This window comes from Camellia sinensis, chromosome 4, assembly GCF_055761805.1.
Source record: "Camellia sinensis isolate YWXY chromosome 4, ASM5576180v1, whole genome shotgun sequence".
Lineage (NCBI taxonomy): Eukaryota > Viridiplantae > Streptophyta > Magnoliopsida > Ericales > Theaceae > Camellia > Camellia sinensis.
In genome coordinates this window covers 207,643,109-207,715,197 of record NC_138964.1, presented here as the reverse complement: position 1 = coordinate 207,715,197, position 72,089 = coordinate 207,643,109, and the positions used below count along the sequence as shown (strand labels likewise).

General features: G+C 32.9%; 4 protein-coding genes across 6 annotated transcripts; 3 read left to right on the top strand and 1 right to left on the bottom strand.

Annotated features, from left to right (window-relative positions):
* Positions 1-14,561: 14,561 nt before the first annotated feature.
* Positions 14,562-21,471, top strand: LOC114261397 (elongator complex protein). The gene is made up of 9 exons (XM_028201668.2): positions 14,562-14,921; positions 15,008-15,100; positions 15,218-15,384; positions 15,698-15,744; positions 18,833-18,902; positions 20,248-20,474; positions 20,570-20,659; positions 20,839-20,914; positions 21,102-21,471. The coding sequence occupies exons 1-9, from the start codon at positions 14,755-14,757 to the stop codon at positions 21,293-21,295; spliced, it is 1,131 nt and encodes a 376-aa protein (XP_028057469.2). The 5' UTR covers positions 14,562-14,754; the 3' UTR covers positions 21,296-21,471.
* Positions 21,472-24,503: 3,032 nt separating this feature from the next.
* LOC114261396 (uncharacterized) lies at positions 24,504-25,639 on the top strand. The gene has a single exon (XM_028201667.2). It carries the CDS (start codon positions 24,802-24,804, stop codon positions 25,495-25,497), a length of 696 nt encoding a protein of 231 aa, XP_028057468.2. The 5' UTR covers positions 24,504-24,801; the 3' UTR covers positions 25,498-25,639.
* Positions 25,640-26,861: 1,222 nt separating this feature from the next.
* On the bottom strand, positions 26,862-34,009 carry LOC114261394 (chloroplastic group IIB intron splicing facilitator CRS2-B, chloroplastic). 3 transcript variants are annotated; one of them, XM_028201666.2, is made up of 9 exons: positions 33,767-34,009; positions 33,051-33,255; positions 32,835-32,919; positions 32,617-32,684; positions 29,504-29,554; positions 29,314-29,387; positions 27,545-27,603; positions 27,385-27,461; positions 26,862-27,203 (listed from the first exon to the last, which is right to left on the bottom strand). In XM_028201666.2, the coding sequence occupies exons 2-9, from the start codon at positions 33,249-33,251 to the stop codon at positions 27,087-27,089; spliced, it is 732 nt and encodes a 243-aa protein (XP_028057467.2). In that variant the 5' UTR covers positions 33,252-33,255; positions 33,767-34,009; the 3' UTR covers positions 26,862-27,086. The 3 variants fall into 3 exon arrangements, with proteins under 3 accessions (XP_028057467.2, XP_082723530.1, XP_082723531.1); XM_082867404.1 differs by having other exon boundaries at positions 33,051-33,669; positions 33,767-33,949; XM_082867405.1 differs by lacking the exons at positions 32,617-32,684; positions 32,835-32,919 and having other exon boundaries at positions 33,051-33,669; positions 33,767-33,936.
* A 3,148-nt stretch (positions 34,010-37,157) lies between these two features.
* PGLCT (plastidic GLC translocator) lies at positions 37,158-48,640 on the top strand. Its single transcript, XM_028201665.2, has 14 exons — positions 37,158-37,378; positions 37,665-37,937; positions 38,720-38,834; positions 39,075-39,142; positions 39,519-39,651; positions 39,740-39,839; positions 39,929-40,041; positions 41,043-41,136; positions 41,268-41,421; positions 46,396-46,542; positions 46,649-46,722; positions 47,765-47,853; positions 47,939-48,053; positions 48,164-48,640. Exons 2-14 carry the CDS (start codon positions 37,679-37,681, stop codon positions 48,344-48,346), a joined length of 1,644 nt encoding a protein of 547 aa, XP_028057466.2. The 5' UTR covers positions 37,158-37,378; positions 37,665-37,678; the 3' UTR covers positions 48,347-48,640.
* Positions 48,641-72,089: the final 23,449 nt, after the last annotated feature.

Sequence of the window (72,089 nt, the reverse complement as noted above, 5' to 3'; positions counted from 1 at the left end):
TTCAAGCATGTATGTGAATTAAATTTATGAATTTTTTTTACCAACCGCAATAAGTCAACCTAGCGCCAAAATTACGGCCAAGCAACTCCTTGGTTTTGGTTTAGATGAGCTAACGGGCTCTAATTTGAGCCTACTTTTGTCAATTTTTTTTTTTTTTTTTTTTTTTTTGGCTGAGGTTGGAAGTGAGTTGACTTTTTAATTTTTTAACTTTTTTTTGTTATTTTAGTCTGGACCAAAAAACTTAGTTTGGAAATGATTTTTTAGGAATTGTATGGGATGACCTAAATAAATTTATTTTTTATCTTTTTACGAAAAGATGTGCAGAAAAGTAGAGAGGTGATGTGATAGAAAAAATATAAAAAGATGGATTATTTTTTGATTGCCAAACTTGACCTTAATTTTTTTACTTTTTAAACTTTTTGTGAGAAAATAGTGTAATAATTATAAGTTTAATGTGATGTTTTATTTATTGTAATTAAAATAATCTATTTTATTTTTTTTAACTAAAATAGTCACAAATCAACTCATCAAACGAACCCTTACCCTAACTCTTCATACTAGCTTCAATAGCTGGACTTAGGTCTAACCTAACGCTTATTCAAGTTAAGTCACCCTATGCAGGGTGTGGGCAAGGATTGAGTAAAACTTTGTAGTTATTTGGCATGTGTTAAAATAATACATGTTATTTTAGCATATCATTTTATTTGAGTTACAATCATCTTATTTAGATCACATTATTTTTTATTCGAGTCACATCATCTCTTTGTAATATCACTTCAAACCCAACTCATATTTTATATTTTTTCATAAAAAATCAAAAAACAAACGAATTTAGCACTTTCCAAACAACCCCTTTGTTTAACTGGATTTTTTTTTTTTTTTTGGGGGAGGTGTCTAAATGATGATCTTTATGTTATTTTTTATTATATATATTAATTATAAAAAATTATTGAAGTAGAGATTGAAACTTTTAAACACTTGAGGTTCAATTATAGCAGCCCTACAACTTAAAAACTTATAAATATCTATAATTCAACATCTAAAGAAGCCCAATAATTAACCTAACAAATTATAGAAGTCCAACAACAAGCTGAATCTCACATAATGGGTTGATTATTGGGCTAAAAAAATATATATATATGGGTGCAAGCCTTACACCAACTTATGAATATATTAATAAGGCTTCAATTGGGAAGTCAACTTTTAGTTTTTTTTTTTTTTTTTTGGTTAAAATAGTCACAAAAAATAAAATATTTTTTTAACTCAACAAGACAAAACATTAAATCCAACTCATAATCATTACATTATTTCTCTCAAAAAAAATTAAAAAAGTCAAAAGCCCATTCCAAACCAGGCTTTTTAGCCCCAAGCTAAAATAGCGAAAAAAGCAAAAAAGTTAACCTAGTTCCCAAACGAAACCTAAGACTACTTTAGCATTCTAACACTGCCTTTGTTTGAAAAATTAATTATTTTAATTTGTTATTTAATTTTTTGACTATTTTAATATAATTAAAAAAGTTGATTATTATAAATTTGGTAATTATTTTAATTTGGTAATCAATTTGATAATTATAAGAGAAAAAATAAAATAATTATAAATTAAATATAATATTTTATTTTATTAATTATTTTATCTTTTAATAAATTATTTTTACCTGACGCACTTTCCAAACAAGGTGAATTGTTCATTGTGTACTATAATTGTTTGGAATAATTTTAAAAAATATATTTTTAAATTTTTTATAAAAAAATATATAAAAAAATAAAGAAGTAACATGATTAAAAATAAATAAATAAATAAAAGTATACTTATGCCTATTTTGAGAAGATGGTAAAAAGTGACTTTTTGACTTTTAACTTTTTTAGACAATGATTTGGGAAGATGGTAAAAAATTACTTTTGATTTTTTTGATTAACATTTGTTTATGATGTCAAATCACAATAAAATGACCAAAATACCTCATTAATTTAAATATTTACAACTTCACTAATGTAGCACATTTTGACTCATAGGGATAGAATTATAATTTCATCAGTAACTAAAAACTAACTTTCCAAATGAAAAAAATAAAAAAAAATTAAATTTTAATTTTTGTTACAAACTAAAAAAAATGATTAAAAATCAACTTTTCAAAATATCCCTTAACACGCCCCAAACAGGGGGAGTGGTTTTGGTCAGACGCACATGAGATAAAGGTCTTATGGAAGTTAGCATACGTGTCATGCTCAAGTACTTTCCTCAATTAACAAATGTTTGACTTTAATGATTCCGTTTTAACATTTGATGTAGATCTACAAGATCAGTGAGATACAACAATGGTGTGCCATGAAAGTTTGTGAAAGGCTAATACATAACCAGTTTTAGAAAGATAGTTTAAAAAAAAATTTAAAATTTTTTTTAAAGAAAAAAAATAGGTTAAAAATTAAAAAATAATTTTTAATTTACTTTTCAAAATAGTCCTAACAGTGTATTATTATTTTTTAAAATTTAAGTACAAAAAAATTTGATATCACTTATTTTAATGAAAAATTTTGTCTTTTTATCATATTACCGGTTGATTGGGCGGATGACTAGGTGGTCGATCGGTCAATGTAAAATTTTCACCAATTGAGAAGTCATCTGAGGAGTCGACTGTTCAGTGTAAAATTTTCACAAAATTTTTTCTTGATGTGGTCAATCGGAGGACATCCGGTGATAAAAATACAACAGTAATAAACAGTAATTTGATAAAAGACACAAAGCATTCTCAATTTAATGAAAATTTTGAGATTTTTTTAATTTGATATAGCTTTGATAAAATTATTGGAGAGAAAAAAAAAAAATATTTTTTCATCAAATTCAAATTTTGTAAGGGATTTGACTAAACATGGGAGATGGCCTAATTATAATGTTAAAAAGTTTGTGAAAATTTGTGTTTTTATATTATTTTTATTTTTTGCATGCATTTAAAAGTCAAAAAAATTACTTTTCAAACTACTCTATTGCAATTTAAGAAGAGTTTATTATAAATTATTTTAATTTGAGAGTTTTGTGACAAATTATTTGGTGTAATTTATATTTATAGTAAAAATAGTTTACATAAATTTTATAAAAAAATTAATTATTTGAAAGTTGGGAAAAATGTTTTTTTTTAAATTTTTAATTTTTAATTTACAATAAATTGTATTAAATAATTTTAAAATATGAGTTGGCATTTGGTGGAAGGTACAAAGATAACGATAAATTAGAAGTGTTTATTATTTGTAAAATCTTCGGTTTTGTTTACATATTTTTATAATAATAGGTAAATAAAGCATAATTTTTATTAATTTAAAAAAGTACAATCTATAATTTTAAGTTAGATTCATACACTTTTTGGATGAGAAGTCTATTGTTTTGGAGTAGGACTAACCCCAAGGACTAGCGAGCAACGTGATTGCTTTGAGCTTCTAAATTTTGTTCAAAAAATAGTCTCAAATTGAAACTTTACAATAAATGTTTAAAATTAGTTGAAATGTGAATTATTTAAATAATTAATGATTATGTTTCATTTATAAATTATGGACACTTTTATATAGCCACCCTATTTTGAACTAATGAAAAATTATGGCTCTGTTTGGTTTAATTCTAGAAATATGATTCGACTCTTATATTTCAATATTTTGTTTGGTTTAAGTTTTCAAAAATTAATTTTAGAGCGACGTTTCAAAACTCATTTGACAACATGTTTGGCAGAGTAGGGAGTTTTTAAATTTTGAATTTTGAAAATAGCAGATTGGGTCTACCCAGTCATCCACCGGGACATCCTCCCGGACATTGGCCGGTTGACCGGAACATTATTTTTTTGTTTTGTTGTTGTTTTTTTTGTTTTTTTTTTTTTTTTGCAATTGGCACCTGTTATGTGAAAAAAAAAATAAATGCATTTGTTTTTGATTTTTTTAAAATATAGAAATTATTATTTTTAGACCAAAATGACAAATTATTTTGCCATTTATTTAAAATTAACAAACAAAATAAAAAATAAAAATTAATTTGTCATAGTAATTTTTTTAAATAAAAAAATATTTTTAAACAAAACAATAAAAAAAAATTCCAACCAAATATACAATCAAGAGTAATATTTTTCAGATTTTTTTAAAATTTTTAAATAAACAAATTAGTTTTTTTAATAATTATTTTTTTGAATTGAATTTTAAAAAAAGTTTGGTTATGAGTTTTGAATAGAATTTTTAATAGAGTTTTGAGTTGTGTATTTAATTATGAGTTATAAATTTTGAATTAAGTTTTGAAATCTCTTTTCAAAACTCATAATCAAACAATTTTTCTTATTTTAAAATTCATTTCAAAAATTCAACACTCAATTCAAAATTCAATTCAAAACTCTTTTTACAACTCATAACCAAACAAATTTTCGCTATTCAAATCATAATTCCAAAACTCACAAACTCAAAATACAACTCCACGCTCAAATCATAATTCTAAAATTAAACTAAATGCTACCTATGTTTTTTTTCACAGTCATTTTGAAAATGTGTGAACATAAATATATATTTTTTAAACTAGATAAATAGAATAATACTATATGCACTACTGTACTAATTAATATACCAATTAATGATGTGATATAATTTAAGAGGTATTTAGTATTTGTAATGTTATTAATGAGTGGGATCAATAATAATGTTATAACTAGCGTTGTTATACTAATTAGTATACTAATTAATGCATGTAACACAATTTTATATTATTATCCAAGTGTTGATTGTGTTAAAATCACATTACAAGCAAAAAAAAAGTCTTCAACTGCTTGAAGATGAGAACTTGCTTCTTTTTTTTTTTCCTTTATTTTTTTTTTCGAATTTTTATTACCATTCCATGTTTTCATAAATCATAAGTACTCTTTAAATTTTGCTTTTTAGTGTAGTGGGGATACATCAAAACAAATTTTATAGTACATTTATAAATAATAAAAAAATTAGTGAGAATAATAATTTATTTTTAAAGTCTTAGTATTTTATTAATATTTTTATAACAAAATAGTAATTTATAAATAGACTGCATTTTTTATCTTGAAAAATAAAAATAAATAAATAAAAGTGATTTTTAAGCTATATCAACATCAAAGGATGGGATTCACCCAAAAAAAACGTCAAAGGATGGGGTTATATGGTCCACATCAATAAAAATATCAAGTAATGGGCCCATATTATATTATAATCAAAGGGATTTGACTGAGATTGGACCCGATAGATAAGCTGGCACTCTCATCATAGCCCATCTACCAAATTTCAAGCTTCTGTCTATAATAAGGTATTGACTGAAAACTTTGATTTATTTCATAGATTTTGTTGAGGGGAAAGTATAATGTAATTGTCAACAAAAATCAATATTTTTTATTTAATTATAATGAAAAACAATTTAATTATAATGAATAATAATGTGCAAGAAAAAAATTTATAATTTTTCTCACAGCGATAAGAGTTTGTTGGACTACTCGCGTGTCTGTATTGGATCAAATCAATGAAACTTGTTTACAAAATAAGAAGTGAAGTAAGCCTTACGAGATTGATGAAATACTTGATCAAAGTGAGTCTTATGTTCAATTTTATGAGTTGGATAGTTGAAAGGATTGTTTTATATTGTTTCACTGTTCATTTTCTTTGTTCTCTTATAACAGTAGGCTCAAGTCACTCTTTAGGTTGCTACAAGCTAGGCTTCGATTTTTTTTTTTTTTTTTCATAGATCAGGAAAGCTAGGCTTCAGTTAAAGGTGGATAGATAAGTTTGAGTTGAGAGTCAAGTTTAGACAATTCTTATTATAACTCAAATTGAGTTTGAGTAATCTCTTAATTCATTTGAACTTGTCATAAATGCAACTTGGACAATTTGAACGTGTTGAGAGATTACTTAAGTTCAACTCAAATTGTATTGAGCGTTAACCTGAACTTATTTGTCCAACTCTAAATTCTAGCCTAATAAATTTAACTCGGACACAAATTTGTGTATTTAAATTTATTTATTTATTTCTAGACTAATTAATTTGCAAATGTAGGTCCTATTAGCAATTTTCTAATATAATTTTTAATAACATAAAACAAAACAACTTATATGATGAGAGAGTGATGTAGAAGGGAGGGAGATGAGAATTGAGTTGAGGTACCAATGTGATATTTTTGTGGTGACCTTTGCTCTGAGTGATAAAAAGAAGGAGAAGAAGGGTATAGTTGTGCTGTATTACTTTCATATATGATATATGCAGTGAAATATGATATAATCGTCGACATTATTTTAATATCATCCATCGACTGATAATTTATATGCATATTTTATATTTTATATATTTATAAATATAATTTGAATTTCAAGTTAGACCGGTTATCTAATATTTCTATCAAAGTTCAATTCAAATTTAACTGTACCTTTTAAATTTCTACCAAAGCTGACAATTAATTTTAAAATATATTATCCAAGCTCAAAAAACATCTCAAGTTCGAGAGCTTCTATTTGCACACACCACTTCCTCTCTATACACATCATTCTTAATTCACACACTCAAAAAAAGAAAAAAAGAAAAAAAACCATTTACTTATTACACATACTATTATTTCAATTATACCTCTATATCTAAACCATACACACACAACTTTTCAACACACTCAATCCACCCACCTTCCCTTACATTTTTCATTCTCCAAACCCAAACCCTAACCCTAAACCAGTCACCACCTACTACAACCATCGTCGGCAACACCATGGATTCCCTCGCAGTAGCTGTTTCCAGTCATCACCCCGCCGTTTCCTTCATCCACCATCGTAGCCCACACACCCGTCCAACTCTTCTACTGACCACCACTCGTCCCTACTACTACCACCTGTTGGAAAAAATGATTTTTGGGGACTTTAATTTAATATTAAAGTGTGGTGACTTTAATTAAATATTAAAGTGGGTCCTAACCATTTTTTGTGTTGGGTCCAAGTGAGCCAAAAACCATTGGGTTTTGAATAAGAAATTGCCAAGAAATTGCTTCATGATGTTAGATTCATGAATAGGATTTTAAAGAGTATTTAAATCTTTTTTCTTGGCTAAAGGGTGTGAATCCTTTTGGCATCCATACTTTTCATTTTGTGGAAAGGGGCTATGGATGCTTGGTGTTTTAATGACTAGCCTTAAAGGCTGGAGGTTTTTCCTCTCTCCCCTATACATGTATAAATTGAGACCCTCCTGTCAAGTTTCAATATAGAAATTTTTGCTTCCATTTTACAAGTCAGTTTGCTTGATAGTTCCTATTGTGAGAGAGTACTGCCATTGTTTTGTTTGCTAAGCTAGACAGATAGTGCTTCTGCCGGAGCTGGTTTTGACCGTCGTATCCTGGGAGACAGACGTCGGGTTTCCTCAAGCACTCGATCCGTGAGGCGGCGAAATTTGTTTTAAGGAAACTGCTTCCGTGCAGGCTTCGATTTTGTCTCTGTACCCTTTATTGTTTTTTGTGTATTTCTGTTGAAATTTAATTGTAATTATCAGCATAAGTTCTTGGTATATAATTTGATTTCTTCATAAATCTATTTATTTAATTTCACAATTTTGAACAACAAGCTTAAAACAAATTTTATATATCTTTTCTATGAAATTGATCGAATAGATTTATATAGACTATTAGGTTAGCTTTGTATAATGTTACTAGGAATTGTTGCGGAATTGCTCACTATTTCAATAATTGTAAATTATGCAATGGTACTCTCTAATTGCTTAATTTAATTAGAATGCTCTATTATAATTTGCATACTTAATTGTATTAGTATGATATTGTTTTATGCGTATGGTTCATCATTTCCCTACCATGATTTGCATGAATTTTAAGGTTATAAAATATAATTTATGGATGTTGCAATTTTGACATGCTAATTCTATTCTAGTCTCAATTTGTTACATGCTTATTATTTTCTTGGCTAGATTACATAATTTAATGTATTTGGAGTTATAGAGTTTTATGAATTGTGTACATGATTAATCTAAATTATCTAATTGTGTGCATTAATATGAATTATTTAATTGGGTGCATTAATCTAAATTATCTAATTGGGTGCATTAATCTAAATTATTTAATTAGGTGCATTAATCTGAATTTTTTAATTAGGTGCATTAATCTGAATTATTTAATTGGGTGCATTAACTTTGAATTTAACTTATCTATTTGGAGTTATTAGTTTAAATGTTTATTATGAATTAATTTCATTCATGACTCATGAGTATTGAATTTTATTTTAAAGTTGTAATTTAATTTTGAAGTTACAAATTGTATTTTGTTTTGGTACCTTATATTAGTTGGTTACTTATATAATTAATAGTTGGCTAGATGGTTTCAATTATTTATTATAATTAAATTTTTTTTTTAGATTATTTGTTTGTATTTTTTTGGGGTTTGCTACTAACTTTCTTTGTAGGGATACCAATGCGAAAAACAAATATAAAACCAAATGAATAGTATTTGGGATGTAAAAATAAAAATGTTTGGATTACTAACTTTTGTGTTGAATAGGAATACCTAAGCGTGGAAAGGCTTTTGGACTAAATAGAATCCTTATGGATTGGCTATTTTATTTAAATGTTTGAAGCATGTTTTTTGCTTGAGATGTAGTTGGTTTGTTTATCAATTTGTGGTAGCAAGTTTTATTTACTTGTTTTGTTAGAAGCATTTTATATGCGTGCAATTGTTATAACAATTTTTTAAATTGTTTGTAAGTTTGGAACTTGGTTCAGAGTTTTAGCTTTGGCTAAAAAGTAGTTCTTATTTGTTCAGAAATGACAACTAAGTTGGATTTGGTTTCAAACCTTTGGAGTTTGAGGAAGTCTTTGAGTTTAATCATTTTATTCCCAAAGTGTTGGAAAACCAAATTTGGAGAAAGTCTTTGGTTATAATCTGATTATGTTCAAAGTGTTTTGGTTTTGAGAAAGGAAATCAAATTTTAGCATTAGCTAAAATATTTTTGATTTTTTTCAGAAATAATAGGCTTAGTTCCGGGAGTACCGGTTAACTTTTATGAGTGGTGTAATTCTGGTAGCAAATTTTATTTGCTTGGGAATCGGTTTGTTATAACCTGGTTTATCTTCTGGAAATCTTAATTTTTAAATTGTTTCCTATGGACTAGGAGTCAACATGCTATTCAATGTTTTGTCAAAAGGTTAACTGAGTTTTAAGTGGGACCGATGTGACCCCTCCAGTCTTCCTGGGAACATTCCTAACCATGTTCGATTCTAGGTTAAATGGTGAGACTAGTTTTGAATTAAATTTCCATCTAAGGGACTTTCTAAGGGTTAAGTTTATTTTCTGGAATCACAAAAGTGAAATTCTGTTGTGATGTTTCAGAAATGGCTTCAAAAGGTGACAAACAGAAATGTTGTTCCACCTGACAACCTTAGCCTCGTGAGATTCTTAAAGAAAGATCTTGAGAGATCAAGTATGATTAAGAAAATCATAAGATTGCATTAAAAATTTCTCTGATTTGATCAGAGGCAATTAGTTTGGTACCCTTGTGATTGCTATGTGACTTTGCTTGAAAGCAAAGATGAGACAACCTGTTATAGCGGGTGAATATTTTTTTTGGATTTTTAAATTCCAAATATATTCTTAAATTGGTGGTTCCTAGTGAGTACAAAATCACTGATCACAGAAATAGAAAACTGGTGGTTCCTATGAGGTGTTGAACCACTGGCTACACAGTTATGAGATTGTGGTTCCTAGTAGTGAACAAATTATTGATCACATGTCAAGACATCATGATTCCTAGTAGTGAAGAGGCTACTGGTCATATGTCAAGACATGATGATTCCTAGTAATGAAAGAGTCTATTGACCCTATGTCAGGACGTTGTGATTCCTAGTAGTAAAGTGACTATTGATCACAGGTTAAGACATTGTGATTCCTACTAGTAGAAAGTCTACCAACCACATGCTGAGAAATTAGTGATTCCTAGTAATAAGACTACTGACCATGTTATGAAGTTCCGAATAGTAGACTATTGAACACTGGATTTGTGTTTCCTAATAGTAAGACTATTGGCTTCAGAGTGATAGGTTGGACCAAATATATTTAGGTGCCTAATTCGGTTGATGACATTCTGGGAATGTATTTACTGTGATATGATTTTGAGAGTTTCATAATCATTGTGACACAAGGATTTGTTTAAAACTTTGTATAAATTCTGCAAAGAAGACCTGATTATCCGACTCCGTAATGAGGAGGATAATAGAAAGAAAGGAGGGAGTACCTCCTCAGTGAAGGCCAATGTCATTGAGCATGGCAAATTTTCTGGGATGAGGAAGGAGCCCCTCCTTGAACAAGGGCTCTTAGCTGGGGCCAAGGGATGGTGTTGCAAAGAAGCTGGCATACAAGCCGCGGGAACCTGGTTCTTGGTTCTTTGGGAAGTGCTACAACTGTGGTAGCGAGGCTTTTAGTTTTACTAGGGCTACACGCCACATCTGCTCTGAGAATGAGTTGTTTACAACTTTCAAACCGGTTATAAACGGTGAGAAGTTGTTTATGGGAAACTCTACTACCTCATTTGTTGAGGGAAAGGTGGTCCTGATGTTAACCTCAGGTAAAGAGCTAACCTTGAACGAAATCCTATATGTTCCGGACATTCGTTAGAATCTTGTCTCAAGGTCTCTTCTCAGTAAACATGTTTTTTGCATGGTTTTTTTAGTCCGACAAGGTTGTTCTGACGAAACACAAGTGTGAAACTTGTGTTGAAACGAAGTCGACAAGATCCCGTATGAGTTATGGAAAGGCGTTAAGCTTTCTTATAAATTCTTACGAATGTGGGGGTGTCTTGTAATAGTAGCGATTCCTACACCCTAACGGGTTAGGATAGGCCCGAAATCTGTGGATTGTATATTCATTGGTTATGCACATAATAGTAGTGCATATCGGTTTCTTGTTCATAAGTCTGAAATTCCGGACATACACAGGAATACCATCATGGAGTCAAGGAATGCGTGTTTCTTTGAAGACATTTTTCCTTGCCGAACCCATGTAAGGGTTCCAAGGTCTTTGGAGCAATTTGATGAGCTTGCTAGTGAGGATGATCATGTTGATGATCCAGGTGATGATCAAATTGAGGTTTTAGATGAGCCCAGACGGAGTAAAAGGGCTAGGACATCCAAATCTTTTGGTCCAGACTTCTTGACTTATATGGTTGAGAACGAACCTCAAACTTTCCACGAAGCTGTGACTTCTCTTAAGAGTCCTTTATGGAAAGAAGCGATCAAAAGTAAGATTGACTCCATCTTACAAAACCACACCTGGGAGTTGGTAGATTTACTTCCAGGTTGTAAGCCTTTAGGCTGCAAATGGATTTTTAAACGAAAGATGAAGGCCGATGGGTCTATTGACAAGTATAAGGCGAGGCTCATTATCAAAGGGTACAGGCAACGAGAAGGCCTGGATTACTTTGATACGTACTCACCTGTAACTAGGATAACATCCATTCGCATAGTGATTGCAATAGTAGCTTTGCGCAATCTTGAGATACACCAGATGGATGTAAAGACAGTTTTCTTAAATGGGGATTTGAATGAAGAAATCTACATGGAGCAACCTGAAGGGTTTTCAGCTCCAAGACAAAGCAAGAAAGTCTGTAAACTTGTCAAATCTTTGTATGGTTTGAAGCATGCGCCTAAACAATGGCTTGAGAAGTTTGACAATGCAATGTTGTCAAATGGGTTTTGAATCAACGAATGTGACAAGTTTATTTATGTTAAAGACACTGACAGAGGTTATGTCATTTTTTGTCTATATGTTGATGATATGCTCATTATAGGTAGTTACGATGAAATGATCAAAACTACCAAGAAGTTGTTAAACTCTAAATTTGACATGAAGGATATGGGCATTGCAGATGTTATTCTGGGAATTAAGATTACCAGAATCTCTAGCGGATTTGTGCTTTCTCAGTCTCATTATGTTGATAAGATACTTGAGAAGTTTAGTGGATCAGATATGAGTGTGTCATCGACACCTGTAGACTTAAGTCTACACTTTACCAAGAATAATAAAGAGAGTGTCTCTCAGTTAGAATATTCTCGGGTAATTGGAAGTTTAATGTATCTGATGAGTTGTACTAGGCCAGATATAGCTTACTCGGTTAGTAGGTTTAGTAGATACACAAGTAATCCTGATGCTTCTTATTGGAAGGGCATTGTGCGGGTGTTAAGGTATTTACGCTACACTCGGGATTATGGGCTGCATTATACTCGATATCCAGCGGTGCTTGAAGGATATAGTGACGCGAATTGGATATCATATATAAAGGACTCAAAGTTCACTAGTGGATATGTGTTCGCTCTTGGTGGGGGCAACCGTGTCTTGGAAATCTTCCAAGCAAACGTGTATATCTAGATCAATGATGAAATCAGAGTTTATTGCTTTGGATAAAACAACAGAAGAAGCAGAATGGCTTCGCCATTTCATTGAAGATATTCCACGTTGGTCTAAACCTGTGCCAGCTATTTGTATTCATTGTGATTGTCAATCTGCAATTGGTAGGGCACAGAGTAATATGTATAATGGAAAGTCTAGACATATTCGTCGTAGACATAATTCCATACGACAACTACTCTCGAATGGAGCTGTCTCTTTAGACTATGTAAAGTCTAAGAACAACATTGCGGATCCGCTAACCAAAGGGTTAAGTCGAGTGTTAGTCGGAACGTCGTCAAAAGGAATGGGGTTAAGGCCTTTGGAAGTTACCGGAATGGAAACCCAACCTAGTTGACTGGAGATCCCAAGATCTAGGTTCAATGGGACAACCTAATTGCGTGTAACGGCGGTATGTCACTGAGGAGGTTAAACCTCCAGCCATTCCTTCTATCAGTGATGCCTGCAAGTGTAGAGGTTAAGCTGAGCTTTTAATGACTCTAGTGTGTTAAGCTGTTGAGCTGAGTATTGCAGGATACTCAAGTAGAGTCACCTATGTGAGTGTGAAGTGGGGCCGCTTCTAGAAGAATTGGGTAGGCCAAGATTCTTTGAAACCACTTGCTGAACCAGGCTAGTGTCCAGGGCCACACAGGGCACACCAGTGAGAACATAATGGTGGTAGGAGTAATTCCCGTGTGAGATCTATTGTCTCAGTTTACATAAACGGCAGAGAAGTTCAAGATGTCTTATTTACTGATCAGCCAGTAAACTCGATAGGTTTTCACTGAGAGAGGTTCAAAACCAAAAGCTATCTTCTCTAATGTCAGGGTTAGTCCATTGTACTCTCTCTCAGAGTCTTTATTGTTGAACGATGTCCGTTTGTTGAGTCATTCGGTCAATTTTTATTCATGTGGGGGATTGTTGGAAAAAATGATTTTTGGGGGCTTTAATTTAATATTAAAGTGTGGTGATTTTAATTAAATATTAAAGTGGGTCCTAACCATTTTTTGTGTTGGGTCCAAGTGAGCCAAAAACCATTGGGTTTTGAATAAGAAATTGCCAAGAAATTGCTTCATGATGTTATATTCATGAATAGGATTTTAAAGAGTATTTAAATCTTTTTTCTTAGCTAAAGGGTGTGAATCCTTTCGGCATCCATACTTTTCATTTTGTGAAAAGGGGCTATGGATGCTTGGTGTTTTAATGACTAGCCTTAAAGGCTGGAGGCTTTTCCTCTCTCCCCTATACATGTATAAATTGAGACCCTTCTGTCAAGTTTCAATATAGAAATTTTTGCTTCTATTTTACAAGTTAGTTTGCTTGATAGTTCATATTGTGAGAGAGTGCTGCCATTGTTTTGTTCGCTAAGCTAGACAGATAGTGCTTCTGTCGTAGCTGGTTTTGACCATCGTATCCTGGGAGACAGAAGCCGGGTTTCTTCAAGCACTCGACCCGTGAGGCGGCGAAATTTGTTTTAAGGAAACTGCTTCCGTGCAGGCTTCGGTTTTGTCTCTTTACCCTTTATTGTTTTTTGTGTATTTTTGTTGAAATTTAATTGTAATTATCAGCATATGTTCTTGCTATATAATTTGATTTCTTCATAAATCTATTTATTTAATTTCACAATTTTGAACAACACCACCATCGCAGCAGCGACCCACCATCGCGACACACCTGTCGTTCATTAAATCATGGTCGAAAATCACATATCGATTCGACCATCAACATCTAAACAAAACATATTGGTTTGACCTTCAACATCCGAACAAAACACATTTGTTCGATACTGTACTTTTGAATCAATGTGTTTGGTTCGAAGAAGGCAAAAAGTGGAGACGACGGCGATTCACTTGGCGGCCCCAAAGAGAGAGAGAGTTGTAGATGGCAAGGAGGAGGCTTCGATGGGAGAAAATAGGGACTGGAGAGTGTGAACGACGAGCGATGAGGTGGAGATGGGCTTTCGAGAGAAGAGAGGTTAGTGGGCGAGATAACGGACATGGTGGCGGACGGCGGTGGAAATGATTAGGGCTAAAGTTTTGGTTGAAGAAGAAATGGATATTTTGGTAATTTTATTTTAAGATACAGACTGTAATAAAAAAAATATCATTATGTGTGTGAAAAGAAGTGATTTGTGCAAATAATAGGTTGAACATGCCCAAATTGTACCCTGCACGATAATAGGTACTTCTTAGCAACACTTGTTAAAAAGAGGGGTCATAACAAAATTAAACCTAACTACTAGGTAATTTGCAAAAAAGGATAAAAATATCGGCTCACTCTTCTTCTTCTTCGGTCTAGGGTTTTTGTTCGAACTTCAACCTCAGTCACAGGTCGAAGCTCTCAATACTCAGAATCAGTAACAATGGCAGAATCGATTTGCAGAGCTCTTCGAGACGGAGCATTAGAAGGAGAACACGCACCGGCTCTCACAATAAAGGATTCCATAGCCTCACCTTTCGGACCTATCGTTTTCAATCACGTCCTCGTCCAACTCTCCTCCAACATTTTGGCGCGAAAATCTCAATCACAGTTAGTTTAATTCTCTCCAGAAATCAAATTTTATATTATTATCGATCTTTGATTACTAACTCTTAACTGTGTGATTGTACTTGTAGAGGTATTGTGCTTGTTGCTTTGTCTCGGAGTCCATCTTTCTATGTTGATTTGTTGAAGAGTAGAGGCATTGATGTCGATTCCTTACATGAATGGTTAGAATTTTGATTTGCTTGAATGTATGTTTAGATTAATGCTTTGTAAATTTGAATGTAAAAAATTATGTTTTTTTTTTAGAGTGTGGCGATTTGTGAATGACAATGTTGGGACAGGCTTAGGGTTCTGGATTGTTATACTGATCCTCTTGGTTGGAAGGATCGGCTTGTGGAGTGTGGAAGCATTACCAATCCCTCTCCAGAAGCTTCAAACAAAGTTAGGTTGTGTAAGGATGTAAGAAATTTGGACAACTTGTCTTCTTCAATTATTGAAATGGGGAAAGGTATGGTTGTAAACCAAGTATGTACCATCTTTTATAGGATGTGTATGTGTATAATGTCAAAATAGTTAGAATTTCAATGTCCTTTCTTATATTCTCAATATTTTTTTTTAATACAATATTCACACATTTTATGCACTTTTTACACATAATTGGGCAGTCATTTCTCTTAAAATCAAAGAAATAGTATATCTTGAATTATGGTACTTTTGGTTTTGATATGATGCACACATGTTTTAAGGGGGTTAGGAATATTGTGAACATACTAGACCAAACTATGAGGGCTCCTAATTGCTGCATGACTTGATTGTTGCAGAATTGGTAGGACAAGGAAAGGGGCGTTTCTCGGTTGCCATAGACTCGGTAATTTCAAGTTTCTTAATAGTGAATTTTGATTGACGGCAACAACTATAATTTTACCAAATACATACAAAAAGCCCAATGCATTTGCTATGAACATGGAATGAATTTAAAGTTATGCAGTGCTGTGACATGGAAATTGCTGACAAACAATTTTTAATTTGACATACAGTGTGCTCCAGTGATTTTCTAATTATCATTTATAGTCTTTAATGAATAGTAAAGTTGTTATGCTTTTGTTGCTGCATGAAAATTCTGTCTGAGGGTTCTAGTCTCTTTTAGGGGGGTGATGGGGAAAACTTCTGATCAGGTCCTAGTCATGTACCACCAAGCAGTATGGGGACTAAGCTTGCCAGAAAAAGTTTAAAAAACATTATCAGGATGAATATTTTTTTCCCTTTATATGAATTGAATGAGGAAATTTCTGTCCAAATATCAGTCACGTACCAATTAGCTGGATTTGATTGTTTTTGTTGTGCTTTCCAAATGTAGCTGACACCAATTTGGCATTATTTGGCAACCTAAGAGAATGGTTTATTGTGCCATACTGTCTAGTTATTAATGGCCTGGTGATTCTGGCATATTCACATGGGTTCCAGTAGCTTGTTCAATTATTGATTACTGTACATTGATTTTTCTTCTCAAATTACTATGGCAACCTGTCTCTCATCAGCCATGGTTTAAGGAATTAAAATAAGATTTTAGGGCATATAACTAAGTTGGATATGTTTGGAAAAGGTTCAGGTTTTGGTGATCAGATGTTTGAAAATTCATTTGATAAAAAAGTGTTCAAAGATCACGGGTGACTCGGGTTGACATTTAGGGAAGTAACTAAGTACATTACAATCAATTAATGCATTTTTTAATTTTTAATTTAATACTATTCAAATTTGTAGTGATCTTTTAAATTTCTGCAGTTTCTAGTGGTGCATATCGCATTTCATTGTAATGAACTCCATTTAGCCTAGTTATAATTATTTGTTGTTTCTTGTGTAAATTAAATTATAATAATCACAAATAAGCAAGGTTGTTAAAATTAGGATCCTAGGTAGGATCGGTGAGAGGGTCTCGTAGATCGGATTGTAGGATCGGATCGAAGATTGTAAGATCCTACTTTCTATTAAAAAAAAAGATAAAAATACAAATTAGAATGACACATTAAAAATGAGATGAAAAATCAAAAAATCTACGATCCTACGTATGATCCTACTATGATCCCTTACGAGCCTGCATGATCCCATACGATCCTCTTATAACATCGATCCTACAACGAGTTAGATCGCTTGAGCAATGTAGGATCGTTATGATCCGGATCGCGATTTTAATAACCGTGCAAATAAGCTTAGTTACTTTTAATGTCAGAGTTTGTCAATTGTAATATATTTACAAGGTAAGCATTTATTTTGTGATTATTAACATTTTACTTTTATGATTAGTGATATCTTATTTTACTGTAAATTTTTTTGTAAATAGGTGGATTTGGATGACATATGCACCCATTGAATACACATTTTTGAGACTGTAGGATTAAATTCACTACGTTTTGGAGAGAAAATGCCTAAGTTCAAAGAGGTTGACGTATTAATACAGCTTAGCAGTTTCTTTTGCTGATATTTTGGAAGTACTGCAATATTTCATGCTCAGAGATTGTAATTTTTCTATTGCCTTTTGAAATTTGTTTGGTCCTTGGCCCATCATACTTCTGCACATTGTGAAAGGAGGGAATTCCAATGACATTTTCTCATTGGTGACTAATGTGGAAGAAATCCTGTAAGCAAATGGAATAACATCTCTTGTAGTCTTAAATTTTCATGGATATGCAAGACAATAACTACGTGCTCTAATCTACACTGAGCTGATGGGAAAGCATTATTAGGAATAGAAACATATTGTCCTGTAAATAATTTGAGTACAAGCATGGTTACTAAAATTGCGATCCGGATCGTAAACAGTCCAGATCGTTGTAGGATTGATGTTATAACAAGATCGCAAGTAGGATCATGTAGGGTCGCATGGGATCGTGCAGGATCATAAGTAGGTCGTAGATTTTGTTATTTTTCACCTTATTTTAAATGTGTATCATTCCTATTTGTATTTTTATCTTTTTATTTTTTTAATAGAAAGTAGGATCTTACGATCCTCGATCCAATCCACAAGACTCTCTCACCGATCCTACCTAGGATCCCGATTTTAACAACCTTGAATACAAATGGGCTAATAAAAAAGATGGCTTTATAGTACTTTCTTGTCGGGCTAATAAAAAAGATGGCTTTATAGTACTTTCTTGTCACGTTATAGACTGCCATCTGGTGGTTCTGGTATACTTGTGCTGCTTATAAAAAAAAAAACTCTTGATTGACATTTGTCAGCCATCTTTCACAGATTACTGAGATATGCCCATTTCCTTCAGACATAGTTTGAAATGATTAGGGAATCTAAAACATGAAATCTAACTTTGATACTGTTTATTCAATGAATGCCGCCTCCAGTCAATGATATTCGGACTCTTTTATGTAATGATTATTTCAAATTATACAAAAAATTTGTATGAGATTATAGTGAGAAGAATTGTCTTAGTTTCAACAGCTTAGGAATGCAGATTAAGTGATAAATTTGTTCAAGTAGAATGTTTTTCATTATTTTTGTACATGGAAATTAGATACCAAAATATATCTCATACATAATAGTTCAAATCATGAAATACACTGATTTTTAGCCTGCTGGTATTTTCAAAACATTGGAAAAGTTAAATGTTCAAAGTGTTGCATGCTTTCATAGAAGTGTAGTAACCTCTCATTGCACATGATAGAAGAGGGACATTAGGTATGTTTTTGAATATTTATTTTTCTTTGGTTGCCATTTTGTTGAAATCAATGGCCGGCACATTAGTGTATTTCAGTAAACATAACTCGGAGGTAGTAGTTTTGCTTTGGAGTACTTCGAACAAACAAGTCCTTGTCTCAGAGTGCGTTATTGCTTTTCTATGTCTGCCACTAGCATATATATTTGTTTTCTTTTTTCTTCTGGCATGTGATTGCTTGGATGCTCTCTCTGCATATATATTTTACAAGTACTAGTCTTATCTTTCCAGGCAACTGACATGCTAAGACATGCATCAATATCTTCAGTAGCTGCCCTTTTAAGCAGCCTTCGTAGCCATGGTATGTATCTTTTGTACTACTAATCTCTCTCTTAGTTCTTTCTTCCGTGATTCATGAAGAACTATAATATTTGTTATATGTTGTACAGATCATTAGATTTGCATCTTCAACTATTTTATAAGGTGAGATCTATGTTACACAGACGCTTCTAAATTTGTGAAGTATCCGTGTTGGACACTCGACACTTGAGTAAGGATATGGGTTGTGTCTGACATGTCTGACTGGACACACACTCATTAAGGATGCCTAAATAGGCGAGTTTATGTCATAACTAAAAACAACGCCCAAGAAGTACACATTAATGTGTGTTTGGGAGGGAAAAGATTCAGTACACACCTAACCTTTTTGGCATAAAGCGTAAAGTGGTGGCCCAAGACTTGAACCCATAACCTCAAGGTTATTAGGCCAAGTTTTAACCATTAAACCAATGGTCACCCCTGAGTTTATGTCATAACTATGCATAAAATATCAAATTTTGTAAACCCTATTTTACCCTAAAAAAATAAAGTAAAGTAGGTAAGAAATATGAAATCTAACTATGTGCTGGTGTCCTTGGATGTGAGAATTAGATGAATCCAACTCTTGGATATATACCAACACCTGACCCCTGAGTCCATGTAACATAGGTTGAGATTATTAAAAGTAAAAGCAAAATTTGGGTTTTTGAGAAAAGTAGAACTGCACAATGGTGGCTTCCAAAGCCTATGCAACTTGACTTCTTGTTTATCTTGTGTAGTCACTCTACAAGCTTTTTGTCCATATGACCATCTCAGCATGTAAATTAGTTGACAAATCTCCAAGGTCTTGCCATCATTGCCCATGTACTGCCCTGGTACAAGCTCCAGGGTTCAGTTACCCTCGTAAATTACCCACATTATCCCTGATGCAGGTTCTAAGGCCTGGACTTAGGTAATTGTTCCATGCAAGTGTTGGATAACTTGGATGCCTGGTCTGCACTCCTATTTTCATATGATGGTTGCAATGGTTTTCTTATAAAGGAACTATTCTTTTGTTTCTTGGAAAAACAAAATTCAGCATATACTGTACAGCAATAGTGAAGGGCCGATGTGGTCCTTGCAGATGAAAGAATTGTTATCAACATTATCCTCTGTACTCGTGAAATTTTCCTAATAACTGTTTTCTGCCAATTGCCTTGTGATATCGCAATGTACATCATTGGTGTTTAAATTTTAACAGATAAGTTTCTCATAATATTGGGAACTTCTCTTTTATAAGTGCAGAAACTTGCAGTTTTAATTCTTTTTTTGGTACAATCGTAATTTAGTTTCCATTGTTTTTTTTAATCTTTTTCGTTTCTATTTGTAATTTGTTTTCTTGGTTGCAGCCCAAGTTTCTTGTGCATTTTGGTTATTGCATTCGGACCTTCATGAAGTCAGGGTCACTTCTGTTCTTGAATATTTGTCCTCTATGCTGGCCAATGTAGAACCAATGACTCAATCAACAAATGGACAGAGAGGCAACTCTGAGAACTTTTCTCTGCTTGAACAGAATTCTAAGAGAGGAAAGTTTAATGTTCGCATGAAGCGCCGAAATGGACGAGTTAGACTGATGGTGATCTCTCTTTCTCTCTCTAGTGGTGTCTCTGTGTGAAATTTGGCAATTTGTATGTGGTAACTCATCTAATATTATTGTAATACTTCTGTTAGTTTGAAGAGTTCTGCATTGAGCAATCGGGTATAAAATTTACACCTGTTTCTTCTGATGGTGGAATAGTCACTCACAGTCTTGTGCCTAAGGTTAGTTTTGCCTAGCTTAATCTTGATTGAAACTTGTAATCTCTCTCTCTCTCTGCATCATACAGGCTACAGCGGAGACACGTTAGCACCTAAGCTTTGAACACACTACATAAACACATTGGCTAGACACAGATTCAACATATAATATAACATTATGGCGTAAGTGTTTCTCTTGGCAGGTGCAATTCAATCTACAACTGTCAGAAAAGGAGAGAATTGAGCGGGCAAAGGTTGTACTTCCATTTGAGCACCAAGGTATGCATGCATCTCAAATTTGGATACTTGCTTTGAGAACTTGTGCTGAACCATATATTCTGGGAAGAGGGACTTTTTAAAAAAAAAATATATATATATATATATATATATTTTTATCAGGCATTTTTTATCTTGATGATGTGAACGTGTTTTTGATACTTGCCTGCTGACCTCTTGTTTGCTTCAGGAAATGGAAAATCCATTGAAATCTATGATGGCCGAAGATATCTCACTGAGAACAAAACAGAGACCATATCTAATTTTGATGAGAAATTGCAAACAAATGAGGATCCTGGCAGTGGCGAGATTATCTATTTTCGTGATTCAGACGATGAGAGGCCAGATTCTGACGAGGATCCAGATGATGATTTGGACATATGACACCACCATTCTGCTATTTAATGCCAGAAATTGTTTATAAGCATCACACATTAGACCATCTTCAATGATTACTTAAATTTATCATCAAATTTGAATTTGGTGAAAAATCATTCCTTTTCCTGTTTCAACGGTTCCATCAAGCATCAAATTTAGGATTTCACTTTTCTTTTTTCAAACTGAGAATCAAGGTGCCTTTCATCATATCATTATTCATAGCCGTTTGATTTTCTCCAGCGGATGTCTTCTCAGATGACTACCTTAAGGCAAAAATTTATAAAAAAATTATATTGACCAGTTGGTCCCTCGGTCATCCGTTCGGTAGACTTCTTAAATGACCACTTCAAGGTAAAAATTTGTAAAAAATTTACATTGGCCGGTTGACCGCCCAAACATCTGCTCGGTCGATCGGTGTTCTGATGAAGCTTTAAAATTTTCCGTTGAAGCATATCAAATAAAAATTTTCCCCAAATTTAATGAAAAATTTAATACATTATTGCAGATGGTCTTAGCTCATTTTTGGACCACCACCTACTTTTGAATCAGTGCATGACCCCAAGCATGGGCGGAGCTATGCATGAAGTAGTGGGTTGAATTGAACCCACTAAATTTTGATTTTTTTTTTTTAAAAAATTATGTAGTGTCATATAAATTTTTTGAGAGGTTTTCATAAATTGACAATATTAAAATTGTTCTAAAAAATAGATTTATTGAGACAAAAAAAAAAAAAAATTAAAAAAACAAAGTTTAAAAAAATAATTAATTTTATACTTAATATATTTTTATATTGTTTTTTGTTTAGCATGGACAACTATTAATGGATGAATATGAATATGAATGATATTTATGTCATGTGGTTGTTAATGTGTCATTTCTTATTTAATTTTGGACATAAGTTAACTTTCAGAGTAAATTAAAAAAAAAAAATTGAAATATGGAAGATTAAAGTAAAAATAAATAACTTTTAAATATCAAAATGATAAAATAATTAAACATGAAGGAGATATGGTGTAATTTACCTGTTAATGTGTAGTATCTCCCACAAATTTTGACAGTTTCTATTTTTGAATAATTCTGTATAGATCCCATTATAATCAGTAGACCCAATTGGCTAATTTAATTCTATCCATCTAACAAACAATTGACCAATCATGTTGTAGAGGACACAAGCTTGACTTGATATGATTCGTGACAACCATGATCCCCACCTAAAAGCTATTAATCTGATTGCAAATTTCACTTCTGAATTTCTAATTCTCTCTTACCAAACGGATTATAAATGAAAAAAAAAAAAAAAAATCTTGGGAACTAATTGCTAAATTTTAGGTTGACACAACTTGTCGGTCATCGTGTTTGTGCACCTAACACTAACTTATTGTCTCCTTAATCAACTCCATTTGACAATTTTACAGATTTAGGCTATCTTTTTCTGTCTCTTCAAGTCTCTTTTTTCTTTATTTTTAATGCTATGATATTACTACCCATTGTCACTCAGATTTAACCTCTACCAGTTATGTTTTGGACCTTGTAACAAAAAAAAATTAAAAAATAATCTAAAATTTTATACATAATTAGAAATAGACAAATAAAATATGAATATGAGTTACAACACATTAATTTTATAATTAAGTTTTCATGATAACTAAAATTATTAGACCTAAAAACAAATAATTATTCAGCATTTTAGAGCACATGTAAAATTCCTTACATGCTACTCCAAATTAATCACATAATAAAAAAATTTATGAATAAAATATATTAATTCGCCTTTTTTAAGTAGTTAAGAATCAAAATATCACTTGAACCGACATCCAGTTGGCCTGACCCATGAAATTGTGCCCAAGCCCACTCATGAGTTAAGCCTAACAGGCTTTTTTTTGATGAGCTGAGTTGGGCCAATCTATGAGACAAAACCTTAGGCCTAAACATACCCAACATGCTTGGCCCAAAAAGACTAACAAGAAGGGTCGTGGCCTAGGCCAACAAGCCACTTCTCACAGGCCGAAGGGTTGGCTCACAAGCCAAGTCCGATAGGTCGAGATTCATGTCTTATTTTTGAGTTATTTATTTTCATATTTTTTTTTGGATAAATTACAAACACACCTCATGAGATTTACTAAAATTACAAATTATCTCATGTGATTCTAAAAATTACATTATGTTCTTTAAGATTTTTAATTTCATAATGAATAGATCATTTTATTAATAAATCATCAAGTTAATTAACAGTTTTTAATAATGTTAAAATTTTATTTTAATTACTAATTCAGATAATTTAATTATTGTATAGGTGAACAGTTAGAAATTTTACTTTTTCAATTAATTCTGTTAAATAAAAAATTCTGACAATGAGTTATTTATAATTTTTCATATCACACAGAGCACAATTCGTATTTTAAGCAAATTTTAAGGGTGTATTTGTAATTTATTCTATTTTTTTTGTATGCTCATTAGTCAGGTTGAGTGGAGCTTCAAATATTAAACAAAAATGTTTTGAAATTCTAATTTGTAAATTCTCATAACTTTAATGTGTATGTAATATTTATTTGATGTGATATTTTAATCTTTTTTATTTTTATTTTCTATCTCATTAAAACTCAATTAAAACTCTAATTTTAAAAAAATGTACATTGTTGAATATTAAATTCAAATCCAACCCAAGCCTCATTTCAGCCTGTCTAGCTCCATGATATAAGCTTGGGACAAGCAAAAGTCCGGTCAGTCCAATAATAACTTTTAAATGCTTTAAGTAATAAATTAATGATTTATATCTCTAAATTTAAAATTTTAATGATGATTTTAATGGTATGTTATGAAATAAAATAAAAAAACAAGATATATATATATATATATATTAAATTATTCATGAGTGAAGTCCCTATATAAATAGAGTTCTCATTAGAGTTCTACTTTTAATATTCTTAAACATTTTTCTAAGTAATATGTGTTGTAATTTTGTTATTAAAAGTTTAGATATAGAGACAATCGAATATAGATCTGAATATAGAAATTGTACATTCGGTCGTTTGGTCAGAGTTTATTGACTGCAGTTATCATAGTGTTGATCGCAACTGTTATGATATCTTTCAATCTTCCGACTAATCATCCCATAGAGCGATTTTTATATTTGATTTTATATTTGGTCCTACCTGTACTGAGCGTTGCTTTTTTTTTTTATTATTATTATTATTAATCGGAGTCTACTACTTTGAAAGTATTTTGCCACCTTTTGCTTCACGTTTCATATCTCCCTCCAATCAGTTGACGAAGCTCTAGTTTCTCTTCAACGAGAAAGCGCTCTCTCTCTCTCTCTCTCCTCTCTCCTATTCATGACTTTTCCAGTCTCGGAATTCAATTCCGCACATCTATTTAGAACTCCGAGAAAGTAAGAGAGAAAGTGATTGCCCTTTTCCCTAATATTCAAACTCGTGTTCAGTTTTCCTTTTGACTATATAATAACCCAACCCATCTCTGATTTGCATGATTCCTTAATTTTCCAGGAAAATCTCATGGCGGTAGAGTTCTACTCTGAAAATTCTGGCCTCGTTATGAGTCCTAGAATCTCATTCTCTTACGATCTCTCTCGCTCAGACGTCGTGCCGGTCGAGCAACACGTTTTTCGATCGAATTCCGGGATTGATTTCGATTTCTGCATTCGCGAGAGCTACGATCTTCAAGAATCTTCCTCGGCAGACGAGCTTTTCTCCGACGGAAAGATCGTTCCTACGAATCAAATCAAGAAGAAGATCGTTGCTCGAAAACAAATTCAACAAGAAGAAATTCACAAAAGTTCAAACGATGAGAGACGGAAGGAGGAAAAACAGAGCTCGAGCTCGAACTCGAAGTCGTTTTGGCGATTCAAGCGGAGTAGTAGTTTGAATTGCGGCGGTTCTGGTTATGCGCGAAGCTTGTGTCCTCTACCTCTTCTTTCGCGAAGCAATTCAACTGGTTCGGCGACGAGTGTGAAGAGATCGTCGTCTCAGAAACAGAACTCGCAGAAAACTCCCTGTGTTGCAGCATCGAAGCTATCGCAGTCTTCGTCTTCGAGTGGTGGTTATCAGAGGCCTCCATTGAAGAAGAGTTATGGAGCTTATGGCAATGGAGTTCGAATCAATCCAGTGTTGAATGTTCCTTCTGGTAATCTTTTTGGTTTTGGTTCAAAGTTGTTCAATGGTAAGGATAAGAACAAGAACAAGAAAAAATGATGATTAAACACTGGGAAATCGATTTAAATCGCTTCTTTGATGATTTTTGTGGATATTGGGTTTTTGTTTTCTTTATTTTTGATTTTATGTTTTCTAAAATAAAATAAGAAAAAGCTCAAAAACACCTATAGTTTGAAATTAATTTTTGAAAATTTAAAAATATTTTATTTTTTTGTGCGCGTGTGTGTGTTTTTTTGGTTTGTTGAAGGAATCTTATTCATTAAATTAACTAGAGGATTCAAAATGTGATTATCGGCCAACTCGTCTTTACATCATTTATTTTAGAGGACTCGTCAAATAAATTATTTATATAAAAAATTAAATTAATTAAATATTAATAATCATAAGACTAAAATACATTTATTTAAAAAAAATAAATAACAAGCATGATTTTACAAATGCATTATTTATTTTTTTAACTTAAGTATATTTTAGTTAAGTGGCTACTTATATTTAATTAATTTAATTTTTTATATAAATAATTTACTTCACAAGTCCTATAAAATGATTAATTTAAATGGTCAATCGAAGCTAAGGTGGGCCCATAGTCCTCTTAAGTAGACGTTCTGATCCATTTAATGGACAAGTGGGAAGCTTTTATCTTTAGAGTATTGTTTTAAAAATAAATAAATTAGTTTGTCAAACAAGTTTATTGTATTTTTTTAAGAATAAAATAAAAAATAGAAAATGAAAACACAACTTAAAGAGATTTTAATTTATGATTAGCCATGTGAGTAGGTTAAATAACTGTAGTTGGAATTGATGAGGATTGAAAAAGGAAATTATGATGGTTGCTTGGAGGGCCAAGGGTAAGTTATTATTGATGCCACATGCTATCCAGCTCTAAAATGTTGGACAGTAGAGTTTTGTTTTTGTTGTTGTCAAATTCTGATCCTGTTTTTCTTTTGTGCAAATGATGGCCTTGGTGTGAATACTCTGCATTTTGTTTTTGCTTTTGTTTTTTTATTTCATTTCTATCATTGTTTGATAGAGGGAAAAAGACAAAAGTAGTTGGTTGTATGTAAGGAACCATTTGAATTATTTTATAACAAAAACATAAAAACCTATTATGAAATTATATCCTTAGATGTTTCTATTCATTGTATATAAGTACAGATCAAATAGAACATGTAACTAAGGGTTGTTTTGGAAAGTTGGTAAAAAATTGACTTTCTAATTTTTTTACTTTTTTGGCGACTTCTTTGACTAAAAAAGTTAAAAAGCAAAAAAATTGACTTTTTTAGCTTGTTGCCAGAAGACTCGTAGATAACCTGTTACAAAATTATCATACATCTGGTTTTCATTAACACTAGGCTCAACTCGTTCGAGATTTAACTAAAAGATAGTCAGGCCTTGAAGACAAATTTTAGGCCAATAATGCCATATACTTGCTATCTATTTATACCACATTTCAAATTACATAGTTTTCAACTTGATTCAACTCATAATATCTAACACAATACTATAATACTAGGAAAAGATAACAGTCTTCAAATTCAGACATACATGAACATTCCCACCCAGAGGGCAGAACATATAACAGATAAATGGCTTTCCATATTTGCTTTCTGTAACCCTTGCAATTATACTCAAACCTTGTGATACTTGTACTTCTGCTCCAGATTAAATCTAGTAGTACTGTTGTTGAATCCATTGAGTACCAGATTCCTCACTGCATCAACCCCTTGTTGCAGTGCTGCATCCACCTGTCCCAATAACCCATGACAGTTAGTCCATCAGCATGCTCACCAAATGTAACATACACAGAGAGAGGTGTATATATATAAACTGGATCCAATTTTTTTAACCAAACTTGAACTTAGCTTAGAAAAGTTGAGTACAATTAAAACTCAACAACAACAACAACAGTTGGAAATAATCTTTTACCTGTTTCTGCTCTAACAAACTGAACTTTTGGAGAAGATAGGCTTTCATGTCCATAGACCCAGGTGGATTTCCAATCCCTGCAAGCACATAATTATTATCATGGAGACAACTACAGCCTACAATTATGCAACTAGCCTGTAATGGTGTTTATCAAACCAACCTATGCACAACCGTGGAAATTCACGACAACCATCCAAATGGTCCATCACACTCTTCACTCTGCAACAATTACCATTAACTTTCAGTAAAAAACAGCATTTGATTGGTTTTTAAATACTATTTTTTCAACTACGTAAAAGTTTCCAAATTATTCAAGTTTAAGGCACCACAAAGACAAGGATCAAGGTGGTATTAAATATAATATAAGGTTTCACGTTTCCGCCCCCCCCCCCCCCCCCCCCCCCCTTTTCTTCATGGTATGAGGTTCAACAAATTCAAGCTGAAGGCAGGACAAAGTACAAGAATTGAGCAACCTACCCCAAAAATAACCTAAATGAAGAACTGAGAGGAGAGTGATTCTACCCATGCAAGTCTCCAATTGTTTTCATTAGTTACACGGGACTAAAGGATGATGAAAGTTTTGCATGAAGACTACAATTTAATTGACACTGTAGCAGGCACAAAAAAGGTACTGATTTTCTGCAGGTTGATGATGGGTTAATGGTAAACTTCCAATACTAGAAATGGGACAAGAAAACCCAAGAGAATTGTTTGACTTGGCAATGAGGGACCAAAACCTAGATCTTCCCAAACCCCACCCACAAGCACAAGTTAAAAAATTTGGGCCATCAATCAAGCCAAGTCAAAATGCTTGTATAATCACACAGTGGAATATTAATAGCTAATGAATTTAATATACCAACTTTTTTCTGTAGTCTATTTATTTATTATTTTTGGGATAAGCAAAGTAGAATTTAGATTAAAGAAGGTGCCAAGGGGTATAAAATGGGTCAGGGGAAAAAAATTCTAATTAATGAAAGGCCTATCCAAGACTCTAATCCAATCAAAGGTAGCAAAACTCAAACCCCTCCTCCACTCCCCTCCACTCCGACCTATTTTGTTCTACCATAAAAACTGATGATGCTGATAAGCTAACCGAAATTTTTAAATCTCTTCCACATCTCGCTTTGCTTCCTGCACTCTTCCTTAAATCTGTACACCATTCATTCTTGGCCTCTTTTTATGCTTCAACCACTATCTCCCGATCAACTACAACCACCATTTCTTCACCCCCTATCTTCCCTCCCTACTGCGCAACTACTACTCGCATTTACTTCTTACATTCAATCTTTCTTTCCTCTGCCTTCGCCACACATGGTGTTTTCTCGCTCCTGTCATTGATCTATATTTGTTTCCACCTACCTTACCAACAACAACAGATTTATTGTTTGGATGCTTCTTTTTGTGCAGCATTCTGTGTTCCATGAAAACAAAGAAGGCATTGACATGCCTCTTAGGTTTATCCTATTGATTCTCATTTTTCTCAATTCACATTATTTAGAAGGCAAACTCAGTGAGCAAGTCTATTTAAGCCTCTAAAATCTTCAAAATCTTCCCTTGATATGCTGCTATTTAAGGGTGTTTTTCTCCCAATAACACCCTTACATCTTCAAAATCTTAAGAAGTAGATTGTTGCTAGATCAATCACCTTGTCTAGCAGACTCTAATGGTTTTACTATAGTCTTGGTTGATAAGCTAGTAATTTTCCCTTGATATGCTGCTTGAGTCCAAGAAATATCAAGTTTCCTCTAAATAGAATAAAATAAGGTTCTTAAAGAACAGAAGCAGGCGTAGCCTAAGGCGCATCACCGTATAAAGAGATGAGATATATTTACTTCAGATAGAATATGATTCAAAATGACCAAATTACTACTTAGAAAACATAATAAAGCATGTAGTTTATTACAATCATTTTTTAGGGGACAATACCCGTTGTGATAGCCATGCCCTCCTTTTGGCTGTAGCCTCAAAATGCCATTCGGCAGGCTCATCTCATCATAAACCTACATTGACAATTCCCAAAAACATGTATTGTTAACATCGCTCAAAAAGTATTGAGTAAATACATGTAATCACTTGTTTAAAGAAATCAAGTTATTTATGCTCTGAAGTTGCATACCAATAGGATATGACGCAAGGGCACCTGATAATATGCAGCAAGTGGTCCAACCTTGAGATTTGAAAAATAAAATAAAATAAAATAGAGAGTTAGAGAAAAGAAATATATACTTTAAGAAAGTAATGAATTACATAAAAATCCATCTATCTCCGTTGAAGAAGTATTAACATATTTAACTTTCCAAACAGATGATTTGGGATTCTTCAAAAACATATTGGAAAATTGCATACAAGTTGTAGAAATTTAATGTATAAAGAGAAATGATTGTATTATTGATTGTTGTATTTTTTATTTCAATTACAATGATTCATGATTCCTATATATAGAAGAGGGTGAGTGTGTAGTAGGTAAGGAGTAGGTGAAGTGGAGGTGGTAGTGGTGTAGTGGGTTAGGTTTAGTGGAGTAGGTGAGGTGGTAGTGGTGTAGTGGGTTAGGTTTAGTGGAGTAGGTTTAAGTGGGTGAAGTAGGTGGAGAGTAGGTGGATTTTAACAGCCCCCCGCAAACTCAAGGGGGATAGGAACTAACCAACTTGAGTTTGGAGAGAGTAACAAAATAAGAAAATACATAAAAATAAAAGAGGATAAGAGACACTGTATGGTCGTGTCAGACCATTGGTGAAGACACTGGATGGTGGTGTCATAACGTTGTAGAGGACACTGTATGGGGGTGTCATAACCATGTAGAGGACACTGTATGGTGGTGTCATAACGGTGTAGAGGACACTGGATGGCGGTGTCAGACCGATGTAGAAGACAGTTTATGGGGTCATGTCGGACCGTTGTAGCAGACAATGTTGTGACAGTTGTTGTGACAGTTTACGGAGTCTTGCTGGACCCTTGTAGAAACTAACCGGAATCAATGTCGGGACAGTTTACAGAGTCTTGTCGGACCCTTGTAGAAACTAACCGGAATCAATGTCGAGACAGTTTACAAAGTCTTGTCGGACCCATGAAGGAGCTAACCGGAATCAATGTCGGGACAGTTTACAGAGTCTTGTCGGACCCTTGTAGAAACTAACCGGAATCAATGTCGGGACAGTTTACAGAGTCTTGTCGGACCCTTGTAGAAACTAACCGGAATCTATGTCGGGACAGTTTACAGAGTCTTGCCGGACCCTTAAAAAGTCGCACCCTCAAAAGGTGTGCCCAATCTTTCAAAAGGCGTGCCATCAAAAGGCGTGCCCAATCCATAAAAAGGCGTGCCATCAAAAGGTGCGCCAGACACGCGGCGATGCACGTGATCGACAGAACGCGTGTCGGCCTCTTTGTCATGGTCTTTATAAACCGAAGCGGAGGCTGAGGCTTGGAAGCAGAGACAAAAACCTGCTAGAAAAACTCTGAAAAACTCTTCGTTGTCTGAGAGAGATTTCTGAGAGAGATACTCTGTAACACTCTGTTTTCTGAGAGAGATTTCTGAGAGAGACACTCTGTAACACTCTGTTGTCCAGAAAATGGCTTCGTCTTCCCGTGGTCTGCTCACTCTCTTTCCAGACCTTAACGAGTCAACAAGAGAAATAACTGGTGCGGTGGCCAGTGAACCTCAACCAAACACCTCTGGTTTTGCTCCGTTGAACTTTCCGATGCGGTCGGTGGAGCAAAAAATGGCGGTGCAAACTGATATTGAGGCCAATCAGTATACTCTGAAGTCATGTGTGGAAACCATGACTGCGGTCACAAACTTGTCGCACCGGCTGCAGAGCAGGACAAATGAGGTGCAACAGTTAAACTCCCAGCTGGCTCTGCTCCAACGCATGTATAAGGATGCGCGAGCAGAGATAAGTGTGCTAAAGACAGAAAACAAGGAGCTGAAGCGGAAGGCCACCGTGATGTTCCGATTTGGAGGTCCGCCATATGCTGCAGTGGAGGAGTATGGGGGAGTGAACGTGCTCGGTGGAGGAGGAAGCACGGAGGCAACACCGTCAAGGACCGCCCAGGACGGAGGCAAGAAGAAAAGACCGGCGGAATAGGTGAAGAAGTGAGGTCGGTGGGTGGCCGTCTGCAGAAAAGAAAACAAATCTTTTGGTGTGGGTTTTTTTTTTTTTTTTTTTTTTTTTTTTTTTTTGTAAAATTGTGATCGGGGTTGATCCCTGAGATGAATAAAGTATGGTTTGGTGTGCAAAGCTATATGGTATGAATGGAATTTGAAAAAGATTAAAAATAATGTGAAAGAAAAATAAAAAATAAAAATAAAAAATAAAAAATAATAATAAGATCATCAGATCCATTATTTTTATTTCTTTTCTCCAAACCGCTTTCCTTATTTCCCCCATCTTTCATTTTGATTTCAAATAGCCCATGTGATGTAAGTGAAAAAGACAAAGAAAGTGGTATTTGTTGGAAGGAAATTAAAGAGCACTGAATCAGGGGCTAAGAGGGATAAGCACACAAGGGGCCAACTCTCTCAGTCTCTCTCTAACATGGAGTTGGGTTGGAAAAGAAGGCTCCATCGCTGATGCATTGATGCTAAATGCTGGTGCAGCCCTCTTGGTCAGTGGACGTGTTAACACTCTAGCCGAAGGAGTAGCTCTGGCTCGCAAAGCACTGCTATCTGGCAAAGCTCTCAAGACCCTTGATTCGTGGATCGATATCTCCAATAAGGTGAAAAAAGTAGCCTGTGCAACCACTCCAATCTCTACTTGAGGATTGATCTTGGAGTTTCTAGGTTAAAATGAGCATGTTGTAGACCATAAGATGGGGAAAGGTTTTGTGTAGAAAATAAGCTGAATAGGTTGAGGTCCGGCGGGCGGCCAAGGCGAAGTTGCCGCCCGCCGGTGAAGTAAAAATATTAGGTTCTAAACCTGCTCTGATACCATGTAGAAATTTAATGTATAAAGAGAAATGATTGTATTATTGATTGTTGTATTTTTTATTTCAATTACAATGATTCATGATTCCTATATATAGAAGAGGGTGAGTGTGTAGTAGGTAAGGAGTAGGTGAAGTGGAGGTGGTAGTGGTGTAGTGGGTTAGGTTTAGTGGAGTAGGTGAGGTGGTAGTGGTGTAGTGGGTTAGGTTTAGTGGAGTAGGTTTAAGTGGGTGAAGTAGGTGGAGAGTAGGTGGATTTTAACACAAGTACTAAAACATTAATGGCTGAAGTGAAAGTTGAGAACAAACCGACTCTCCACTAAAATTCATGTAGGCTTGAGGTTTTGCCAACAGAATCGGTACCTCTCCTATAGAACCTGTACTGATCACATGAGACAGTTTTGAATCAATATTATTAGATTCAGAACTCATCACTCTATGCCAAAAAATTGAAACATAGTAAGCTGTGCAACAACAACTAAGTAAATTAAATAAACACAAATCAATAAAAACAATTGAACAAGCACCTATTCCAACTAAGGCCTTTGATTGTATTGTGTTCAACTGAACTCCTTCCACTTGAGAAATGCAATCAATCATTTCAAAACCAACCTGATATACATCTTTTACTATTGTAAGCGATTGTAAAAGACAAGAATAGAACATCATCAATAATAAAAAGCAAGAACAGAAAATAAAAACAAGAATTGAAACAATTAATTTTAAGCATATGGGATTATTACATTGTGCCGAGTTTCATGATACTTGCTCCCAGGGTTTCCCAGTCCAACAATTAGCCACGGAGTGTACTCCACTTTAACCCCATTGGGATCTGACAATGAAGCCGATACACGAAGCCTTGTCGGAGCTGGGTACCTTTGACAAAAAAGAGGGCTTCTTTGGTAGGATATGCAAGTTTTTGGGGCAGGAACTGCATACAACATCGATCTGATGCCAAAAAAAATGCAATAACATGAGTAGGAATTTGCAAGCCAAGAGCCAAACCCATTACAATCTTGCATGCATATATATAGGGAGATTCTACAATACACACCTATCTTTACCAATATATGCAAGTTATGATATTTTGTGAGTGTTTTTACCACTCCATGTCATAACCAAAGCACTCTTAGATTATAAACAAAACAATAATCATAAACCATAACGAAACCATAATCAATCCCACAATGGTCATAAAAAAGTACAATTTTTTTGTGTGTATTATAGAATTTCCTATATATGGGAATGGGCAAAAAAATGAAATAGAGCAAAGAATTGGGTCCGCCAGTATGTTCAGAGATTGTTTAAAGCTAAGCTCGTCTCTGTAGCCAATCCCAACAATCAGAGAGAGAGAGAGAGAGACTGGGACAGCAAAAGCAGTTCGAATTTTTCAGTAGAAAAACAAATTAAAAAAATATATTACAGTTGGAGGGTGGAATTTTAAGGAATTGAAACAAACCTTGTCTGTTATTTCGATAATATCAACCCGAATACTGGATTTGCCTTCGAAGATGGTGGAGAGAGAGAGAGAGAGAGAGAGGAAGAGAGAGCTCAAGCTCAGAAGTTGATCTGTTCCGCAAGTTTGCAATTACCCTCACCCGGAAGAGCTCTCTTGCACGTTGTTTGGATGCAGCGATAGCCTGTAACTGTCAAGCTAGATAGATAAATTTTTTGCCATTTCTATAGATTTTGCTAAAATTATGTCGTAAAGTAAATTACAAATGCACTTATAAATTTTATTTAAAATATTTTTAAAAATTATATCTCCCCAAGTCGCATAAAAAAAAAAAAAAAAATCTTTCATTAATCAACAATTAAGTTTTAGGCGGTGATTGATAAAATTTAAAATTAAGTATTAAAAGTTGAATGTTGATTTTTAATCTGAAAATTTGTTTAATAAAAATTTAATTATTTGATACGTATAAAATCAAATTTAAAATTTATTATTTTTAAATTGTACATTTCAATTTTATATTGTGATGGTGGTGGTGATAGTAATGGTAGTGTTGATGGTAGCAGTGGTGGTAGCGGTAATAAAATGATGGTGGTACTTATGGTAACAATAATAGTGGTGATAAAGGTGGTGGTGTTAGTAGTGGTGGTGGCATGACGATGGTGATGGAAACAATAGTGGCAGTGGTGGCTATGACATGGTAGTAGTGATGGTAATGGTAATGATGATGGTTGTGGTGTTGACGATGGCATGATAGTGGTATTTGTGGTGACACAATGGTGATGGTAGTGATAACAATGATGATGGTGGTGGTGGTGGTGGTAGCGATAGCGGTAGCAATGGTGATTGCGGTGGTGGTGGTGACATGATGATGGTGATGGTGGTGGTAGTGGTGAGTTTATAATAGTATATATCGATAGTTATGATTAGTATTTTATAAATTCAGCCAGAATTAATGATCCGTTTGGAAAGCCAGTTTGGGATAAAATAGTCATATATGACAAAATTAGTTATTTTAGTCAAATAGGATAAAATGCCACATCCGATCCATAATCATTTTATTTTTTTCTCTCACAAAAATAAAAAAAGTCAAAAAATCTATCACAAATTAAGTTTTTTAGCTCTAAGCTAAAATAGTTATGAATAGTTATGAATTTTATTTTTTGATTCAACTTTGTTAAATGACACATTTTAACAAAAGAGTATTTGTAATTTTGAAAATTAGAGTGGGTGATTTATATTTTAAACCAACCTTGATAAATATATTTATAATTTACCATATATTAAAATATGCTAGTATGTTTTATCATTATATATTATTGTGTACTCATGTACTAATCTATTAATTTTGTTTGCTTTACTCTTATTAAAAATAAATCAATAACCGTAGAGGCTTTCCTCACCTAGTTGTCGGTCGGAAGAGTCCTCTAGTCTAATCAAAACGGAAAATATAATATAGAATCAAATGTTTAGTTATTATTTTGTACCTGACTTACTACTTTGTCTTTCTTTTATAGGCTAAGAACATTCTGTCAAGTTGAAATTTAATTGTCTATCATAATTATTAGATATTAAGCGACCAAAATTTTATATACATTTTTTTCATTACCTGATCAACTATCTTGGGTTTTTTCTAGCTTGTGTAGTGAAAAAGTTTGGCCCAAAGAGGAAGAAGATCCCATAAATCGAAACTAGAGCTTTTTTAATTGGAGAACACTCAAGATAGTTTACCCACCCAAAAAGAACACTCAAGATAGCCGATCACAATTATTGGCCACAACAAACGCAACGCGGCTAATCTGCCAAAATAACATCTAACAAAGAATCATTCTTCTGGTGAGAAAATAAGACATTTAGGCCATGTTTGTTTGGCCAGATTGGATTAGTATTCTCATAATTAATAGTTCTGGAATTACAAATTCGTTGAATTATGTATCCTATCTTAACTAGTAGTCAAGTTTAAAATAATTAGTTCGTGCTTCAATTGTTTAACCAAATATCGGATTAATAATTTTATTAGACTATTAATTCAATCCCAAACGCATGTCCACTCAACTATACATGGACTTAATAGTTTACAATAGGGGCAATTGTTAAAAGTATCATTTAATTATAAAGGAGCCTTTAGGCGTTCGTGAAGTCTCTTCATTTTGGACCTTTCTCTCCGCACTTCAGATTTGGATCGGCCCAAATCATGAAATTTTAGGTCCCATACCGGATATTAATTTTGATCTGGGTTTTTTTGGGCTGTGAACGATACATGAGAAAAGCTAAAGTGGCCCTTTTTACTTTTATGGGCCAGTGTTGGCTCGGTTTAGAACGCCGTGAGTGTGTTTGGTTTGTGTTTAAAACATTTTTTTGAAAACAAATTTCCAAAGGCATGTTGAGTTACAAATTTTTTTAAAAAAAAATTTAAAATTACTTTTCTCTCTATTATATTATATATCAATCAATCATTTTTTCTCCTCTTCCTCTTTCTCAATTATTTTTTCTCTCACATATATCTGTTCAACTACAACAAAATATCAAATAATTTCAAATTCTCAAATTCCAAAACTATGTTCAAAATATATAACTAAACAAATCAAAAAAAATTTAAAATTCTTTTCCCAATTTTTTTTAAAAAAAATTACTTCAAAACACAATACAAAATTACTGGTCCCACTGACGTGGCACTCTCTGTTTCTCTCTCCTACCAAGCACACGGACGGAGTAGCAGCAGGCTCACGTGAGACTGCCTGCGAGTCAGCGACATCACCAACAAAATGCAACCCAAAATCTAATCTGAAATCCAACTGTTAAACTATCTAATCCCGAATAATAGTTCTCTTTCACTTATGCTAATTCTCATTTTAGGTAAAAAAATAAAATTAATTTCTATTTAATATTAAATAAAAAATACTTATAATATGATAAAAATATATTATTATATTAAAATTTATGTTTATACTAAAGGGATTAGTTAAACAATATTAAGAATTTTAATTATCAAATATTCTACATAATACAAGATTTAAGTTTCACTCTCACATAACTATTTAGTATAATATTTAAAAATTTGTTTAAAATTTTTAATATTTTTAATGTAAATTATGTATAGTAAAATTTTTTTTTATTACGTGATTAATATGTCATTTTTATCTAGTTTTAAAAAATAAATTATGAAAAAACTTAGAATTTGATTTACCCTCCTATTTTTTCACATATGATTTCCTAATTTCATTTCAATAACACCGATAAACACATCGACAATGCTAGGTAGCTCAAATTTTTGTGGCTCAAATGGTTCAAATCTGTCAAAACGACGTCATTTTGACAGATTTTGAGTGTAAAACGACGTCGTTTCGACAAATTTGAACCATTTGAGCCACAAAAATTTGAGCTACCAAATATTTTCCTAAACCCATTAATTATTTGTTATTATCCTCATAGTCAGTCATCTCTCTCTCTCGTAAATTCCTCCAAAATTCAGCGGAATCTCCAAAGCTTCTGCTTACTAAAACCAGACTCTCAATTTCACAACCAAATTCGCAAACATTTGCAGAGGGACAAAGCTCATCGACGATCGTCTTTTCATCTCAGACTCTTTCTGTCACTGCTATTTCAGCTCTCTATTCGGTAATTTCGCTCTTGATTCTGTGTTTTTTTCGTTGTTTTGATCTCAATCTCTACTTATTTTCACAAGTATATATTGATTAGGTCGTATTTTTCAATATCAGCATTGTCTTCAATTCTTTATACCCAAAAACACACATTACTTATTTTCACTGCTCTCTCTCTCTCTCTCTCTCTAGAGGCACACACAAACACGCACTCTCTAGCTCTCTCTCTCTAGACTAGTATTTAATTTTTGTTTGGCTTGTTTGTTGACTTTTTGTGGTGTTATTATTGGGATCTATGACAGTCGCAACTGTAAAAATGCAAGCCGCAACATATGCAGGCAAAGGAAGTACATGTTTTGACAATCAGAAGCGTAGGGTTTTACCAGGTTTTAGTGAATTGAGGAAGAGAGGTTTAGGTTTCAACAATCTTCGCATGACAGAGAGGTCTTCTTGCTTCGGATTGCGCCTCGGTTCGGCTGCTATGGAGGCCGAGCTTGGCCGTGTCCGGACGGGCGTTGACAGAGTGTTTCGGTCCTCGGCTAAGGCCAGATCAGTCAGGGCTCAAGCTTCTGCTGGTTTGTTTTTCAGTTTTGATCTTGATTGTTGATTTCAATTGCTCTAATAATGGTCTGCAATTTTGATGATGAAGTACAATTAAATTTGGCATTCTGTGTGCCAGTGTTGAATGTTATTTGAATAAGTCATTTGCTAGTTGTTATTCACTTTGTCATTGTCGAAGTTGTCTATTATGCCTTTGTGTGACAAATTTGCATTTCCAAAGTTTTTGAATTCTATGTTGAAATCATGATGCTTATAAAAATTAAATAATTTACAATTTATTGCATCGAATGGCAATTCAGGAAAGGGGAATGGAAGTTTTTGCTGTTGCAAGTCTTGTCTTGTCAAGTTGTGAATGGGTTTGAATTGTTTGATTCTGCTTATTTATTGACTTTTCCTGAGTATTGAACATAAATGAATGCATGATTCTATTGTATTTATCCACCACGCTCCTTTTTAAACATTATGGATGCTAGAGCAATGTCACTGGGATTCCTCATTTCATTTGGGCTTTTAATTCCATTGATGTGGGCTTTCAAACTTGTTAATTCCATTGTAAACACTATTGTAAGAATTATGGATCAGGAGACGGAGTTCAGTAGAGAGTTACAAATGTGCCACTTCAGGCTGCAATTGTATGGCCTGGGATGAGTGGATCTGTATATACTATGTTTATGCTCTTCAATTTTAAAATTCCTCCATACAGTGAAAAAATCTGATGTTGTTTGTTTGTGGATTGTAGTATATTGGAGTATTCACTCGCTATTTTTTGACAAGTATCACGTGACCTTATTTGTAGATGGAGATATGGAAGATCTTGTTCCTGCTAAAATGCAAGCGAAATCTTCTGGAAATGTTTTGCCTTATGTTGGTGTTGCCTGCTTGGGTGCCATTTTGTTTGGATATCATCTAGGGTATGTCTTCGTTTAAGTACTTCTTTTTCTCTTCCTTCAAACCTGTCAGTTCAAGAGTTTATCATCAATCACCATTTGCGCAATACTTGCCATAGTATTTGTGCTTATAACTTAAACTACTGGCTGTGCCTTTCTGGTCAATTTGTGAATTCATGTTGGATGTTGTTGTCCAACCATTTCCCACGTTATTTACTTGAATACACTAGAGGTACACTGATAACTTGTGCTCATCTGCATCAGGGTGGTGAATGGTGCTCTTGAATACCTCTCTAAGGATCTCGGAATTGCTGAAAACACTGTCATACAAGGCAAGTTTTGATTGGATATCTGATGAGAACCTGAATTATGTTTGTGCGCTGTTCTTTATTTACATGTTAACTTGTTTTTAGACTAAGAGATGTTTTCTCCGTATTCTATGGAAAATGGACCGTCCTTGTCTAAAGCTTTTGTACTATCCATTGACAAATGCAGTTTTTCATGCTTTTGGCTGGCTACAGCTGAATGAAAAATCACTATTCATTATTTATCTAAAAAGAAAAAAGAAGAAGCTATTCATCAACCTCTAGTCATACTTACCCTTTTGTTTCATATTATAAATAACTTGCAATACTGCATTTTTTTTCCTATTAAACTTTTGTGTGGGGACCATTTTTACAATTTATCATTTTTGTTATGGTTTGATAGGATGGATTGTTAGCACTCTTCTTGCTGGTGCCACTGTTGGTTCATTTACTGGGGGTGCATTGGCTGACAAGTTTGGCAGAACAAAAACTTTTCAACTGGATGCAATTCCACTTGCTGTAGGAGCATTTCTTTGGTCGGTTTCTTTGTTATTGCTGATGAGGTTGTGATCTTTGGTTAGATTTGATCAGAACTAATTCAAAAATGGTGTCAAAATCATTCAGTGCCACAGCCCAGAGTGTGCAGACAATGATAATCGGCCGTTTACTTGCTGGAATTGGAATTGGCATCTCATCTGCTATTGTGCCACTTTACATATCTGAGGTAGTAACGACTCATTTTAATTTCAATTTTATGTCTATATTTTTTGAATACCTTTTCATTTTTCATCTGACACACTTTCTAATGGTTAGATCTCACCAACTGAAATTCGTGGCACACTTGGATCTGTCAACCAACTTTTTATCTGTATTGGGATTCTTGCAGCATTGGTGGCTGGGTTGCCCTTAGCAGGAAACCCTTTATGGTATTTTTTCTTTACCTGATATATCTAAATGACAGGAAGGAAGCTTTCATGCTTAGTGAGATGTGAACCTGCCAGATAAGTTCATAAACACTGTTGAGATATCTTGCCAAGTCTAATATTGCATATAACTGTGTTTTCCTACACCTTTCAAGCTGCCAAAAGTAGGGGGTTATGTAGATGTTCTGCCTAATTAAATGATTACATCAATTTGGCCTTGAAAAATGGTCCTTCTCTCGTTAAATAATTGACTTCCAAGACATTACGTCTGCGTAAGGAACGAGGACCAGTTACTGAATAGGAGCCCCTGGAATCCTATGAATCATTATGCTTGTTTTTGGTTTTCCAAAAACACTTTTCAGAAAATTCTACTTTCTTGTTTTCCGTGTTTTTTTTTTTTACTTATTTTTAAAAATATTTTAAGCAATTTTTTTAATTTTTAGACACACCTAACATAAATACACATAAAAAGTATAATTTTTGTAAAAAAAATCTTTTAAAAATTCACTAAATACCAAAAATACAAAAAAAAAAAACGAGAATTCAATATATTTTTCGTATTTTTATGTATTTATTAATTTTTTAAAATATTTTTTCACAAATTTTTTACTTTTTAGATACATCTAAGTAACGTACATCTAAAAAAGTAAAAAAAACGCTTAAAATTTTAAAAATATTCACAAAAAACAAAAAACTCAGTTTTCAAAAAATTTAATTCAAAAAACTTAAACCAAACACACACATTAGTGCAGTTCAAGTGTGGAATTGTTATTTGGAATATCCGAATATCACATGTTAACAAATTTGAGGCATGTTAAAAAAGAGTTTATTATATATCATGTCTACTGGACAGGAGGTCCAGTTGATGCCTGCCCCTGTTTGAGAATGATATCGGTATCTGTATAATATTCGGTTTTCCCAAGCTGGTTGTTGTACAACAATTATTGTTGTTGTTACCATCCCTTCTTTCTCTCTTATTATCTTCTAACTGCAACTTTTATCAGGTGGAGGTCAATGTTTGGTATTGCAATGATACCCTCTGTTCTATTGGCATTGGGAATGGCATTTTCTCCAGAAAGCCCTCGGTGGCTTTATCAGGTTTTCTTTGCTACTGTTTAGTGACATTTGGCTGCAATATTTGTATGTACAATTTTTATTTGATCAAATGTGTTTATTTTAGGTTATTGGCTCATTGGTAATGGTTCTAAGCTAGACAAATTTGTTTGCAGCAAGGAAAAATTTCTCAAGCTGAAATGTCTATAAAAACTCTATTTGGAAAAGAAAAAGTTGCTGAGGTTATGAATGACTTAAGTGCAGCTAGTCAAGGTTCTTCAGAACCAGAAGCTGGTTGGTTTGATCTTTTTAGTAGCCGCTATTGGAAAGGTATACCTGGAAAATAAGGGAAGCTATTTATATTAGATCACAAGCATAAGACGTGGATCTTAGAAACTATAATTAATCATCTGCAATATTTACAGTGATGCTAGACCCACCATTATATATGCCCTGGATACTTCATTTTACTGGCCAAATAAGTATGGCTAGCTCATTTGTTTATGTTGGACTGGTAGAAAATCATTCGAATGTATTTATCCTTATGTTATCCTTTACCACCTTTTATTTGTTAGATGCTTGCCTTCTTGCTACTTGCGTAGGATACATAAGGTCCTTATAGAGCTCTAAGTGGTCAAATTCTTGAACTTCTTACCATAGTAAGTTTTATATTTTACGTTGATCAGTGGTCCATTGTTAGTTTTCTACCCATGTGTGTCTTCTTCACTAACAACTTAAGCATGGTTGAATGCTTGTTTCGTACAGAAATTGATGTCCCTGAACAGTTCAGGATGTGAAACCTGAAACATGTGTTCACTTATGATTTGCATATTTTCTAAACAACCATACACCAAGTTGAATTCCTATTAGATGGGGCTCTGGGAGGGGTGAATTGGGTATAGACCTAACTTTTGAAATTGAATATTTTTTGATTTCTTTTTTAGTATTTTAGTTGACAACGTCTTTGTTACAAATGCTCAGACTTGGTCTTTATGGATCCAGCATTATGAGTTAGACCTTATACAGATGTATCATGTATGCTTTTTAAAGACCTGACTGGAGACGAAAGATCCATGGGCCCAACCTAAAGTTTTTGGGATTGAGGCCTGTTGAGTTGAGCTCTATATAGCTACATAGTTTCTCTCTACTGTATGCAGGTGCAAAGGCACATCACATAAGCATACATGATTAAGACTAGCTTTACATTTGTTTGATTATCTCTTGGTCATCTGTGAATATAGTGCAATGCTGTCTTTACCAATAAAATTTTATTTTGTGGCCCATAGCTGAAGCTGAATATGGTTGGATGTCTACTAAAAATCACTTTCCACTTGGTATTGTTAAAACCTACCATCACCTACTCCACCTACTACACCTACCACCACCTACTACCACCTACTACACACCTACCACTACTACCTACTACCACCTACTCCACTACATCTCCTATATAAGGAGCCCCTCACCATTTGTAATAGAGAACAACATACATCAATCAATAATACAATCAATATCTATACAATTCTCTATTTCTCTTTATACATCAATTTTAACATGGTATCAGAGCCATAAGATTTAGGCCTATATTCCTTTCTTTCCGGCGGGCAGCTGGCCGGCAACCATGCCTTCGCTGCCCGTTGGAGTTTTTCAACACCTCGCCGAAGCAAACCCAAAACCCTGCAATTTCTCAGTCCTGATTGTCTTTTTCCGGCATGTTACTCCGACCACAATTGATGATTCACTTCATATCGATCGTCGCCTTCGATCCCAAAGAATCAGAGGTTCACTCTCCTAATTCCCGAACTCAAACAACCGATTCTTCATCACCAATCACCTCTGGCTTCACTGCATCTCCTACATGATCGTTGACACCAATCTATGATCTCTCTCTTATGGAGACGACTTCGACTTGGTTCTCCGGTCGCCGCAGCTCAACCAACCACCATCGAAACTCAACCCAAAACCACGGGTTGATGTCACGGCAGCTTGAAAGAGAGCCACATCAGAGGCCAGCACCAACACCACCGCGAAGCCTCTAACCACCACCGGACCTCAACCTATTCCGCTGTCATCTCTATCAATACATGTAGCTTCTTCCATGGCAGATCTCTCTCCTTTCACCTATTAGAAGTACTGAACTTGTCCAGCCTGCACAGTGATGTCAGTTTTGATGCCCTTGAGAGACTTGTTGCTAGGTGCAAGTCATTAAGTGTTTTGAAGGTCAATAAGAATGTCAACTTGAAACAATTACAGAGGCTACTTGTACGGGCTCCTCAGTTGATGGAGCTTGGTACTGGAAACTTTCAACAAGAACTTGCACCGCGCCAGTATGTAGCGCTTGAAAGTGCATTCAGCTACTGCAAAAAAAAAAAAAAAAAAAAAAAAAAAAAAAAAAAAAAAATCTGCACACCCTATCAGGTTTATGGGAAGCCTCATCTTCATCCCAGCTCTCTTGCTGTCTATGAGCTCCGCCGTGTTCTCGTGCCTACCGTCGGATCGAGCAGCCTTGATGGCCTTGAGAGCTATCCTACACGAGCCCCACCACTTGGGCATATTCAACTCCTGGAATGGCACCGACTGTTGCCACAACTGGTTCGGCGTGAGCTGCGACCCCACCACACGCCGAGTCGCCAACATCAACCTCCGCGGCGAGTCCGAAGACCCCATCTACGAGAAAGCCCACCGCACCGGTTTCATGACCGGTTATATCTCTCCCTCCATTCACTCCAATATCCAGAAATTGATTTCAGTAGCTGGGGTTCATCTTCTCCTCCAGCTTTGCTTGAGTCAATGGATGCTTTTATTCAGTCTCCACCATCTGGGACTCTCCAGTCGGATTGTCTTTCACCTCGGAACAGTGGGCTATTAGATGCTTTGCTTCACGAGGCAAAGACTCACAAAGAATCAATTGTCTGACAAAAGTTCAAATTCTTCTACCATCACTCCTGGTGGTAAAGCAAACAGTTCTCTCTTTCTCTCTCTATACATCATTCTATCAACTCAGGGACAAAGTTTTCACTTTTTGAATAAAGCCACCACATTATACAAAACCAAATTTTTTTTTTTTATTCGTTTTATTATTCTTATCATCCTCATCATCATGTACCCCACTTTGTCTCTCTCATTTTTTCACTTTCCAACCCACTGGGGCACATGCTTTCGCCTTTCATATATTATTATTGTTATTAAAACAAAAATATATATATATATATATATATATACCAAACGCATTGCAGGTTTTCACAAAACCGTGGGCCAAGAAACCCACGGGAACCAATCTCCTTTTTCCCTCACTCTCTCGTTTTGATTTCACATATATTCTTATTATTTCTTTCTTTTTTATTTTTCTTTCACTTTATTTTTAATCCTTTTTTTTCCATTATTATTTTTTGCACAAAAAAAAAAAAAAAAAAAGGAAGAAGACGAACTGCACACAAAACTCATTTTATTCATGTCGGGGCTCACCCCGATCACCATTTTACACCACACACAAAAAAAAAAAAAAAAAAAAAAAAAAAAAACAAAACAAAACCAACACAAATCGGAACAGTGGGATTTTTCTTCTCTACTCTGCCGCCGGTCTCTTCTTCTTGCCTCCGTCCTGGGCGGCCCTTGCCGGTGTTGCCTCCGTGTTTCCCACTCCACTGGGCACGATCACTACTCCCTGCTCCTCCACTGCAGCATATGACGGACCTCCAAATCGGAACATCACGGTGGCCTTCCGCTTCAGCTCTTTATTTTCCGCCTTTAGCACACTTATCTCTGCTCGCGCATCCTTATACATGCGTTGGAGCAGAGCCAGTTGGGCGTTTAACTGCTGCACCTCATTTGTCCTACTCTGCAGCCGATGCGACAGGTTTGTGACCGCCGTCATGGTCTCCACACATGACTTCAAAGTATACTGATTGGCCTCAATATCAGTTTGCACCGCCATTTTTTGCTCCACCGACCGCATCGGAAAGTTCAACGGAGCAAAACCAGAGGCGCTTGGTTGAGGTTCACTGGCCACCGCACCAGTTATCTCTCTTGTTGACTCGTTGAGGTCGGGAAAGAGAGTGAGCAGACCACGGGACGAAGAGGCCATATTCTGGGTAGCTGAACGGGAAGACGAGGCCATGTTATGGGTTGCTGAGTGTTTCAGAGAAGGGTTGGTTACAGAGTGTTTACAGAGTGTTTCAAAATTTGCAGCTCTTAGCGACAAGCTCTCAGAGAACGAAGAGGTTTCAACTGGTTTGTTATGCTTCCACGCCTCAGCCTCCGCTTCGGTTTATGAAGACCATGATGAAGAGGCAGACACGCGCATCATGCGCCGCTCGGCGCTCGACGACAACATGGGCGCACCTTTTGATGGCACGCTTTTTTATGGCACGCCTTTTTATGGATTGGGCACGCCTTTTGATGGCACGTCTTTTTATGGATTGGGCACGCCTTTTGATGGCACGCCTTTTGAAAAATTGGGCACACCTTTTGAGGGTGCGACTTTTTAAGGGTCCGACAAGACTCTGTAAACTGTCCCGACATTGATTCCGATTAGCTCCTTCATGGGTCCGACAAGACTCTGTAAACTGTCCCGACATTGATTCCGGTTAGTTTCTACAAGGGTCCAGCAAGACTTCGTAAACTGTCACAACAATTGTCACAACATTGTCTGCTACAACGGTCCGACATGACCCCATAAACTGTCTTCTACATCGGTCCAACACGAGCCAGTGTCTTCTACATCGGTCTGCCATAACCATACAGTCTTCTACAACGGTCTGACACGACCATACAGTGTCTCCTATCCATTTTTTATTTTTCAGATTATTTTCTTGTTTTGTTACTCTCTCCAAACTCAAGTTAGTTAGTTCCTATCCCCCTTGAGTTTGCGGGGGGCTGTTAAAACCTACCATCACCTACTCCACCTACTACACCTACCACCACTTACTACACACCTACCACTACCACCTACTACCACCTACTCCACTACATCTCCTATATAAGGAGCCCCTCACCATTTGTAATAGAGAACAACATACATCAATCAATAATACAAACAATATCTATACAATTCTCTATTTCTCTTTATACATTGTATTTTAACAGTATTCATTCGTCAACTCTATTTGACATATTTGGAATCCATTTCCGTATAGTCACCATGTGTGCAACTCAAGGCATGGTATTATGGCCAAGATTACATTAGATCACAGATTATAAAATAATGTCTGGCTGTTATCAGTCGTGCATACTTTGTAACTGATTCTTGTCGGTGATTCTTTCTATTACTAGTGGTAACACAAAATTTGGCAATTTTTTCTGCAGTTGTCAGTGTTGGTGCAGCACTTTTCTTGTTTCAACAGTTGGCTGGAATAAATGCTGTTGTATATTATTCTACGTCTGTATTTCGCAGTGTTGGAATCGCATCTGATGTTGCAGCCAGTGCTCTCGTTGGGGCATCAAATGTTTTTGGCGAGTTTTTTTTTTTGGTTATTTTTCTGTTGGAAGTTGAAGGAAAAATCTGATTTCATCGTTGGTATGTAATGTTTCATGCTGCTGGACTTCAAACTTATTGCAGGTACAACAATAGCATCCTCTTTGATGGACAAGCAAGGAAGGAAAAGTCTTTTAATGACAAGCTTTGCTGGAATGGTAATTTTATAATGAAACCCTTTTTCTATTTGAAGCACATGACACTGACATACTGTAGTGCAAAGGTTGAGTTGTGGAATTGCCTCAAATGATTTTTTTTCCCTATTATTTCTTATCTTCATCAAACTAATTAGTATCCTCCAGTTTTCCAGATTGTGCATCTTTTGTTCTTTTTGAAATTCATTGTATCAATCTTACTGGATTAGGATTTCTTGAATATAATAATTCTTAAAAAGGTTCTATATTTCCAAGTCAAAACTTGGATTAATCAGGATTAAAAACTGCTCATTCTGGGGTCCTAGATCTTATAGCTCCAGAAACTTCCACTTACGGAAACACACTTTATATGATTGAGAAAACACATGGTGGAGCATAATTTTGTTATTTTTTTTTTCGCTTTGCATCCTGTTAAGGCTATTTCATCTAGTTTAATCTTCTTGCTATGGTTGATGCTTTAATTGAAAATGTATTTTTGAGTGAGTAGGATAGCAAAACAGGATTTGATTTCAGGTAGCAAAAAGTGTGGAGAGAAAAAAAAAAACATGATATTTGTCTTGTCTGTAATTGTTCCTGATAACTGCATGTAGAAATCGTTGCTATTCGCTTTGAGAAATACTATATGTCACCATTGTTTGTCACTGTTTTATATCACATCCTACATGGATACTCGTGATTGATTCACTTGTTTTAAGATAATTATTACGCAAATAATGTCATGCGTTGTAATCCGGTGATCTAAAACGGTGAAAAAAAGAAGTGATATATAACAATCCTCTTTGCTTTGGTATGCATGAATTTAAACCAAAGAACTTCAACAAATTACACCAACTGTGCATTTCTTGTGGACTCCTTACCCATCAAAAGGACAAGATATTTTGTTCCTTTCATTATCATTTCATTTATTGATTTAATTTGTTTCTAAATAATTTTTTTTTTTTATTTCTCCTGGTTATCTCTTCTACCCACTTTTTGTTTTATTCCCCTCGCCTGCCAAAAATAAATAAATAAATAAAATAAAATAAAATTCAAAACCACATTTCAGGCTGCTTCAATGCTATTGCTTTCCTTGTCACTCACTTGGACGGTCCTGGCGCCATATGCTGGCATCCTTGCTGTTCTTGGGACTGTCCTGTAAGTTAATTTTATTCACTGTGGCAATTTAAATTAGACAATCAGTGGACAGGATCTAATCTGAGCTTTCATTCTATTTACACAGTTATGTATTGTCCTTTTCATTGGGTGCTGGTCCAGTGCCTGCTCTTCTACTTCCAGAGATATTTGCTTCCAGAATCAGAGCAAAAGCAGTTGCTTTGTCGTTAGGCATGCATTGGGTAAGTCATCGATTTTCAATAGTTGGGTTCCTTTTATGGTGCTCATTTAAATAGCCTTTTGTACACCTTTTTCTTTATTTACGAAGGTTGCTGTTTTTTTTTTGGAACAGATATCCAACTTCGTTATTGGCTTGTACTTCTTGAGTGTTGTAAATAAGTTTGGAATCAGCTCGGTGTATTTGGGATTCTCGATGGTCTGTCTTCTAGCCGTCATATACATAGCCAGTAACGTTGTGGAAACGAAGGGGCGATCTCTGGAGGAGATAGAGCGCGCTCTTAACCCTGCAATTTGATCATGATAATCGTCAGAAGTGTTGATGGTAAGAATAACAATAATAATAGTATCTGTAGTTTACTGACACCGAGCTTCTCGGATGCCAGTCCACATTGCAGAGAATCAAGTCTTGGAGCCGCGCTTGTTTCTTGTCCCCCCATTTTCCTGTCTGTTCCTTTTTGTATTGGACATTTAAACTTGATTGTAACTAGTCTTTTAAGGGCCTGTATGGTATAGTCGAGAGTCATGACTTTGTTGAACCCGGGGGGGTCTCTGAGGCTGTGTGTGAAAATCTCAGCTAGGTTTTTTGTCACTTGATTCTTTGATGTTCTGTCAAAACTTGAAACTAAAATTCCACCCTTGGCACATTCTTAGATTCAACCTGTAGTTGGTCTTCATGGCAACAACCACGAACAAAGATTTTGAGCCTGAATCTAGTGTTTTTGGCAGAATTTTCCATCTACGCGCTGCACATATTGAAACAAGATGCTAGGGAAAGGACAAGAGTGTTCTGTTCTTTCTTCGGCAGTGTGTATAAGGTTGTATGTGGCACCTTATTTTGAGCTAGGACAATTTCACATTAGCCTCAGCCGCTAAAAAGTTTTGGTACCACCATCAACATTTTTTGAGGCAGGATTTGAAACCTTCCGGAAAAAAGAACAAGACAAAGAACTAAAGAAATAAAGAAGCATGTAGTTTTAAAAACCAAAGTGGCACAAAATACACAATTTTAATAACAATGTCAACATGGCCAGCTAGTATAGCCAAACAAGGTGAAAAAGCATTGGTGGTTCTTTAATTCATGGTTAAATCTCTACCAGGAGCAAACATGGTTTCAGTTATAATTTGTTGTAGGCTGTGTTGGGTTGGATTGGAGGATTTAACGGAAGAAATGGAAATGGAAAGTGATTGGATTGTTTCTAGTTTGTAACAGACGGTCGAGTTCAGTCCGGCCTAATGAGCTCATTTTTGGAGTCCGTTTCGATAATTTGAATTGTTCACATTTTAGGGTTTATTGAGTACATTATTTTTGTAAAAAAATAAGTTGATTGGATGACGAAAATCACGTATTCGATTAAATTTTGTATGAACCGTTTTTATTTTCTTATTGTACATTTTTTTTTCCATACAAAATTGATCTAAACACATGATTGCCATTATCCAATTAACTTGATTTTTCATAGGGATGATGTACTTGATGAATCTTAAATGTGAACGGTTCAGATTATCGAAATGGGGTCCAAAATGGGCTCACAAGGCCCAACAACATCTCATTTCTTCAATTTGATGAAGGACTGGAGAGAAGCCATGGCCAAAAGGAAATAGAAAGAAATGATAAATAATTTATTTCTTTCCCTTATGTTTTTTGTTATAATCAAACAAAAAGTGAGATTGTATTTCCTTTTCTTTTTATATTTTTCTTATCAAATCTTTTAACCAAACACAGCCTTAGACTTGGATGGAATTATGAATATAGTGGAATTCAATCTGTAGATAATTAGTGGTGACATTAGGTTAGAGATAGAAGATAAATTATATTTGTTTGTGCACTAGTACAATGATATTAGTTGGTTGTGATTAAATTTATGAAATTAATTAAAAGCCATTGCTATATAAAAGGTGACCATTGTTTGTAGAGTTATGGGCAAAAAAGCCTTTCTACCTTCAATACCATGAGATTAGATTTCAATATCTCCTTTCTATGGTATTGGAGTCTTCTCTGTTGAGGGTTTCATAATTTCATGGGCTATTAATTCCGTGGTAATTTTTCAAAACATGCTTTATGTAAACCTCATCTCACTATTAATCTAATCCCACTCTTAATTTCTGAAAACAAACAGGGCTCAGATCAGACCTATCCCAAAAGATTCACTATTTTTGTTTGACCTAACCACAAGTATATGCCAAATGATCTGCTTGTCTACAGGTAATATTATGATAGAGAAATAAATGTTGTATAGTTCATTGAATTTTTATTACAAAACATTGGCTATCATGTTTTGATTGTTTGTCCCAACATACAAAAAGGATAGTGTCTGTCTAGCGGGTGACATCTAATTAAACCTTATTTTTTCTTTTACCTTTTCTTTGGTTATGATTATTATGGCCCCTAAACAAAATTAGAGCCACTTTTAGCGGTGTACTCTCTCTCTCTCTCTCTCTCTCTCCCTTAATCTTTTTGTGGCACAACTTGCTCTGGTCCCATATGTTAAAGTGCAAATCTTGCTTCGCAAGTATGACAAGGCCATACCAGTTATTGCATTTTTTTTAATACTCGTGCGGCTACTTTAATCATCAAACCCTCTATTTTACCTCGATCTCATTGAGAATCATATGTTATCATTGATTTCGGGCTGCAAATAGCGACGGTTTTGTTATTATGCTGATAAATAAGCGTATTTTAATGTAGTTGTTTTTTTGACGGTATTATACCATCCGATAACAAAATTTTGGTTCATAATTGTAAGGAAAATATATCATATTGTTATTTTGAAAAGATTTCTTGAAATCCTGGAGCACTCTTCTGTCTCTCTCTCATGATAGGATCATAAATTGAATTTATATTTGACTTTTTGTGAAGAAAATAAAAAGAAAAATTTTTGGTCGGAAATATACTCGTTCAAATTATACTGTGATAAATGTCATCTGGGTTGAAGAGAGGTTGCACTGGATCAGATATGGCCCAATAATGACCCCCAAACCCACTTCCGCTTGGATGCTTATATTTTTAATTTTTAGATGGGTTAAGAATATAAAAGAATTTTACAAAATAAAACTCAAAATAACATTCAGACCCGTACGTGAAATTCACCTTTTGTCTTATATTTATATCTCATTCTCTTAAATTTTTATACAATTAAGCTTTGTCTTTTTTATTTTAGGAGATATATTTCCATTGTCTTTTGAAAGAATGAAGTTAGTTGCCTTGTGATGAATGAGAGCTTGCACTAAAGGTAACCTTACGTCCAAATCACGAAGTGGCACTCTTCTTGTTCTTTTACTTTTTCTTTTTTTTTTTTTAAATCAAGAATTTATTACAGTAATATCACATCATTATAGACACATAAAATTACTATCCCATAAGAGATTATCATGTATAAATATTATACTCACTATGCAAATGTGAAAATTATTAAATTTTTAGTTATATTGGAATAGTGGGTTCACTATCTTTAGTGTTATTTCCAGTTCAACAAGAAAAAAAAATCTTCAATGTTTTTTTTTTTCATTTTTGGTTGGAATTACCACTATACTAAATTTTTACTTGGCAATGAAATACATAGAAGTTGTACGAGTACGAAATAATTCTTCTCGTATGATCTTGTTGATCAAGTTTGCGCTCCTTCAAACGTCGTCGCTTTACTTCCTGAAAACACAATTGTGAGCTAGTCGGCATTGTGAGCTAGTCGGCGGGTGTGTGCCGGAAACCCCTCCGATGCCTAAGTCAGCAACTAGATAATAGTCAACAAGCTTTGTGTATTCTAGAGTAAGAATTGGGATACCTGTACATAGATCTGGTCATGAGCTTTTATACTAGTAGGATTTCTAACTCTCCTTATAAGAGTCTTTCTAAGAATCACACACCCTATTCACTATCAACCAAGTGAGATGGTTTGCACAATCCTAGTAGGATTGTACTCTCCTTAGCAGAGTCCTCATAGGAGTCATACTCCTACTCACTACCAACCAAGTGAGATGGTTTACACAATCACAGGAGGACTCTAACTCTCCTTAGCAGAGTCCTACTAGGAATCTCATCACTGTAAGCCAAGTGAGATGGCTGAACCCTTTTACCTCGGTTATACATTTATGACCGTATTGCCTTATCTCGGTCCCCTGCCATTCGGACCGTGTGATCGAAAGTCGATTTATCGAATGCCACCCTACCGAGCTATACACAGCTCGGCCCTCACCATTGATGTTATCTCGGTTTGCTACAGAACTTTCTTTACTTCGACTGTCATCTTTACCTCGACTCTGTGCTCAACTAAGTAATGGAATAGAAGCATCTGTCTTACCAAACATCTCGGCCAACCCTTGGGCCTAGTATTTAGGTAGCTCGGTCAACACCCTTGCCAGTTTGGTACTCAGATAAGAAGGGACCGAGCTATCTGTCGTCCATACTCCGGCCCTTATCTCGGCTCATTACGCGGCCCAGCTCTCAAAGAAAACTTTTCCTGGCTCGGCCTAATTTGTTTACAAATTACCCTCTCAGAAGTATTGTTATAATATATTTTCAATTGTATGAGATGACAAGAAGATCAAGATATGAGAATCACATGACATAATCGCATGTTTGAGAATGCAATAAGAATCTAAACACAAATAAGTTTAAGAACAAAAGATCTCGTGTCGACATTGAGTGATTGGACAAAAGTTAAGTTGATAATGTTTTTTTGGGTTGAAACTAACCTACCATATTACCTGAAACCCACCTTTTGTGAGCATCTATAAGTATGAACCCCCACAATCCAACAAAGGACCACAACCAATGGGGGCAAAGGATGTACATGGCCTTAGATAATGGATGAGGAATAACTCTTTTTCTTTTTACATATTGGAATTTATTATAAACTCTTGTCTATCATAGTCCCGACCGATCAAGGAAGCACGGACATTAGCATGGTCCCAAAATGTTAAACGAGAAGTAAATAAAATTTAGTGTGCAATAATATGAAAATTAAATACAAAACTAGTCACAGAAAATAAATGGATAGATAGAATGTTTGAGTAGTGTACTAGACCAATAAATTTTATTTGTATGCTTTTTGTACCCGTTCATTGTGCTACAAAACATTACCCAGTTTACAAATTGGAAAATGCTAGAGGTCCCAAATTTTTTACCAAATAAATGACCAAATGTCTCACATGGGTGTGGGGCCCACAAAATTGCAGACCCCACACCCATGTGAGACATTTGGTCATTTGTTTGGTAGAAAATTTGGTATCCCTAACATTACCCTTTTAATATTAGAACATAAATGACTAACGCTGCACATTTTATAATAGGGTTTAGCAGGAAACATTTCCTACCATCTCTCTTCATTATTCTAAATGTGTGATTTTATAAATTAAAAAAATAAAATAAACCTCATGTGAGTATCTCATTTATACTAAACTGAAAACTTGACAAAATCATACCGCATTATGGGGTTGTTTGGCAAGAAGGTTTGGGTGGGTTAGGGGTTAAAATAGCCATAAAAAATAAAATAGGCTATTTTAGCCACAAAAAACAAAATATCAAATCCATCCCATAAACATTACAATTCTCTCTCACAAAAAAAGTCAAAAAAGCTAAAAAGCCAAAAAGTCCTTCTCAAACCAGGCTAAAATAGCCAAAAAGTCAACCCACTTCCCAAACAGAGGCTTTGTAGTTTCAATTTCTCAACAAGTGAAGGGTTTGATCTAGTATTACAGCCTTGTTTGTCATGTAATAGATTTAGCTTAAAAGTTAAAAAGTTACTGAAAAAATCAAAAAGCCTCTAACCTATATCAAAAGGTCAAAAATTCTTTTTCTTTTTACTTTTTACATATCTTTTCATAAAAAATTAAAAAATCATTTCAAACATACTAATTTTTTTTATCTCATAGTTTAGTTTAAAAAATCCTAAAATTACTAAAATAGCCTATTTCCAAACGAGGACTAAATTTCACTTCCACCCGACTAGATCAAATCACTTTAACTTGTACCCTTAAGAGCATCTCCAACGGTAAACCAAATTTTTCATCAAATTTGAGTAAAAAGTAGCCAATTTTTTCAATCTAATATGGCTTGCTCCAACCGTGCATAAAAAAGGAAAGGTCGACCGGTAAGAGCAATTTTTTTTTTTTTTTTTTTTTTACCTGTTTGAACTTTTTTTGACCGGTTTGAACCTGCCTATTTGAAAGGGAACCGGTCGACCGGTTGGTCAACCGGCCGGACAACTGGTTGGTTGACCGGTTGGCCCACCCCAACGGTAACGCACAATGAAATGGTAAAATCTCAAGCCTATTCTCAGTTTGATGAATTTTTTATTCCATTTTCATTTTAATACTAATTTGGTGAAACTATTGGAACTCCAAAAAGTGACTTTTTTACCAAATTTCAAATCTGATGTAAAGTTTGATGAACCGTTAGAGATGGTCTAAAAATACATCTTTTGAATCAATTTATTTTATTTGACTAGAAGTCCTCAATTCACATCTTAAGAAATAGACTAAAAAAGTACACCCATTTTAGTCTCTATTATTAAATGGGCTTAGAGAGGAGTAAATTGAGTATGAACTTAACTTTGGATATAATTTGTACGAAATGACTACTCCAAATCTTCAAAGTTGATTTACCAAGTTTTAGCCTTTAAATCAGTAGTTAAATATTGTTATCACTTTCTCTTGAAACTATCTCCAGGATTGTAGCTCCATAATTGGTATAGGTAAAACGAGGAATTACATACACGACGATTAATCAAAATGAAACACTTCACATAACTTGTCAAATTAAATCTGCAACTTAAATGAAAATGAAACTCCGAAGCACCCCAAGAAAAAAACACTCCACATAAATCTGTAACTTAAATTACAATACGTGTGTTATTTCACAAGAGTCGTGTAATATGTGAAATGTGTATTAGAGTTATATTTTTCTTAAATTTAAATTTGACAATAATGTTCGAGCTCGTATTTTGTTAGTCTGAACTTTTTATTTTATAGGATATTCTGCATATATTATTTATAAAAAAATTAGATTGATCCGATAATGGTAATATTTTGTTTTTTTGAAAACCAAAATCTATTTGTCTTGAACTAATTTTTTTATAAAAAGTCAACATTTTGACTAACAAAAAAAAAATTATTATTTTTTTAACAATTATCATACACATTATTTTTTTTTAGATTCTAAAACAACAATTGAATTGTCTCATAATTGTCTTTATGTTATTGTTATTATTTTTTTAACTAAGCCATGCATCTATTAGCTGGCCAACAACATGTACTGTGTTGAGATGATGATGGAGGAGGTCTCATCAACTGGATTCCCCAAACAGGAAAAAGGATTATGTGGGAACAATGATGAACAGTCTTTGTTATTGCCCAAACAAACCCTAATTTATTAGGGTCGATTCCATGCCATGCATGAGGACAATATTTTTTTTGAATCTCGCCTTAATCCTAACTTCGTAATGTACTTGAATAAGTCTTTGTTTATTTACGCTAAAACTCACTCAATTATGAGTGAATATCATATTACTTTTTTCATTTATAGATTCATGTATTTTGATTATTTAATTATAAAAATACATTACTTTTATCCTTCAAGAATGGTGATCTTTGTATAATTTTTTTAATTGAGATAGTCAAAATGGATGAATTCATATATGAATTTTTTTTGATAACTGAATGTTTAGGTCAATTTATACAGAACTCAATAAATTCGAGAGTTCTCAAATTAATAATTAAACAAATCTTTAGTGGTTATTTAGGGTGACTTAAATTTGAGACCTAGACTGTGAATAAAGATTCAAAAATCAAATTAAAAGTTGAGAGAAATGAATAAAATTTTAGTCTATATTTTATGAATTTGGAAAAAAATTTAAAAAGAAAAAATAAAAAGAAAAAGAAATGAGAATGATAGTTGAAGAAAAATTCACTTTTATTTTAAGTAGACTAGATGGATCTAAAAATAAAAATAAAAATAAAAAATACAAAAAATGTAAATATATTTTTTTAACTGTTGCCAATGATGATTCGACACGAAGGAGACCTGAATAGAAAGTTACCAAACCAACCAAAAGTTGTGTGGCAAAAGTCCAATGTTGCTGCCATGGTTCCAATACTTAAAAAAGCAAAAGCTCTGCACTTTGAAAAGAGTTTGGTGCATAGGTCTTCAGATTTCAGATTTTATTTTTTTTTGAGAATTTGTTAGGTGGGTCACAACACATATACTTGGCCGGACAAATCTTTTAAATTTAGGTGAGCCATGCCCATTATCAAAAGTGTGGGTTTGAATTTTTACATGTGTGAGAGTTCGTGACTTACCACTACAAGATTAAAGTTATATTTGATTTTGACTTTTTGATTAAAAAAATATAAAAGACAAAATTAGTTACATAAATTAATAAGATAAAATGTCACATCTAAATCATAATCATTACATTTTTTTTTACAAAAGTCAAAAAAATCAAAAACAAAAATCAAGCGAAGCTAAAAAAGTCAAGTTAAAATAACTAAAAAATCAGACTATTTTAATTCTTTCCAAATAAAAACTAATAAATGACTTTGCTATATAGCAACCACCTAAGAGTGACTTCTCTTGCTTCGGATCCTTACAGGATCTAACTCAAAAATTATCCCGGTGTAATTAGACCTTTTAATTAAAAAAGCAAATGCTAAAATTGCCCCTTGAAAATTGGTCAATTGGAGAAAATAGATAGTAATTTTTTTTTGTCTTTGTCTTGTTCTTGTTCTTTTGCTCTAACGACATTCATTAACATTGTCTTATTTAAAAAGGGTTCAACATCGATTTTTTTTTATTATCTTTAATTTTTTTTTTTAATTTTTAAATTTGATGTTTTCAAAAAGTAAGTTAAAATTTTATTTTTTGTGAGTGAAATTCTTTTAGTAAGGATTGTTTTGGAAAGTGATTTTTTAACTACAATATAAGATGAAAAAATTATATTATTTAAAAATATTTTTTTGATTTTTTTCCGAAAATGTGTAAAGAATAAAGATAAAGAAACAACTCTTTGATTTTTTTATTTGACTTTTTAATTTTTTAAATAATTTTTTTGACTAAAATCTATTATTCTCAAACAAGGCTTAAATTCATTATTATTTTTTAATTAATAACTAATAAAATTTTAAACTTTTTAATTTATTTAATTAATTACAAAAAAAAACTGCTTTACTTTTTTTTTTTTTTTTTTTTTTTTTTGGGTACATGGGAAAACTGCTTTACATAACTTTACTCCAAAGAAAGTTTTATTAAAAAGCGTTTAGTACGTGCAGACTGTGTGTAGCACTGTCAATTTTATTTTTATTTATTTATTATTATTATTATTTTTTTCTTGTTTTGTTCGAAACGCACATCTAACGAGAGTAATTATTCAATAATTGAAGCGTATAGATACGTGATATTTTATAATATTATTGATAGAGAAGGTTAATATGTGGGGTATTGTGTTGAAACATTGGGGAATATGAGAGACATATTGAATGGTGATTAGTTAAGGAGTACATACACGTAATACTCTGAGAATATTGAATAATTTTCTCATCTCACAGTACTTTAGCATTGTTTGGTTTGTCTCGGAAGAGATAATTTTAAAAAATAAATAAATTTATTTGGTTAAAAATTTAAAAAAATCCAAAATAACTTTTTTTGTTTACACATCAATCAATTATTTTTTTCTCTATCATCTCTCATTCTCTCGCATCCTACACATTAATCAATTATTTTTTTTACACTCATCTATTCAACTACAAAAAAAAAAGAGCGAATTATATTAATAGTTCCTTTAGTTTAGGACTTATGTCACTTGATCCCTGATTTTTCAATCATGATACATTTTATTTTGAATTTTAAATCTTATTCTAAACAAAGACAATCAAATAAATTTCCTTTGCAAACTGTCTATTTTAAGGGTAAAATCGTCATACGACTTATTTGTGTTGGTTAACTTGTATATTATTTAAAATATAATGGTTTTTTTTTTTAATGAGTAATTTTAGAACTTTCTTGGTTATAAAATTCTATTTGGTTTGATTTTCAATTTTTTTTAAGAAACTAAAAATTAAATTAGTGAAAAAAAATAAGAATACATCATTTTTATATAATTTTATTTTTTAGGGGGGTATAAATAATTTTTTTGATATTTATTTCGTTAAATTAGTTTTTATTTTTTCAAAAGTTAAACATAGTGATAGCTTTGATAATTGATATCATTATTAAACTAATCCATTAAATTAAAAAATTCAAAACTAAAAATATTTCATATATTGGGGCTGTTTGGTAGCACTTAAAAGCAACTTAAAGCTGCTTTTAGCTTAAATTAAGTTATTTTGGTGTCTTTAGTAAAACTTGAAGGGATAGATTATAACTTTTATTAAGCCATTTTCAACTTAAATTTCTAAGCACCTCAGGGGGTGCTTCTTGATTCAGCTTATACAGGAAGCTGAAATAGGAGGTGTAAAATGACTTAAATGCCTTCCTAATTGATGCTAATTACAAGTGTGCTATGTATATAAATAATTTCTCACTTATTCTTTCTCCTTCACACAAACGAGAGAGGCGATTTCCGGCGAGCTAGGGCGATTTTCGGCAACCGAGCTCTCTCTCTCTCTCTCTCTCTCTTTCTTTCTCCGGTGTCCATTGCGATCGACAACGTGAACCCTAGCTCTCTCTTTCTCTTTACGATCGACGTCGTGCGGCGCAATTTGAACCATCGCGATCTGAACCATCGTGATCAACAGCGTCAACTCTAGCTCTCTCTCCCTCTTCGTGACCGACGCCAGCGGCGCGATTTGAACCATCGGGATCAACAGCGTAATCGTAGCTCTCTCTCCTTCTTTGCGATCGACACCGACGGTCAATCTGGCTCTGGCTCTCTCTACGGCTCTGGCTCTCTCTCTCTCTCTGTCGGTCAATCTGAAACCCTAGCTCCGGTCTGAAACCCTAGCGCCGGTTTGTCCCCCCGAAGCTAGGGTTTTCATTTTTTTTTTTTTTGGAGGTTTTCAGTGTTCTTTTTAATAAAAAAATAATAACAATAATTAATGAATAAAAAATAATAATTGATGCTAATTAATAATTTTAATTGACACTAATTAATTTATAATAAAAAAATGAAAAACAAATTATACTAATTGATACCATTAATAATTTTACTATTAATTGATGCTTATTAAACCATTAATTGCCACTAATTAATTTATAATGAAAATATGAAAAAAATTTATACTAATTGATCCAATTAATAATTTTACTATTAATTGATACTTATTAAACCATTAGTTGCCACTAATTAATTTATAATGAAAACAATTATACTTTTCATAATTAAAAAAATTACTTTTCAGAATTAATATTTACTAAAAATGAAATATTACTAAAAATAATTAAAATGAATAATAATAAAGAATAATAATAATAATAATAATAATATGAATAATAATAATAATAATAATTGATGGACAAATTGATATTAATTTTAATAATCGATGAAAAAATTAATAATAATAATAATAATAATAATAATAATAATAATAATAATTAATAATTGATACTAATTTTAATAATCAATGAGCAAATTAATAATAATAATAATAATTAATAATTGATACTAATTTTAATAATTGATGAGCAATTGATAATTTTTATACTAAAATCACAATTAATAACAATAATAAAGAAAAGAAATACAGAGAAAGAAGAGAAGAAAAAAATTAATAATTTTGATAATGAATATATGAAAGATAATATGTAATGAAATCACAACATTAATATAAATTAGAACATGAATATTAATTTTAATAAATTAATAAATTAAAAGAGAAAATAAGGTGAAAAAGAAAAGAAAATAAAATAAAATGAAAAAGAAAAAGAAAAAAAATGTATTATAAATGAATTCACAAATTTTATATCTTATAAGGGCAAAAATGACAATTATACAGAAAAAAACTATTTTACAGCTTATTTACCAAACACTACTTTGCTGCTTAGATCCATAATCCCACAGCTGCATCAAACAGGTTACCAGTTTCTGTTCACAGTTGTAAGTTATAATCTTTTAAGTTATAATTTATAATCACTTTCCCACAGCTCTACCAAGCGGGGCTATTGGCCTTGTTTGACCAAGTTTTTTGTTTTTTTTGTTTTTTTTTTTTTTGAGGTAAAATTCACAAAAAGACAAAATGGACTAAAATAGTCAATAAGACAAAATGTCATGACAAATCCATAATCATTTCACTTTTTTCTTATAAGCATCACATCCAACTATAAAAAAAATTCAATCATCTTCCCAAATTCAAATATTTTAGTCTACTAAAATAGTCTAAAACTAAAATAGCCTACTAAAATAGTCAACTCCTCAAACGAGGCCATTAAACATATTGATTACATATTAAAAGACTAATAACTATCTATTACATGATAACTATCCAAAAATATCTATTAATAACAAACAATTATATGAGAATCATACAAAAATATCAACAAAGCAACCAACCGTTATATTACTATTATGTAAACACATACTAGAAATTAATTAGATAAAAAAAATGTAAAATATTTATTATTTTTATATAATTTTATCTTTAGTGAGTAGAAATAATTTTTAAAAATTTAAAAATAAATTTTTGATATTTATTTTTGTCAAGCTAGTTTATATTTTATTAAATTGATGGTTTTGCTTTTGAAATAAAGTAACGATATCTTCAATTGTTTTTATTTAAAATGATATTTAAAATTCATGGTCAAATATATCACAATTAAAAGGTCAAGAATCAAAATGACACAAGTTTCAAATTACAAAGGCTGTTAATGTAATTTGCCAAAAAAAAAAATCATTCAAAACTTTAAAACTATTTTTAAAATATACAATCAAATAAATTTTTAAAATTTATAAACTCTTTTCAAAAAATTGTTTTTTATAAAAACAAAGTAAACATGGCCTTTATTATTGCAACTTCGAAGGTCAGACACTTAAGACCTGTTTGGTAGCTATTTTGTTTTCAGTTCATATTAACAAAAATTTTAAAGCTGTCATAAAAATTTATTTGATAATTTTTTTGTATTATAAATGGTTGACTAAGTTTATAAATGTGAGGAAAAAATTTAAACTCAAAAAATGATTTTACGTTAGTTTTTAAACAGAAATTTAAAAATTTGACTAACAAACTTTTTTTTCAATTATTTTTTTGCAATTAATTTTTTTTTTTGTTCAATTATAATTTGTATGATTTCTTTGTCATAAATAATAAAAATTAAATATAAATATTTTAGGTTTGAACAAATATATTTTTTAGTTTATATTTTTAAAATTTTTAAAATATATTATTCAAACGCGTTTATAATTTATGTTTTTTTAAAAATAAATAAAAACCTATTTATAAACTTTTTGTAAATATTAAAAAAAAAAAAAACGTAAACGTTTTTTACTATTTATTTATCTATATTAATTTGTCAAACAACAACATACGTGTCGATCGTGGCCACTGAATGATCGACACGTCACATCGTGCTGGTCAACCAATACCCATGATAAGACCTTCTAGAACCACACAAATCTTAAGACTGATGCACAGTCATCAGCCTAATTTAATTTTTTAATTTTTTTTTTGTTTTTAGTAAATATTTTTAAAATTTTAAATAATTTTTTTTATTTTTTTAAATGTATCTTACTTAGATGTATTTAAATAGTAAAATATTTGTAAAAAATATTCTAAAAAATTAATAAATACACAAAAATACGAAAAATGTACTGAATTTTTAAATTTTTTTGATTTTTTTTTGGTATTTAATATATTTTTTAAAGATTTTTTTTACAAATATTATACTTTTAAGTGTTTTTATATTAGGTGTATCTCAAAATTAAAAATAAATGCTTAAAATATTTAAAAAAATATCAAAAATATTAAAATACGAAAAATAAAAAAATAGAATTTTCTAGAACCTGTTTTCTATAAAAACTATAACCAAACTTTTTGCTCATATTTTTAAAACAAATTTCGAATGAATAATAAATTTTATCAAATTTAATAATTAAAATTATAAATTTTTTGTATCACTTTGTAATTTTTTATTTTTTTTGTCTTCCAATTGATTCACAATTTTTCGTTCAAAAATTCTATCATGTAAGCATTCATTTTGGCTCTTCAGAACATTTAAGCCTGTGTTTAGCAAGGGCTTTTTCAGGTTTTTTTGGCTATTTTAGCCACAAAAAACAAAATAGGCTATTTTAGCCATAACAAACAAAACATCACATCCAACCTATAATCATTACATTCTTCTCTCACAAAAAAAGTTAAAAAAGCCAAAAAGCCAAAAAGCCCTTCCCAAACCAAGCTTTTTAGCCCAGGCTAAAATAGCCAAAAAAGCCAAAAAGCCAAAAAGCCAACCCACTTCCCAAACGGAGGCTTAATGTTTTTTTAAAAAAAAAATAAATTACACTTTGCCACCTTTCTTTGTATTTGATTATTTTCTCATTTTGATTCTTAAAATTTTTTACTCACTTTAATACTTTATATATATATATATATATATATAATTTTAAAACTATTTTTTGTTTAAAATTAGGGAAGTTATGTCATATTGGTTGTCACGTAATATAAAAAATATATTATTATATTAAAATTTATATTTGTGTTAGAGGTGTGAATTATATATAATAAACAAATTATGCCATGTGGCTGATAATGTGTCTTTTTTTATCTAATTTTATAAATGAGTTTTGGAGTAAATTGAAAAAAAATTGAAACATAAAGAACTAAAATAGTAAAAAAACTTTAACGATTAAAGTGAAAAATGACCAAACATAAAGAAGACAAAGTATAATATGCCCTTTTTTCTAACCAAAAAAAAGGGTTAAGTTTTTTGGAGATTTTTTTTAAGGTCCCTAGTATTAAGATTTTATAGCATAAAGGACATTCAATATTTTAATAATATCTAAGATCTCTCAAGTTCATCCAGAGAAAATTTACGTCACAGAGAAAATTGGTCTAGAGAAATTCTTGACTTTCCAGAGAAATTTTGAAAATTTCTCTGACTTTCCCTAAACTTCCCACTGTAAGTTTCTCTGCCCTTCCCTTTTCCAAATTTCTCTGCCTTCTATATATTTCCCACGCTCCCAGAGAAATTTCTCTGCCTTTCCAAAAAATTACTCTAGAGAAATTTTAAATTTCTCTACCCTCCCTGTCTCTCCTAGACTCAACAATCCAGAGAAATTTGAAAATTTCTTTGACTTCATCGGCCTTCAATTGGTCAAAATTAATCCAGAGAAATTTAAAAACCCAGAAAAAACTGGTCAAAAAGAACCCAGAGAAATACCTGCCAAAATGACCGTTGTTGATACAACTAAGAAGTCAAAAGCTAATTAAAAGATAAATAGTTCAACAATTTAAAACAGAAAGAGAAAAAACAAGGAAAAAATAGAAACAAGAGAGGAGTATTGAAACCATAAGATAGCCTAATTTGTTCTTTATGAATGCATTGATTGAGAAAGGATTAGATACCTTTCTTGAAAGTGTAGTTCTCAACCATCCCCCACTCTCTCTCTCTCTCTCTCTCTCTCTCTCTCTCTGTCTCCTACATTGTCTTGTTCTAAAAAACATATTAGACTCTCCAGAGAAATTCTTCTTCCTAACCTAGAGAAATTCAATTTTCTGTGATTGGGATGCCAGAGATAGAGGGAAATTTCTCTGCTTAACATCATGGGCAGCTTTGTATACATCAAGAAGATAAATACAGAGGGGAAAAAATGTAATGAAGCCTTCACATTACATATATATATATATATATATACATGGCCAATGAATACCTTGACATCTTCACCAAACTCATATACTAGCAAAGGACAGCCACCGGAACGCCGTACCGCGCCGGCAGAAAGTCATACCTCCAGTCAGATATGACGCAAAAAGGACGACTTCGATCGACCATACCTTGCTGGTAATAACCTTCTCTGCTTGGATTTAAGCAAACAGAGATCTCTCTGCGCAACGTCTCTTTGACGGTGTACTTGGCAATGAAGTGGTACAACCCAACTCATGTATATACAAACAGACACATGGAAATACTGTAGAAAGTATATATTAAAATTTGTTAATATCCTATAATCCTCGTTTATACATGTTCGCATTGTGTCGAAAAGCTTAGAAATGTGTTCATGTGTGTAGAAGGAGAAAGCGAGAGACTGGAATTTCTTTGGATATATGTGTAAAAACCCCGACTCATGATTAATATTAATCCATGATTAATTATGCCTAACAGTAATTAAGGAGGAATTTTGAATTAATTTGCATGTGTGTGTTGCATTATTTGTGTTTATATCTGTTTTGCATAGGAAAATCTCTTCGTGTCTTAGTTTCGATTTGCAAGTTGAAGGCCTTATCGGCATTCGATACAGTAATTGATCTGAATTATGTGTTAATTAGAATTTATAGGATTTTATGGTAGGTTTAATTGAAATTCGTTTCGAAACGATTAAATAAGATTAATTTAATCCCACTTAATTGCCTATGACTTAAACTAATTAAACATCATTTCTTTTATGAGCCCACTCACCTCTTCTCATCCATTTGCATACACCTTTGAGCTTATTCTACAAAAAAAAAAAAAAAAATGTGATAAAGGGAGAGTAGAGAGAAATTGAGCTCAAACAAAGAATTGGCTAGAAAATTGAAGACAATTTGAGGCCTTGAGTTGGAATCACGCTTGCATTCAACCTTAGGTAAGAATTATACTCCTAAACTTTGTACTTAAGACGATTAGTATACGAATTCAAGAGAGTTAGGTGTACAATTAAGCTAAGATTGAAGAATTAAAGCTCAATATATACATGCACATATAATCCATGGCATTTGAGGGTGTTTTTCCAAAGAATTCTTGCATGCATGTAATTCTTGCATGCATGTCATAATTCTAGCTTCGTTTTGGAGATTCCCACATGCATGTCTTGAATTCACTTTGATTGTGGGAAAATATCAAGTTTTATGTTATTTGGTAACACTTGATCATGTTTTGAGAAGCTTTGGTTCAAAGAATTGCATGCATGTCATGTTCTTGGGTTATTATTGAATTTAAGTTGAATTTTGTACAATTGGCATGTCATTGGGCCATGATTTCTTGAATTGATCCTTTAAACATGTTGTTTTATGAGTTTCTAAGCGTTTTCTCAAGTTTTAGCCCAGAAAAGTGAAGTTTGATGCTTTAATGTTTGAGCTTGAACTTGAAGATCAAATCTGGAAATTCCAGAAATTTGATCAATACTCGAGTGGGGGACTCCACGCTCGAGCGAGCACTCTGAGTACGTGCACTTCCGCTCGAGCGACGTGAGTTACGCTCGAGCGTGAAATGCATGTACCCAGAAGTTCGTATGTTTTACAGTCCGCTCGAGCGAGGGACTTCATGCTCGAGCGAAGGTCTAAGTCTCGCATTCGAGCAGAGGTCAAGCGCCCGTCAAGCGTGAAATCCATGCATCCAGTACTTTTGTTAAAATTTACAGTCCGCTCGAGCGAGGGAATTCACGCTCGAGCGAACCTTCACTTCTTGCATGTCCGCTCGAGCGAGGAAAGACACGCTCGAGCGTGGACCCTGTTTTCAGCAAGTTTTGAAAAATATTTTCAAGTGCATTTTTGCATCCTCATTCCATCCTAAGCATTCCTAGGCCATGATTAAGACTCCATAATGAGGTTAAAGGCTAGAAACACACTAAGAACAAATAAAGTAAGTTGTGTGCGTTTTGAACGTGTGTTTCAAGTGTGCGTTTGTTATATGTTCGCGTAGGTCACGTGCCATAAACCGTTGATTAGTCTGCTTTGTCTGTCTACACCTGAAGCCAATTGTGAGTAATAACATAGTAAAGCTATGTTCAACTTTATTTATTTTCTGTATAATGAAATAAGATTTGTTGTATGAAATGCTATGTTCTGTACAATGAACGATTGCCCAATTTCTGACATGTATTCGTGGCATCCTTAGCATCATGTGATATCTGTTAGCTGTTACCCAGTATCGGAGGTCCCATTATGGGATTTATTATGTCTGTCATCTGCTACCCGTACTGGGGGCTCCATCATGGAGCTCAGCATGTATATTCTCTGTTACCCGGATCCGAAGGTTCCTTTACGGAACTGGTTATTCATAACCACCACGTGTCTATATCTGTTCTATTCCTGTTCTATTAGCGCTAAGGGATGTACCACGTATGATTAAGCATGAGCTCTGACTGTCGTATTTTCTTTAGATAAGAATATGAATATGAATCTATTTATGAATCTGAACTATGATTTCTGAAACTGTATGGACTTCATTCATTAAAATCCTTTACTTCGTTATTATTCACTGGGCTTCCGTTCACTGTTTATATTATGTATGTAGGTGAGCCGGTACGTGATCAGGGCTAGAGTTGACGGCCCACGTTTCAGTTTTGTCAACCAACCTTTGCGCCTCCCGAGGAGGTTCCTAATAAGTTTGGTTTTGTGGCTGTTTTTGTAATCTATATTAGACTATGTTGTTTGTTAAGTTGTGGGCGAGATTTTTTTGTCATGTACGCCTAAGTGTGTTGTGTATATATTATGTGTGTTGACTTCGCTCTCATTTTATAAAAGTTTCAAGCTATTCTGTCCCATGTATGTTATCACAGTTTATTGGATCTTGTCTATTTCATATATTTGCTTCCGCAACCCCTATCTATATGTTAATCTGTCATGAGGCCTTTGGTAATTCAAGGATTACTGACCGGTTGTGATACTAAATCCATAGGGGTGGGTTTGGGTCGTGACAATATGGGTGTAGGATTAAGGGACCTTAGACATCACAAAATAATATTGTGGATCTCTTCCATCACTAAAAGTGGGAGAGGGACCTTAGACTAATTTTTTTGAGTTTTTAAATATTTAGTCTAAATTTATTAGTAATTTTAGAAAAAAAAATAGTCTAAAAGTACATAAAATATTAAAATAAAATTATAAAAAAATTTACTTGATTTTTTTTTTCCAAATCAAATGAGACTAGAAAATTCGAAATATTAAAAATATGTCAAACAAATTAAGTTTTTAGTATTAGTTTTCTTAATAGACTTATTTTAGTCAATAAACTAATTCTTTAGCTAGCTTAAAAAAAAATAAAATTAGGACTATAGTTAGTGTTAAAAAATATATAATATTAAAATATGTAAATATTATATTAAAATTATAAATATTTTAGTGTTTTTTTATTCTTAAAAACTACTTTTAAGGATTATGATTTGTTTGAGAATTAAATTTTTAATTTTTATAAAAAAATATGTAAAAAAATAAAAATAATAAATTAACTTCTATATTGACTTTTTAATTTTTTTAATTAACGTAACTTGTTTCCAAATAAGCATCTAAGATCATCTCTAACGTATCATCAATTAAATTTGATAAAAAAATATCATTTTTCCTGTTTTAACGATTTCATCATATGAATATCAAATCGAGAATATCATAAATCTTTTATCAAATTAATGACGCCTAAGACCTTTCATCATTTCACTGTTCATAGTCATTGATTTGCATCATTGGATGATCAACTAGATATCCTATCGGATATCCATTGGGATGACTACCTGCTTGTAAAAATTTGTAAAAAATTACATTGGCCGATCGACCGGCCAAACATCTATCCGATAGATTGATAATTTAATGAAAGTCGATTAGAGCACATGATATTAGATAAATTTTTTATTTAAATTTAATATAAAAAAAATACAACTTTAAAAATGCTCTAACTGAACCTGTAAAACAACAACAATGAGACCATAGGTCTAGGTATATTTTTGTAATTTTCCAAAAGGACAACATCGTGTGTCAACAATTTTTAAGATTTATGATTGATTGATCTGAATAAGATATGTATATATATTTTTTTTTCTCTCTCGCAAGTGTGTGGTCGTGCGGATTGAATTTTGTGTGGATTTGTATCAAAACCTAATCTTTAATAAAGGTGTAATTCGGGCAGATTCGGTTGAATTGGGAGATTGTTCAAGTCCAATTTAAGTTGTGCTGAGATCTGTTTAAGTCCGTCCAAATTGGAATTGTAACCTAAGGTTGCTTGTCTAAGCTCGACCCGAATTAAACCTGAATTATCAGAATTGTATTTTTTTTTTTTGCAACCACATTATTAAATTATTAAAATTAGACTCTTTTTACATTTTTTTATATATATAGAAAATCATTAATACAATCAAAACAAATAATTTATATAATATAAGAGAGATGCTACTATAGTAGTCTTTATAATTTATGAGTGAAAATAAAAAAGTAAGATTTTATGTTATTTGTATATATAATATATATTCAGTATGATTTAATAATCTAAATTACTTTAATATCATGTAATGACTAATAATTTTTATATATATATTTACTATTTTTATATATTTATATATGTATAATTGGGGTTTCGGATTGTTTGATATCTTTGTCCAAATCTGTTTAAATTTAATTTAAACTTCTGAATTTTTGTCTACACCCGTATCGAATTTAAAAATATCTTACTCAAACTCTAAAAAAATTCTCAAACTAAATTTAAATTATTCGGATTAAACTTGCCTAAATTGCACCGCTAATCTTTAATACATTTTTTCAAGCCAAATTCCAAATCGCGTGTGTGTGTGAGAGAGAGAACTGAGGATGGAAAGGAAATCACATCATTTGAAATCGGTGGACACATTTCAAAATTGTGGATAGAATGAGATCACATCATTTGAAAATACCTCATGCTTTTAAAGTAGCTTTTCAGGAAATTACATATAAATAATCGTTTTAGAAAAATAGTAACTTTTTTTTTATAATTTTTTTTTAAAAAAAATAAATATATGAAAGATGATGTGACTGAAAATGAGTTAATAATTAAAAAATAACTTTTAACTAGGGGTGAGTGCGGGTCGGTTGCGGTCACGGAACCTCCAATCCGCCATCCGTCCGTCAGATTGGCGGATTGGAGAAAATCAATTTGCATCCGTCTATCAATCCGTCTATAATTTAACTTGTGCATTTCCTCAAAAAAAGAAGAAGAAGAAAGTATTACAGTTAATGACTTAAAAAAATATTACAATCACTGCATGTCTCATCCACAATAATAAATTTTGAAATTTTAGAATATCACAATCACTGCATGCTTCATCCACATATTACAATCACAGTATGCCTCATCCACATAAAGTACAATCTGTGGTTCTTAAAATATAAAAACAATTCAAACCACTAAAACCATGAACAAAGCAGTAGTAGAGATTGTATGTCTCTGTATTATTACATCTATATCTATTTTTGAAACAAAAACCAACCAACATATATCATATTCTCTATTTATTATTTTTAGAGATAGATTTAGGCCAAGTTTGGCATGTGCCCAAAAGTCAAAAAGTTACTCAAAAAGTTAAAAAAGTTATCACTATTTACCAAAAGTCAAAAAGTACGGCTGCACCACTCCCAATCCTAAATTTCCCCTACACACTAATTTATATAATTTTTTAATACACATTTTTTCATAAAAAGTAAAAAAGTTAACCCAAACAACCATATTTTTTTTCTCAATTTTTTAGTCCAAAAAATCAAAAAGTGCACTTATTTAGGACATCCCAAACAACCCTTTAAAAACCAAAAAATATAGATAAATAATATGTTTATTTTTTTAATTCAAAAAAGATATTCAAGTTGAATTTTTTTTTTCAATAAAATATTTAAACTCTTTTTTAATTGAAAACGTAAATAAAATATTTAAACAAACTGAAAACACAAAGTTTTTATAAATTACTAGGGGTGTTCGCGGTTTGACGGTTCGGTTGCGGTTAAAGGAATCTCAAATCCGCCATCCGTCCACCAGATTGGCGGATTAGAGAAAATTAATCCGCAACCGTCCACTCGTTATCACGCATCCATCCAAAATGTGACGGATTGGATCGGTTCGGTTCGGTTCGGTTCGGTCGGTTTTAGCAGATCAGTATATCCACTCACCCCTACTTTTAACCATCTTTTAAAAAATAGCCCAAAGTGGGATAGAGTTTCTTTTTACACAAATATAATGTTGATTTGAGATGTGAGTTAATTTTTTAGTCTTTTTGACTTTTTAACTATTTTAATTTGAGATTAAAGAGTTTCGTTTGTGATGGATTTTTTTGACTTTTATGAGACAAAAAATAAAATAATTATGATTTTGATGTGACATTTTTCAGTTTGAGATTAAAAAACTTATCTTGTTATTTTGTGACTATTTTATTCCCAACCCACCCCAACCCAACTTTCCAAACTAGTGCTAAATGGTTGCAAGTCACATTTATATCCCCCACAATATTTCACTTACACTTTATATGTTTTTGTAATTTTTTTTTCTTATTCACACGGAATTGTAATTCCCCAATTAACTTTTACTAGAAGAAATAAAAATAAATAAAAAATAATAATTATGTAAGTATAAGTAGATATGTTTTGTCATGCATACCAAAATAATATTTTTACTTGCATTATAATAAATACTTTTTTCCACTTTGATATTTTTACGATTATTTTTACTCTTAATAAAATGTAATTATTATTTTTTTTTCTTTTTGAATCAGTTAGTGGAAAGCCCTCTTATTAGAACTTGTTTAGTAATAACTCTTATGAATAATCTTATATGCTCTCAATATCTGATAATTTAATCAAACAAGTCCTCTTTTTAAGGGTGGATTGAGGGTGACAATCGAAGTTGGGAAAGACTTGGGGGGCAGCCACCTAAGCAGGGATGTGCAGGGGAGGGGAGAGGATGGGTGAAGTTGGTGGTAGTGAGTGAAGTTAGGGTTAGGGTTTGACAAGTGAAATATGATGGCATAATTGAAATTGAAAAAATTATTATTCAGCGTAATTAGAAAAAAATAAATTAATAATTAATAATTAAAATTTTAAACTTTTTGATGTATATGTAAATAGTTTTTTAAATCATCACTGTACCTTAATTCCTCCATTGAAATTTCCTGAATGGATAAAATTGTAATGATTAATTTCGGGTGGGTGGATTGTCCAAGGAATAAATAACAATGCACAAAATTAAAACACAAAAAAAAAAAATATAAATATTGCATTGTGTGATTTGAATTTATTTTAACTATAATTGACATAATTTTCAAGATAAATTTCAACAACAAATTATACTTTTTGTGCATTCGGCCTTGTTTGGGAACTCTCTTTTTTAGTCAAAAAATTATTAAATTAGCTAAAAAGTCAACAACTCATACCAAAAAGTCAAAGATTCTCTTTTCTCTCTACTTTTTGCACATCTTTTCGTAAAAAGACAAAAAATCATCCCAAACATACTAGTTTTTTTTAGCCCATATTTTAGTCAAATAGCCAAAAAATTACTAAATTAACCCGTTCCCAAAATAGTGTGCAACTATCATATAAAGAATAAATGCCAATACTAATAAGTGTTCATGGCTACTGTTTAATGCTAGAAGCGTGTAAAAAATGCTTTAAAAATACATAAAATATTAAAAAATATATTGAAAATAAATAAAAATGTCTTGTATTTTTAAATTTTTGTCTTTTATTTATATCCTAAAGACACTTGTTAGCCAGATTATTTTAATTTTTAACATTACCAAAAGCCTTCAAAATTATTTTAAAATTTTCTTTTTTATATAGTAACTTTTTTGGAAAAATTACTTTACAGTGATGTCAGCAAAAAAAATATTATAAATTTATGATAAAATTTATAATTATAATTATTAATATTTATTGTCTATTGTCTTTTTTTGACTTGTCAAGTTATTTCTCAACTTTTTTTCAAAAAGGTTAAAATGAGAAAAGCAAATGAAAGATACTCATTTGAAAGTCAACAAACAAAGCACAACCACAAGGCACACCCGCACGCACGTACGCCCCATTGCTTTCGTACTAAAGTACTAAAATGTTCCAGTACCATGACGCAGCATCATACACCACATATGAGAAATTATTGATTGGTTTTCAATAATGGTATTTTAATTGGTGGAGGGACTCAAACTTACAAATTTGTGTTAAATATTAAAAAATATAAAATGACATAATAAATTATGATTGATGTAGAA

Bases quoted from the DNA above. Each gene is read 5' to 3' on its own strand.
- LOC114261397 (XM_028201668.2), top strand. From the start codon at position 14,755: ATGGCAGAATCGATTTGCAGAGCTCTTCGAGACGGAGCATTAGAAGGA. The intron at 18,903-20,247 runs GTATGTATCTTT...TCTTGGTTGCAG, and splicing joins AAGCAGCCTTCGTAGCCATG to CCCAAGTTTCTTGTGCATTT. The intron at 20,475-20,569 runs GTGATCTCTCTT...TACTTCTGTTAG, and splicing joins ATGGACGAGTTAGACTGATG to TTTGAAGAGTTCTGCATTGA.
- LOC114261396 (XM_028201667.2), top strand. From the start codon at position 24,802: ATGGCGGTAGAGTTCTACTCTGAAAATTCTGGCCTCGTTATGAGTCCT.
- LOC114261394 (XM_082867404.1), bottom strand. From the start codon at position 33,329: ATGCAAGATTGTAATGGGTTTGGCTCTTGGCTTGCAAATTCCTACTCA. The intron at 29,555-32,616 runs GTTTGTTCTCAA...TCAAATCTCAAG, and splicing joins TGAATTTTAGTGGAGAGTCG to GTTGGACCACTTGCTGCATA. The intron at 27,604-29,313 runs GTATTGTCCCCT...TAATTGTTGCAG, and splicing joins GGGCATGGCTATCACAACGG to AGTGAAGAGTGTGATGGACC.
- PGLCT (XM_028201665.2), top strand. From the start codon at position 37,679: ATGCAAGCCGCAACATATGCAGGCAAAGGAAGTACATGTTTTGACAAT. The intron at 46,723-47,764 runs GTAATTTTATAA...ACCACATTTCAG, and splicing joins TGACAAGCTTTGCTGGAATG to GCTGCTTCAATGCTATTGCT. The intron at 48,054-48,163 runs GTAAGTCATCGA...TTTTTGGAACAG, and splicing joins TGTCGTTAGGCATGCATTGG to ATATCCAACTTCGTTATTGG.